At 39.1% G+C, this 62,892-nt stretch overlaps 6 protein-coding genes across 10 annotated transcripts; 5 read left to right on the forward strand and 1 right to left on the reverse strand.

Moving 5' to 3' along the window:
• Positions 1-1,816: 1,816 nt before the first annotated feature.
• On the forward strand, positions 1,817-2,709 carry LOC116213085 (probable calcium-binding protein CML31). Its single transcript, XM_031547896.1, has one exon. The coding sequence runs from the start codon at positions 1,986-1,988 to the stop codon at positions 2,571-2,573; it is 588 nt and encodes a 195-aa protein (XP_031403756.1). The 5' UTR covers positions 1,817-1,985; the 3' UTR covers positions 2,574-2,709.
• A 6,417-nt stretch (positions 2,710-9,126) lies between these two features.
• LOC116215151 (protein LYK5-like) lies at positions 9,127-11,672 on the forward strand. Its single transcript, XM_031550748.1, has one exon. It carries the CDS (start codon positions 9,635-9,637, stop codon positions 11,489-11,491), a length of 1,857 nt encoding a protein of 618 aa, XP_031406608.1. The 5' UTR covers positions 9,127-9,634; the 3' UTR covers positions 11,492-11,672.
• Positions 11,673-11,687: 15 nt separating this feature from the next.
• LOC116215152 (protein DA1-like) lies at positions 11,688-15,718 on the reverse strand. Of its 5 annotated transcripts, none has more exons than XM_031550751.1 (12): positions 15,560-15,718; positions 15,042-15,212; positions 14,781-14,871; positions 14,453-14,681; positions 13,936-14,056; positions 13,743-13,826; positions 13,396-13,515; positions 13,014-13,226; positions 12,800-12,865; positions 12,606-12,721; positions 12,346-12,404; positions 11,688-12,165 (listed from the first exon to the last, which is right to left on the reverse strand). In XM_031550751.1, exons 2-12 carry the CDS (start codon positions 15,162-15,164, stop codon positions 11,879-11,881), a joined length of 1,509 nt encoding a protein of 502 aa, XP_031406611.1. In that variant the 5' UTR covers positions 15,165-15,212; positions 15,560-15,718; the 3' UTR covers positions 11,688-11,878. The 5 variants fall into 5 exon arrangements, with proteins under 5 accessions (XP_031406611.1, XP_031406612.1, XP_031406613.1 ...); XM_031550752.1 differs by having other exon boundaries at positions 15,551-15,701; XM_031550753.1 differs by having other exon boundaries at positions 12,800-12,862; positions 15,500-15,692.
• A 7,754-nt stretch (positions 15,719-23,472) lies between these two features.
• On the forward strand, positions 23,473-26,988 carry LOC116213911 (protein DETOXIFICATION 33-like). Its single transcript, XM_031549052.1, has 9 exons — positions 23,473-23,924; positions 24,278-24,473; positions 24,881-25,226; positions 25,405-25,491; positions 25,644-25,700; positions 25,817-26,055; positions 26,170-26,288; positions 26,401-26,487; positions 26,591-26,988. Exons 1-9 carry the CDS (start codon positions 23,646-23,648, stop codon positions 26,642-26,644), a joined length of 1,464 nt encoding a protein of 487 aa, XP_031404912.1. The 5' UTR covers positions 23,473-23,645; the 3' UTR covers positions 26,645-26,988.
• Positions 26,989-27,519: 531 nt separating this feature from the next.
• On the forward strand, positions 27,520-31,391 carry LOC116213912. Its single transcript, XM_031549054.1, has 6 exons — positions 27,520-28,148; positions 29,193-29,410; positions 29,548-29,724; positions 29,810-29,965; positions 30,222-30,498; positions 30,831-31,391. The coding sequence occupies exons 1-6, from the start codon at positions 27,776-27,778 to the stop codon at positions 31,067-31,069; spliced, it is 1,440 nt and encodes a 479-aa protein (XP_031404914.1). The 5' UTR covers positions 27,520-27,775; the 3' UTR covers positions 31,070-31,391.
• Positions 31,392-57,764: 26,373 nt separating this feature from the next.
• On the forward strand, positions 57,765-62,210 carry LOC116214812 (beta-galactosidase 15-like). Its single transcript, XM_031550288.1, has 18 exons — positions 57,765-57,929; positions 58,028-58,123; positions 58,233-58,345; positions 58,441-58,507; positions 58,641-58,733; positions 58,855-58,998; positions 59,135-59,223; positions 59,326-59,431; positions 59,534-59,621; positions 59,727-59,845; positions 59,947-60,108; positions 60,207-60,415; positions 60,508-60,611; positions 60,710-60,819; positions 60,929-61,162; positions 61,256-61,467; positions 61,553-61,829; positions 61,934-62,210. Exons 1-18 carry the CDS (start codon positions 57,774-57,776, stop codon positions 62,057-62,059), a joined length of 2,505 nt encoding a protein of 834 aa, XP_031406148.1. The 5' UTR covers positions 57,765-57,773; the 3' UTR covers positions 62,060-62,210.
• The last annotated feature ends 682 nt before the right edge of the window (positions 62,211-62,892 follow it).

The raw sequence follows: 62,892 nt of genomic DNA on the forward strand, positions 1-62,892 counted from the left end.
GCAATAATATTCCGTATTACTCATAAAAAAAAACATGTTAATATAGTATGCAGTCTCATATGATTTTCACATGAAGTCGTCACAATGTGGCACCGACATAGTAACAATGCAGTCAAGCAGCTCTCTCTTGCATATCGTTTCACACAAAATGATTGTCTCCATCTCCCATTTCCAGAAACCGTTTTCAAATTCATCTTGAGGGGATTTTCTTTTGAAGTGTACCCTGGTATTTAGAAATCCAGCAAACCTCGAATATTCCAGTTTGAGTCGAGTTGGTCCATTAAGGGGGTAAAACTCTTACGACAAGTATTTTCTCTATTCACAAAATTCAAACTTGAGGCATTGTTTAAGAGGAACAAATACCGAACAGCTTGAACCAACCCATGTTAGTTTGTGAGAGAATATTTTTGCCTACACAGTGCCTCGATTCTGAGAAGTCTTCTGTGTAACGGTGGTATCACGTAGAATTATGTAACAAGACACATAAAAAAAATATTATTTTTACCAACAATAAATTATTTTTGTCAACAATAGATTTTTTTATATTTTTGTTTACGTATTAAAAACCAAAACGACAAACCCTTATTGACTTAAGGTATTGTCACATGATACCACCATTGTATACAAGATTTTGTCCTCTATTCTTCCAAAATTAGTGAATAACTAGGAAAGTTAGCCGCAATTGATTATCATGATCGACTCTCCTTTGTGCGCTGTTCCCTCGAACAATTTCCTATAATCTTCGCAAAAGAAACCAAACCGCTCTCCCAAGGCTAAAAGATGCTAGAGGTATCTTTCCTGTCACCTTCTTTGGCGACTAAGACTACCTTTTTCATTAATACATTGTTCCAGATATATGGGTCTCTTTTTTTTTTTTTTTTTGAAGCAAAGTTTCGACTTTGATTCTTATGAATAAAAAAATTCACGATTTGACTAATATGAGTTGGTTTAAACGGTTCAATACTTGTTTCAAGGAATATTTCAGGTTCAAGTATTGTGAATGGAGAAAATTCATGTTGAGAGAGTTTTAACTCCTTGAACTGGATTAGTCGGGGCCTGTTAGACTTCCAAATACTAAGGTACACGCCGACAAATCCACGATTGAGAGAGCTTAAACCCCCTTAGCAAGCACCTAGTTTGAATATGGTTTAATTAGAATTCATTAGATTTTTGGATACTAAATGGTGCAAACAAGGAGGGAAAAAAAAAAAAGAAACCACATCTTGAACCATGAGATCTGATATCCTGGTGCTATAAGCAAATCGCACTCTAGATGCACGAATTTGTCTCCAATGCAGGGGTTTGAAACGTATGCTTCTTGTGCGAGCACATCCAAGTGAAAATTAATCTTAATAACGACTGAAAAAATTAATTTATAATTGATAGATTAGGAATATTTTATAGTCTCACCGGAAAAAAAGTGTTATTTTTTTATGAATTTGAGATTACTTATTAACTGTTTTGCCGAGAAGGCTCATTGATTGAGTTGAGAGAAAAGGGAAAAAAGCAAATTTCGGTATAGGAAGACCTCATATTGAAAATTCAAAATCTCTTATTCTCAGATCGAGTGGGAGAGTGTCCCGCGATCATGATTATTCATTAACTTAATCAGCCAAAGAATTCCTCTCCCTTTAGTTACAAGTCTTCTGACCTTTGGGAAATACAAACATCAGGTCATGTATAGGAAATTGCGGTGCAACTTCACGCGGTGAGAGCTCCATGATTGAATAATGCAATTTCCCAGCAAGAGTCACTTCCTACCTTCGTCATCAATTCAATTTCGCTCTGCTGATTGCTTATAAATATTTCCGAAGCATTTCATGCCCACCCCGTCACAGAGATCTCCACAAATTAGCTGAATTGTGATTGACTCTGTGTCTTCTAAGTCAGCTAAAATGTAATATAAAGTCGGTCCGATGCATACTGCTGCAAATAAATAGCGGTGAAGGACTCCCTGCAGTCACATCGCTTAAGGCGAACTAGATATGTTCGAATTCATGGCGGTCTCTCTTGTTTCCAAGCTATCCAAATCGTCAATCGCCACGGGTTGTTTGAAGCGAATGAAGCTCCCAAGGTTTCATCAAAAATCCAAACCTCTAACGGTGAGTTCTAAGCTCAATTCCACATCTCTCCACACATCCGACAAGGAGATATGGGACGGAAAAAAGTATGTTGAAGTTTTCCGGCGCTTCGACATTGACGGAGATGGTAAAATATCGTGTGATGAGTTGAGTGCCTATTTTGCCCTCTTGGGCGAGCCGTTGATGTCCGATCAGGCTCGTAGGGTGGTTGCCGAGTTTGACTCGGATGGCGACTATTCGCTGGAATTGAAAGATTTCATCCGATTGGTGGAACGGGACAATGCTGAGGTCGGCGATGATATCAGGAGGGCATTTGAGATGTACGCGCTGGACAAGGGCCAAGGCTGCATAACACCTGAAAGCCTGCAGAGGACGCTTAGATCGCTTGGAGTTGGGAGATCGTTCGAGGAGTGCATCGGTATGATAAGGGCATTCGATCTCGATGGGAATGGAGTTCTTGATCTCCATGAGTTTCAGCTCATGATGTCTTGAAAGCCTCTTACCTCTACATATCTAAAGGGATGTGTGTTTGGTTTTAGAGTTAAGTAGAATTGAGTTTTGATTTTAATTGGATCGTAATGATTGTGTTGTTGAATTATGAGAAAAAGTAATGAATAGTTGAGAGAAAGTAATGATTGTATTGTTGAATTGTGGAAAAAGTAATAGATAGTTGAGAGAATTTAGTATTAAAAATTGAATTGAATGGTTAAAAAAATTGAAGAAAAAGGAAAGAGAAATAATTGTGTTATTGATTTTTGTTGTGTAGTGAGTAGAATTAAAGTTAGAGTTAAAATTTTATGCTTATATATGTATTAAGTAGTTTTCTTCTTTCTTTCTTTTTTTAATAACAAAGAAGTGTTTGGTTTTCATCCGATTAATTCCATGGTCCACTGTGACATTTGCAAACCCAAAGGACAGATCAGTCCATGAAATGTACATTTTCTTTTCCCCTTCTTTGTTTTCATTTTCTTATTTTCGCATTGTATTCTCGATCGAGGAAACCTGGCATTGGCAGTTAAATGCAGGAATGATCGGTCTTGTTCTTTCACTTAATTAGTGTACCGATCGAGATTTCAGCCCCCAGCTTACGTACGATGGGCATGGAAACCATCTAATTACGACAAACAAGTCAGAAATTTCCTTCTACTTCCATCATAAATAAATAACACAGACAGATCTAGTTAGAATAAATTACTCGTACAATTTTCGTGTGATTCGGGCTTGGATATATAAGAACCCCTCTAACTTGAACACATCATAAGAAAGTGGAATGAAAGCGATGCCCCCGTTAGGCTGTGTCCGTCAGGCTTTCTAGGTGGACTTGATAAATGCATGTATTGGACCCCATGAACCAGGCTGAAATAGCACAGAGAAAAATTAATGATTAATCAGACACTGGCCCTAAGCTTTCACGTGTCCGAGGGTTTGAGGCTTGACCATAGAATTCAAAATCAGTACTTGGACAAGAACAAGAATTTCGAATCAAGGGGGCGGTTTCGAAATTGGAGAGGGACAAATAAAAGAACCCGTAGGAACTTTCACGGAGGAGAGGTAAAAAGAAGTTTGGAGACAGGAAAAGATTAATTCGAATATCGACTTATCGTGTGAATTCAAAGTGCCTGATATGAAAAGGATAACTCTTGGTATTATCCACTTTTGACTGTAACCTAAGCAAATTTATCCTTTGAAAAAGGTGCCTCATGAGTCAATCGTAAAACATAACTATGATCCGGATCATGGTTATAAATCATAAATCTTGGGAGTAGATTTGTAAGCCGTCTATCATCTATTTAACATCCTATCATCAATTAATGATGCAGCTATTAACTCTACACTTAATAATGTTTCGTGTGAATTTTTGGGTCGTTTGATAGAGAAAAGACAAGGGTCGAGCTCCTTTAAGGCAGAAGCGGTTCGAATACCAATATAAGCATCCCAATGGGTCTTTAAAGAGGCATCGATGCTGCACAAATCGATTCATGTAATCGATGTTTAGTTTTGTTGTTCATGTACATGGATATTTATACTAAAAATTTCAGGGACGAACCAAAAAGAGGGTTGAGGATCTTGTCTCTGCATCACAAGCTGATGGCTTGGAGGTGTGTCAAGTCATTGTGGAAAATGAGGTGTACGCAGGAGTCTTCGGGCAGGACAACACGTAAGGGTAACGGGATATGGGAGTGGGATGACGCAATCGAGGTTGCATGGTGCTTCCTCGAGTCAAACAACCCAAATAGGCCCAGATCTAAAATGTATTGTTTGTTCTTTTATTTTATTTGTTAAGTATAATAAATTTATATTTACATAAAATCGAGTCCGATCTATTGGGGAAGGGTGTGCTCAACTAAATAACAACGCAGCGATTAATCTTCCTCCCTTATTAGTATAATCGAGATAAGAACCAATCAAATCAACCAACAAGCGGTAAAGAAAAGAAAACCAAGAATTTTACGTGAAAAATCTCAATGTGGGGAAAATCACGGGACTAATTCCGAATCAACGATCCACTATCAATGAAGTTTACATAATGTTTTTCATTAAGGATAAACTCTTGGATCACCAACTCAAGAGACACACTCTCTTGGATCACTCAAATCCGAAATTCGTCACCCACAATGGGTGGTTTACAAAGTCAGCTGAAACAGCACATACAGAGCTCGAATAGGAATTCTGACCGTTCAGAACTTAGCCCCACGTGCCGTGAAGCCGCTGCCATAATTTCTTCTCAGTCAGAGTTCGTTTGACGTCCCTATCGAGGTTTGATCTCCAGCTGCACGCTGCCCCTGTTGATCCGAATTCTGCTATGTTTTCCTGCAGAACAGTCGTTTCTACTGTTCTGCCGCTGATCTGCTTTCCTGATCTGATCTTTTCTGTTCAGATCTGCCACAACTTCCTCAGCTGGTTTGCTGAAAAAATAAACCCTACAAAAGTGGGTCATTGGTCTATTAAAGCCCGATAAAAGCCCAACACAATTTGAGTCAAACTTTCTCCAAATTGGAGGGATACCCAACACGATCAACTTCCTTCCAATTTTTTTTCTTTAAAACTCCCGACCCTTAAGGTATTTAATTTTCAGAATTTTTTTATCAATTTGGGTTGGATTTTTCTGAATTTTCGAGTTGTGGAGATCATTGCAAGACTACTAGTAAAAATAATATTCCTATTAATTATTTTGTAAACTTTTATTAAAAGTTTAAATTCATTTCTCTATGGATATTCTATTGAAATGAAAGATCAAGTCAGAAAAATATATCGACTGCAAAATTTTTCTTGAAATAAATTATTTTTAAATAACATTAATTTCATTTTTTGAAAAATCGTTTCCAATATTTTAATTGTACTTATTAAATTTTTATTATTCATATACTAGATTCTACATTAACACTACGTGCAGTGTGGAAAAAAAAAAGTTTAAAACGTTGTCTCTATATTTTCATCATTATATACCATTTGTAATTCTACATAGTTGTGCTATTATTAAAAAATAAAAAAAAATTGTGATGAGAATTGAAAAAAATAAATTTTTTAGTGAAAGAAAAGAAAAATAACTTAGGTTGGCATAGAGATAGAGTAGGGGTAGAAGAGAAATAAGTAAAAAGTAGAATAGAAGATAACCACATGTGAATTGATGGGGGTGAGATAAGATATATGAATTTAGAATTTGAGAAGTTTTATAGTTTTATTCTTACCTTCAGTTTTACTTTTCTTTAATAGAGTAAAAAGTAATTGGGATAATTTCGTAAAATTATACAAAAACTGATACATATATTTAAATATAATGATTTGTCATTAGTATGTTAATTTTGAATATACTTTTTTGTGTTACACATATGTAAATACTATTATTAATATATACACATATATATGTTTCCGTTGAATTTAATATTATTTATTTATTTTATTATAAAATTAAATGAAATATTTTTGTGAATATTATTAGTTTTCGTTAATAATTTTTATTTTTATTTTAATATTTAAATACCCATGGGATCCACTTGGTAGATTTCCATGTGCCGTGTCTACAATATTAGTGCCATGTAAGAAATATCCGTTAAAATTGACAGGAAAGTAATGACACTCTAAACGTGATAAGAAACTCATAATTTGTAATATTTTAAATCAAAAAAGTGCTAGGAATAATAAAAATGCCAAATTTTGCTTTTTTTTTGTCATCAAGCCTCATGGATATTATTAACTATTTTTTATTTTATTTATTTATAAATTAAAGTAAAAATAGATTTCTAACTAGAAATGATCACAAATTCAATCAAAATGAGAAACTATTAATTTACTTATAATTTTTATATTTTTTAATAGAGTTTTCTTATATATTCTGTCGTTCGAGTATTATGTATTTTTAACTTTATCAAAGAAGGTTTCATGTGTAATGCACGTGTAAATTCACTAGCATATTAAATTTGAATGCTATGTATAAATATTGAGTTAAGATTGAACAATCATCTTATTAAAAGTTGAGAAATTTCAATGGTATATCACACGCATGCATACCTACACATACATTACAAATTGTATATGATAGAAATTTCCAAATTTGAAGAATCTCCATAGTCTCTTGCATTCGTATAGATCTAGACATATATTACAAGTTATTTGTAAATGAATATAACAATGATCATACTATTCTTAAACAGAATCAAAGTAGAAACCCAAACTTTTTTAAATAAAAATATTATTAAAATTTCTAAGATTTATATGAATTAACCTCTAAATATAAAAATACATGTATTAGATCTCTATCACTATGGACCATACTTTTAATTATAATTCATTCCTTCAATAATTACTCAAAATTCATGAGCTTATCACATTGAGTCTTGGATTGTAATAAATTTCAGAGTTGGATCAAACATGTTATTCCTACTTGCCAAACAATTTTTTCTAATCCGCGGCGTTGTCGCAAGCATTGTCCTAGCATTTCTTTAAAACTAAATTTTGTTTTACAAATTTTTGTTAGTTGGACATGATTTTAACATTCTTAAGCACATTTCCATGCAGTGGGAAGCTCTCAGATTGAATCAGTATGTACTCTCGACGAGCAAGCACGTGGAGGCCCGAACAAAGATACAACCCAATAAGTACTTTTTCATTGTTGAAGTTATAATTTGTTGTTGTTGGGCTCATCTTTACTGTTGTTGCATTGAACATAAGACATGCTGCTATTTTGGGTAATTGTAATATTATGATCCGTAAATAATTATGTAATACTACTTTGGCCTTAATTTGTTTCATATATAATTCTATTTGTCCAATTTCCGGTTTGATATCGGGTGTAAATACTAATATGCTATCGTACCCTGATAACAAGTTGACAACTAGTTGTCCGAAAGGGCAATGTTATTTGGCCACATAGATTGACAAATTATCGTCGTCTAGTTGTCAGAAAGGGCAAATTTATGTATGCGATGCCCTAGATGTGTTTGGGGTGAGCGTTATAAGGGTCGGGATGAAAGGCCTATGCCGACCCCTAACTATGGGTCGCCCAAAGCATGGCTCTCCCATACCAAATGTCGGTCGGCCCATGTACGTGTGGGCTGACGCAACAAATGGGTCACCAAAGCCTTGTCTTTGCCAACCCTTTTGATGGGTTGCCAAAAGACATGCATTAGCTGACCCATTGGTTGCATATGTACCTAGGCCGACCCAAATTTGGGTCGAGAGAGTCATGCTTTGGGACCCAAAATTTGGGTCGTCCGAAACTGACTTTTGGCGACCCAAATGCGGGTCGGCCTAAGTTAGCCTTTAGTGACTACCTTTTGCTGACCCACTATAGTGGTTGCCCTAGGTAGGACCTATGGCAACTCTTTTGTAAAAGGGTCGCTAGGCCTATGTCAACTGGACTTTGGGCGACCCTTTCAAGTGGATTGGGAAGTGGGTTGAAAGACCTAGGGCAACCGCAAAAAGGGCCGCCCCAGATCTAAAAATGGACCGTCAAAAGTTCCTTTTATTGTAGTGTTCGTGCATATTCGAGATTATTGCAAACCAAAGATATGTTCGTAATGCCTCTCTAGTGCCTGCACATTATTATTGCACATATATTTCTTTATCTTTTCGGGTGAGAAGGGAAAATGCTCATGGATCTTAGGAAAATATGAAATAATATAATATGTGAAATTCTATCGACATGAGAATTAAATATGGAATATATTTAGTTTCGCATTGACTACAAATTCTACTTCTTTGTTCACTTGCGGAAGGTTACGTTTTTAATCTGTCGCGAGGATATGTTGACCAAGTCCTCCCCTCACATGCAACACCGCTTTCATTCATTTCTGTCCCTGTCCAGTCCAGACAGAAGTCCCGATAGGGTGCCCTTTGATTAATTATAGACCCAAAAATGAAGACAGACTTAAAAGTTTATTATTAGGTTAATCAAATCAAAATGCCCCACAAGACAATGCCAACGCGGCTACTTGATTACCCATGTCTTTACCCATCTTGGAAACTAGTACTTGGGAGGATTATCGGCATCATATATCCCTCCTTGTGACAATATTTTGATTTGATTATTGTTTCGGTTGATTGATGAGGAAGTCACGGGAAATGTCGTGTTCCCGCCATCCCAGGACCGTCCATTGAAAAGCAAGAAATTTCGGGATCGGATGAACCCTCTTGTGATGTGACGATGGAAATACACTGGAAGTCATTATACTTTAGATTTGGCAAGACAGTGTGATTCCACCATTCTATGCTCGGTCGGTTCTCGAAATGCAAGAGGTGGGTCTATTTGGTGACTTGAAAATTCGTACAAGTCTTTCATGTATGGTTTTCTTTCTTAAAAACAACCAGATTAGAGTTCCGAGTAATAATAAAATCCTCCTTACTTGTAAGAAAGAGACCATAGATTTTCGTATCCATAGATGAAAGCATACGACAACCTATGACCTAATTTGTTTCTGGGTAAAATTGCTTATACCCCAATCTATCAGAATTCTTGGATACACAAGCCATAGTAGGGTCAATGTTAATCCGCAATTATCAGAATCCGACAAACATGTACATGCAACAATTGACTCAACCGCATTTTGAATAGAATGAGTCCATCCAATACCTTTTTCGGAATCTGACCAGTCAATCCAGCCGGGCCCCTTATAATCTTTGAATTGAATTCCTCACCCAAATGTCGTACTAATATCACCGGAGTAAAGAGTTGATATGATGATATATAGATACAAAGAATGATTCGTTGAGGAGATCAGATGTAAATTGATACGTAACTCATCAATTAATTTCTATGGGGCAAGTTCTTCAGTCGGCCGTGATTAACTCGATCTTTGAATCCAGCATAGTCGGTCATCCGAGAAGACGAGCGATAACAGGGCACGGTCGAGTAGATTAGAAGGAATGTTTGTGGGGCCGTGTTGTGCCTCATTTTCTGGAACAAACGTCCATATGATCATACAATAGCAATTCAGTCAAACTTCACCCCTGCAGTCTAATTCTGTTCAGATTCTTCTTATAATCAAATCCTTCCGTCTCCATCATCCCCTTCTCTTCACCAAATACCATTGTCTTTGAAACCTTTCTACGTACTCATGGAAGATCCGAGCACGATGAAACAGTTCTTTCTTGGTCTACTCATGCTTGCCCTTCTCGCTCGGCTTGCCTATCCCCAGCAGACGTACATGGGCAACTCAGTCCTAGCCTGCAATGCGGATGACAGGATGGACCCATCCTCGGACTTTCTATACACCTGCAATGGCCTGAACCAAGCCTGCCTGGCTTTCTTGATCTTCAAGTCACAGCCACCCTTCGATTCCGTCCCTGCCATCTCAGCCCTCATGTCCTCAGACCTTGATGAGCTTGCTAGGATCAATAACGTCACGAGACTAACCGTCTTCCCTCCAAACAGGGAAGTGATTGTCCCAGTGAACTGCTCCTGTTCGAGACGGTACTACAAGGCAATGACGAGATTTCATGTTACGGACAAGGGTGCTGGAGACAACTTCTTCACTGTGGCTAACAGCACTTTCCAGGGACTGGCCTCCTGCAATTCTCTGAAGCAGGCAAGCTCGAAGTACGAAGGCAACGAGCTTAGAGTTCCGCTCAGGTGTGCTTGTCCGACAAAGAATCAGAGCTTAAGTGGCACAAGGTACTTGCTCACCTACTCGATCTCCTGGGGCGATACAATTCTAGGAATCAGTGACAGATTCAATGCTACTGTTGAGAGCACATTCGAAGCAAACGGGCTCTTGGATGACAATCCCACGATTTTCCCATTCACGACGATTCTCGTTCCTCTGAGGGCTAAACCATTGAGTTCGCAGATGAGAGTTTCATTCCATGGACCAGGACAGGCTCATCCGCCTCCACCAGCTCCTGTTTCCGTGAATCGCAAATTGAATATTAAAATCTTCTTGGGCTTCGGAATTTCAGCAAGCTGCAGCCTTGTACTTGCCGTGGTTCTATTCTCGGCGTTTCAGTTGTACAAGAAGAGGCAGCAAAGAATATTGGATCACAGCATTGTATATGAGGAAAGAAAGAGGAAAATGTTATTGCCAGCAGATCTCCGGGTTGAGATTGCGAGCCTAGAGGGAGTCCTGAGGATATTTTTGTTCGAAGAGTTGCAGAAGGCAACGAGAAATTTCAGCTCCACGAACAGGATCGAGGGATCGGTCTATCTAGGAACATTCGGGCAGGAAACCTTGGCAGTGAAGAAGAAAAGTGTGGACAACGTCTCCGAGGAAGTGAACATACTAAAGAAGATCAACCACTTCAATCTCATACGGCTCCGGGGCTTCTGCAATGGAATGAATGGTTGTTTCTACCTTGTTTTCGAGTTCATGGGCGGTGGGTCCCTGAAGGAATGGCTTAAGGACAACAGGAGCTCTAGGAAGATCAAATCCTGGAGGCAGAGGATTCAGATTGCCTTAGATGTTGCCAATGGGCTCCACTATCTCCACAACTTCACCGAACCTGGCTATGTCCATGGCGACATTACTAGCAGCAACATTCTCTTGAATCCTGACCTCAGAGCTAAGATCGTGAATTTCAGCCTCGCAAAGGCCAAGAGTGAAATTGCTTCCTCAGAAGGGGCGGGGCCCATGACCACCAAGGTCGACGTATATGCCTTCGGGATAGTGATGTTGGAGCTGATCACAACGAAAGACCTGGCTTTCTCAAGGAATGGGAAGAAAATTTTGCTTTCAGAGCGAGTTTTCTCTGTCGGAGAAGACGAAATCTGGCCCTTTATCAATCCTAGCCTAGGAAAGGCTGCAAAGGAATTGGTGGCGAAGATGGTGAAGTTGAGTCTCACTTGCTTGGCACCAGAACTGGAGAATAGACCGGGAATGGACGAGGTAGTGTCGGTGCTGCTGAGAATTCAGGCAGGTTTTCCGAGTTCCAAATTGGAACCATCATCTGTAAACACTGCCAGCGGTAAGAAGAGGTGATAACTAGTGATCTCTTATTTTTAACTAGCCATCTTAAGAAAGGATGCTCAGGTTTCTGATGAGTGCTGCTGTCATCCGACAGAGTGTTCTTTTTTCTAATTTCGTGTGATCAGTGTGATCTTGCAGACGAAATATGTTCTTGTGCTTCAGTTGTATAATCTCTAATAAAAGAAATTTTCTCTTTAGACAACAACTATGCATCATCAGTAACTATGTTAAATTGCCATCCACAAAGATCAGTTGTCACTTAATCTCAAATAATCAGCTGCCAAAAGATCACCACGTATCATTTGCCTTGCCATGAAAATCAAGCTTTCACTACAGAAACGTATACATTGAACCGATGTGGAAGAAGAAAAAGAAAAAGAATGAGGCTGTCACGTAATCTCAATAAGGGAAGTTTCCGGTGACACTTATGTGGTCGAGAGTTCTGTTCAGGCCGTACTTTTGTACAGCCTGCCATCCGGCCCTGAACCCATCTCCATAAACTGGGGAAGTGTCCGACTCCACTTGATGCTTAAAGAAGTTCCCGAGCTTCTGATCAAACTGAGATCTCTGAGTCTTACCCTTCTTCGATGCTCTCGTTCTGGACTCATTGAGTTCATAGTCCAACCACATGTGAGCAAGCACCTGACATATGCCTTCTTCGACATCCTGGCGTAGAGTAGGGTAACCTTTCGAATAGGAAGGTCAGATGCATTGGGAGATCTTAGTCGAAGTATTTATCAAAAATTAAGTTCCTGAAATAATTTCTTGTGGTGCATAGAGCATACAATATTTATATTATTAAACTGACAAATAAAGAAAAGAAATTCTTCCTTTCGAAGGCACGTAAATTTTAAGTAAATGGATACCTTTAAGCCGAAGCCACGCATGCATCATCTCGTGAGCTAGGATTGTTCCAGTTAGCAATCTGTAGCCAAAGTTTAGAATTACCATTTGAACACATGGCCGAAATCAAAATCAGCGAAATACATCCACAAACAACTGGGAATTCCGAAAATTGTCAAAGAGGACCATATATTTTACTAACACCAACTGGACTATAAAATTAAGCTTTTTAAGAGGGCTTCCTTGTGGAGTAAGTTGCAAAATACGAAATTGATAGGAGAACCTCGGCAGGCCGTGCAATATGAGGATTGCAGTCACTTCGCAATGGCGTGTTAATCTGTAAGGCTCGGTTACCACATCAGCGGTTTGGTCTCCCCAGATTCTCGGTTGTCTTGAGATCTGATATGTGTTGACATGTTTAGCAAAAGCATAATCTTCAAGGTTATGAGGGTGAGGGCAAGAGAGACGAATGCCTACCGTGCTGATTGTTTGTTCCTCAGAGAGGCAAAGTCCCCGGGTCTCAGGCATATGATAGTGACCCTGCTGACAAGAGAAACATTGTTCGAGGCACTTCAGTTCAGTATGGGCTATGAACATCAGTCACTTTTCCTAACAAAATGTTCTTATGATCGGATCAGTATGTTCAGACTCAAATTGCTAGGAAGAGGAGAGAGCAGTTGGTTGGACTTACGTTCTTCTCTCCTTCTCGGGCTTCATTCAGAGCTTGTCGTTCGACTAAGAGCAGGGGAACATCCTGCTCAACTTTCATATCCAGACCTTCATAGAATCGCTTTATATCCCGGTAAAGCGGTTGGCATTCGTTCGTGTCCCTTATTGCCGAATCGAGACACTCTAGACACAGCTCTCGACCATCATTCAGAGCAACATATCTAGTATCTCTTGGCTGCCAAAATAAATAGATAAATAAGTTTCAGGTGCTATAACTTCTGGTGGAAGACAGCTTCCGCGTTGCTCATCATATTACACCCAAATACATGAAGCTCGGAAATGGGCCGACCACCATTTAAGGGGAGCATCCACCAGATCCGGCTAGTGAATCATGTACGACTGACCTCCATTCTCTCACAGCTGCAGCATCGAGGAGTTCCGTCGTCCTCATGGCAAGGGCAATACTTTTGAGCCCAAAAGGGGTGTGCCCTGTACTCAATTTGTCCATTAGAGTTGGTCGGGATCTGTCAATGGACAATTTTAAGAAACGAACATAAAGTTCAGGCAATTCCTCTGATATTTTGGGGGAACAAGAAGTGCATTTTCTGTCTTGTCCATAAATTTTCAGGAGCACAATGAATTCCTGCATCTATTGTTTACCTTAAACTGTGATTATTGTCAGAAAATCCTAGTTGAAATCTCATTCTTACAAAATGTTTACACCGAACTTAATTTGAAATTTCACACTTACAAAATGCTTGCATATGTCACATTTGGGATGGTAGTGCTCCTTGTAGCAATACTTATGAAACGGATAGTTGTCGTAGGTAGAGAACTGTACAGCAATCGAATAATAAGCAGACCATGCTAGATATTTGACTCGGTCTAGATATAATCAAAGAGAATGAAACTCATGACAGCGCAAACTGGGATAAAAGTCATACCTCATATTCTGAAATGGCAAGGTTGCAAGCATGGCATCGGAAACATTCAGGATGCCAAACAGAATTCATGCTGCTTAGAAACCGCCCGTGATCTATCACAGTGTTGCAACCCGCACATATCCTACGGAACAGAAATACTAATCATTCTTATGTATAAGATAGAATCGACCAAGCCAAACTGTTAGAAAATGAATTGGGAAATGGTAACTAAAGACCCGGTTAATTCGCCCTTTCAGAGGATATGAGGTCCCGCGAAAAGTTGAAGTGCAGGGAATCAGATACTCCTTTTGGAACCAAGGACAACGTTGTTTGAATTCTGAAATTCCATACCCTCAGAATCGAATTTGAGGACCAACACTAGCTAAATGTTATCCATCTACCGAGGAGGTTTTATGGTACTCGAAAATGTGGAAAGGACTTCCTGGAGAATCTATCGTGCTGAAGACAACAAACGGTTCCTGACCAAGTGTCTATGGCAACTCGGAATCGTGATCTTTAAGGTAGTTAGTGCACATACCTGTAGCCTGCTGGATATGGGTAGTAGATGGGCACAGGTTGGTACGCGGTCTCATTTCCATATTCTGTAGCTGAATAACCATTATTGTACCCTTGAGGAGAATACCCATCTCTGTACTGAGGAGGACTATGGGACGGTCTATTTTTGCCAGGTGGGGAAGACTTGATTTTCAAGCTTTCCTGTATAGCTCGAGCGAGCTGCTCTTCTTCTTCCAACTGAGATTCATCGTCTATCCAACAATTTCAGAAACTATGTCGAATTCCAGGATTAAAAAGGACTTACTATGGAAGCCATAAGAATCACAACTTCTTACACCGGCAGAACTTACCTACTGCATTTCCTCTGTTCTGACTTTGTTCCAATAGAGATAATGCGATTGCTCGATCGATGTCTTCATTCTCGTAGTCTGACAAAGCATCCTACGTCCAGTTGTCCAATAAATCGCGTCAAAAGTTGCAAGACTTGTTTCTAGTATTGCTCACAAGATACCAATCAAAAATTATTTTCTCGACATATACGCCTCACTAATCAGCTCGATGATCGCAATTCATTATAGACAGGACGAACAAGAAGTTGCAAGCATGGTTACCCCTGAGGTGGACGGATCAGTGTAATTTGAAATAGTCCCGTAGCTTCCGCTTCCATGGAAATGCCCCTCGGAAACTGTATGGTCGGAATCGGAATTCCCAAAAATCTTGCTGAACCAACCCATGAAAGTGAAAACAATTATCTTCTCTCAGAACTGTTTCCTTCCTCGTACCTGCACACAAATCATCATTACCTAACACATTACAACAAACAATACCCTTCTGAGGCATAAGCTAGCAACCAACTCAAGTCAGAATTCTCAGCTAAACCGGAGCAAAATCGAATCAAATCGGTTCGATAATTCTGATTTTCTCCCTCGTTTTTACTGATTTTGCAAAGAATCAGTGGCAATTCAATGCAGTTTCAGAGTCTTCACAAAGTCAACAGAAATTAGAATCCCCATTGGAAGAACACAGATAAGGAGAGAGAGAGAGATAGACATCCAATCAGACATGAGACCTGCTAAAATGGAGGAAAAAGAATAGACCCAGGTCAGGAAAAGATGCAGACTTTCTCCACCTGAGACCCTTTGGGGAGGAGAGGAACAGAGAAGGGGAGGAAGGAACAGGGGAGACTTTTGAGCTCAGACAGCGTTTACTTTCTCAAGGGACCAACAGCAAGAACATGCTTGTCAGATGGGCAATGACATGAAATTAACCTCAAGAATCTTTCCTTCCTTGACATGAAATTTTTGGGGAGATGGAGAAAGAGATGATTGAGACACTGAATTTACACGCAAAAAAATAGCCAAAAAAAAAAGTCAACAAATTATGAGAGGAAGAGCTCGACACTTGGCAATGGCAGGCAGGTTTTCTTGTGTCATGGCCTACATTGCCCGATTGAGTAGTTGGTAGAAGGTGAAAGCTATATCAAACAACAAACCAAGTTGATCCATTTTTGAGCATTTAAAAAAAAAAGAAAATTGATGCATTTTTTTTTATCAAAAAGAACCTCGTAGATCTTCTAATGTAATTAAAAAAATGATAAAAAAAATAGATATGAGAAGTTCCAATTGAGGGGGAGTTTGGTTCGATGTAAAATGAGGGCTTTATATTGAAAAGTTCGAATTTTACATAGTACTTTACAATGTTTGATTGTAAAACTAACTATTGTATCACTTTCTCGAGTTAAAACTTTATATCGTGATTGGTAAATACTATGCATCTTATCTTTGTAAAGATGAATTATTATATTACGATTGTGGAATTTGCATATTATCTATATAAAGATAAAATATATATTATATTATTACCAACATTACCAGCAATCTAATATATTTATGAAACACAACAATTTACATTTTAGCTTACGATTCAGACAAAATAATTTCAAAGTTAAATTTTTTTCCATCTATTTTTTTTTTCATAATCTGACAGTTCTTGAACCAAACGCCCTTGGAAAAAGAAAAAAAAAAGAGACAGAACATTCTGATTCCAGGCGAAGCATACCGCAATCTTTTCTTGATATTATACTAAAGTTTGTCTGGTCTTTCTTTATTCTTTTTCATGTCTTTCATGATTTCTTTTTCCTTTTTCAGCCAAAAGGAAAATCAAGAAAGACCTTCCGCAATACATTTCTTGTGCAATACATACGTTTGCTTGCAGAGAGAGAACTGAAACAGAGCATCTGATGCATCGATGGCAAAATCATGAAACATGAATTAGTGCCATACCGAGAATATCATTTTGACCCCTTTTCTTTTCCTAAATTGGTCATATCATGGTGGAGATGCACTCTTGCTGTCGTCTCGTGTAAAATTAGATTCGTAAAAATGGTGAAACCGGGATGAAAATTATTCAATATCTAGATGGGTTCCCCGCCGAACCAATGGTTAGAATAAATCGGCCATTATACATAAAGTCATCATGATACTATTTAGATCGTCATATATTCTCAAAACTAATCTTATTTATATTAGACTTCTGTGCCGCAATGTGTACTCCAGACTAACCCAATTCGAGTAGAGTCAACCCACTAAGGATAAATGTATATGACATTGCACAGAAAATCTACAAAAACATTTCAAGACAGACCCAGAACTTGAAATTGATGAAAGGAAACAAAATAAACTCATGAAATATCAACAAATATCAATCCGTAGATCTACCAAAAAAAAAGTATCAATTTATTGTATTAACCTCATAAACCCCCTATGTAATCGGGAAAAAAATGTAGTTCCTCAAATTTTAACATCATATGTCTTAAAAATTTTTGTATATGAAATTAATCATCGGGCCGAAAGATTACGAGGTTGTCCAAATTAACTATTACCGATGATGATTTAGAAGGAAAGATCATGCCTTTTCTATCCAAAATGGCTTTCTTTTATCTCATTTCACATGACTTCAATCCAAAGTCTCCATCAAAGAATCGTGGCCGAAAGATGAAAAGGCACAAAAAGTTTGATGCCCAAAAACCAAAAAGTGGCAAAAAAAGAAGGAAAAATAGTGACAAAAATAATAGTCCTTTTATTTTGTTATCATGACTATGGCATAAAAATTCTTTTTAGAAATTCGAAGCAACTTCTATTATAATAAATCATACCCATAATAATATCTCTACCAATCATCAATCAATTTATTTGAATTATAATCCACATTCTCTTACATATTAGTCATGATGATTCTACTAACTGGAAAATTAGAGTTTTTGCCCAAACTAGATCTATTTTTGAAACTATTTCTCATTGTAGACTCCCTCATAAATTATTTATGACAATAGACTTATACTATCTTTCATTTATTCTTAGAGACGCTAAAACTTTTTCATTGTTTAATTTTAAGCCCCTTTCTAAAAGTTGAAGCATGGAAAGTTAAAAAAGAAAGGAAAGATCAATCCATTCGTGATGGTAGTGATCGATGTTCGGATGGGATCCCTAGATGTGTAAAAAGACCAAAAACTCAAACTATACCGCCGAACCGAGTCGAATAAAAAAGAATCAAAATATTCAAATTGGTTAACAAGTTTAATTCAAAACGACATTTTAGCAAAAAAAAAAGGTTCAATTAATGACTTATTATATTCACTTCGCTGAGATGCGATTCATTGAACCAAAAGGCTTTGGTCAAGATTATTATTATTTTTAAATAGAAATACTAAAATAATTAAAATAAAGCCTGACTTTCATTTTAAATAAATTTTTTAAAAATTAAAAAATAAATCAATAAAACACTATTATCCTCTAAAAATGACTTTAATTTAAAATTTGACCCGTAAAAATTGCATCTTATCAAGTGAAACCTGTTTATTTTTATCCAGTTTTTAATATTCTTTTAAAAATCTAAAAAATCGATTAACCGAATGGAAGAATCGGTTATGTTTTGCTTGGTTTTCCTCATAAGCTTATTATAGTTTGGGCTTATACCCCGAAACTAATTGAATTATATTTTCGTTTCGGCACGATTCTTCAAAATAAATCGAACTATGCCCACTTCTAGGTGCCTCCACCACCCCTCTCTCCGTTTGTTCTATCATGTCTCCTTTTAGTTTATTGTAACTTTTCATTCTCTTACATTTAGGAAAGGGACGTAAAATGAAATGATGAAAAAAATTCGGGGACTCTAGAAGTAAATGAAATGTAGTATAAGTCTATTATGTGAAATAGTTTGTAAAGAAATCTATTGTAGGAAATAGTTTCAAAAGTGGATCTAATTTGGGCCAAAACTAGGATAATTATTTCATTTATTCTCAATATCTATATTTATCAGTTACCGTTGCTTTATGTGTTATGTAAGACAAAATTTTAGATAATCCTACATTAAATGACATGGTGAGAAAGAATCAATCAGAATTCTTTAATGAAGAATAATTATGATAATTATCCAAATGATTAACACCAAATCCCTATCCTCATGCAATTTGATTAGTGATTTCTCGTACCATGTGGCAAGGTAAGCTCACCAAATAACTTGTCAATTTCTAATACCACAGCTTATTCATTTGTTTACACGATTTGACTGATATTGATCCATCGATGTGACTAAACATTAGAAAACTAAGTACACTATCTGATTAAAAATATTCTATGAGTTAATTTGACATATATAATTAGGATCGACAATCAACGGGTGTCATCGATGCGCGAATCTATTACATGTCATGAAGTTCTAATATATAAAAAGGGTGAATGGTACATAAAGAAACTAAGGCGGCCCCTCTCTTATATAGAACCATCGGCAGTGGGCACAGATGAAATGTGTGACTGCAAAGTAAGTCCTAAATTAAACGTCCCGTGCGCACGAAGATACTGCATATTAATTCGAGTGGAAGAATAGTATCAAGTAATCTTGTGGCAATGGAAGATGATACGCATGCATCATCTCTCATGAAGTAATATTATTTTGTCTGTCATTATTGATATCATTGTATATGCCTCTTCTAGTGAACGACTAGCTGGCAACTGAGATTTCTTGTGGGTTTCTGTTCAGGTTATTAGTAATCTTGATTGAGTTTGTCTTTGTCATGTCTCAAGGCATTGCCTGTCTCGAGGGAAGTCATTTTCGAAGTTTTCTATATTTGGTCACGGTAAAGCTACCAATTCGGCGCAAATGATTTTGGGTTGACAACGATCGCGTATCCAATGTTTAGATGATTACCTACCCTCTGAATTGGCTTTTACCTTTTTTCATAAAGAAACATAATTTCTTACTGGAACAACCTGTTTAATAAAATTGCCACCGCCTAAAATGGTGAGGCAGCAACCGTCGCCACCGTTGGCCGCCTAGCTATCTTCTGGTTCCAATGGGCGTCGATCGGACGGCCTGTATCGGCTTTCCGGGCCGAAGACTTCCTAGTTTCGGCCAGCTGAGGTTGTTTGGGGCCTGCATATACATGTTTGGAAAAAGAAGCCCATGCTGTCCTTAACGTTAACCCGGCCCATGATGTCCTTAACGGCAGGTTAATGTTAACGTAAGGCTTCAATGTTTCTTTTTTTTTTTTTTTTTTTTTAAATTCTGTTTTTGTCTTTATTTTGTTATGAACCATTTTTCCCACTACGAGAGAGGTGTAAAGCCATAGATGGAGAAATAAATAGGCATGAAATCGAACCCAGTTCCAGAGCAAAACATGTGCCGTTGTATTCTTCCCATTTTTGCATCTTCCAATTAACTTTAAATTTTTATATACAATATCACATACGGATCCAGAGTTTCAACTTAGGAGAGACGAAATTCTCAAAAAAATGAATATAAAAGTACTTTTTATTAGTTAGGATGGACGAATGCAATAAATTTTATCATAATTTTAAAAATAATATATAAATTTTCTTAAAACGTCACAATTTTAAGAGGGACAATTGCTCCTCGGCCTTTTGGTCCATTTCAATATTGGATAAACTATATATAAGTTGTACAAAGTCAAGAAAATAGCCTCTTCTAAGGAGGAGTATATTCCTTTTTGTTTTCACGCACATCATTTTGTTAATTGGAACGCGCACGAACCACACACGTAGTAAGAGCTTAACACGCACATATCACCACAATTATGCATCCCGATCGATTAATAAACCTAATTCTCGTGATGACGGGAGAGGAAATACAAAACAATTTGGGGCGCGACTAGTTTGGTAAAGAAAGCGGCATGATCGGGGACATAGAATAATAAAATGAACTTTTAGTTTGAGTCATAGACCCCGACACTCCATCCATTTGTTAAGACTTCTAACCGAAATGGGAAATGGCCATTGGTCGTCCCATATGTGTACTTATCTACCGTTCCTCTCCTTCCCCCACCGAAAATTTTAGCTCGCCTCCCCAGCAAACATTATTTTAGAGAAAAACAATTAAACGAATTTATTTAATACATGTTCCCTAAATTTCTGGTACCCTTTTTTTTTTTCGGGTTGAAAATTTCTGGTACATGGGAAAAGAATATCTCAAGCAGTTTCCACAATAAATAAATAAATAAATAAATAAACGACAGAAAATATCCATTCGCTATTGACTAAGGATTGCGACATCGACAAAGTTCGACACACACGTTGGGAGGAAAACACTCGCGCGGATTGAATAGCGAAGTGATCATTGCTCATATATCACTAGGATTAACTCTATGATTTCTATCGTCACGGTTTCGAATTCGGGAAATTACTCTTCATGGACATCTTTAGGATCCTCTAGTACCCCGCCTCTATTTTCATGATGGTTAGTCTTTACATAAGCTTCGGCCTCCTTTTTTTCCTTAGCTATATATGATGATGCTTCCCGGTTCATATCTCTATTATCCACACGAACAGATATGGGGCAACCTATTAAATAGGTTCCGCAAGTAGCCCAATAAAAGTTTTCTTTACCAAAATATAAGGATAATTCGAACTTTAGTTTCACCAAGGAAATGATGCCATTTATATGGGACTAATCCTATAGGGTTGATTTTCTTTTTTTAATAGTTTTAAGCCTCGGCCTCCTCATCTACCGAAAAAGAAAGAAAAAAGGGGAATGGATGGTTCATTGGAGATTGCTGTACTAACTGATCAGCTCACTTCCTTTTGGTAAGTTTGGTGTGCGGCCACCACACCAATAGAATCTGTAGTGTTGAATTTAATGCACGTAGATATTTCCTAACAATTCTAACAACGTGCAGTAATACGACCTTTGATTAATTATTATGTGTTCTTTTTGTTTTTTTTTTCTTTGTCCCAGCGATGATTTCCTATTTATTATAATCATCTTTAAACCACTCGATGGTCGGAACTAACATCAATCGATTCTGAGAGCAACCCCTTAATCGTGATGACAATATCGAACGGTACCTAGCTATTGACGAGCAAATCTTGGATTATGCATGTCTACATAATTTGAGTTAAGTTTCCAGAGGTCGACACATTCCTAATCGTTTTAGAATCAATCAATTCATCAGTGGGTATCATCGAGACCCTGGGAAATCAGAAACGTCATTGTATATGCACCTAAAAGATTATTGCTCTTGTTAGGGATGATTACGTATGTACTATTGTAATATATTTTCATTTTTAGGCCACAGTTTCTTTGCACGACTAGGGTTTTTTTTTTCGACATTGGATTAGTATGAAGTTCATCAGAAGTAATGATCTGACGATTAAGAAGGACCGCGCGAACCATCTAGCGGGGCCGTATCCTCGTACGGCATGAGACGAAGTCAAAGAGGTCAAAGGAAATCATGTTTTGTTTCTAATAATTAAATTGTGGACTATAATAAGAGGCTTGGATTTATTGGACTTACCGGTGTAATTAATCTTGGCAACTAACTTCATTGACGTGACCGCGAGGGCTCGGTTGGACTTTCGGCCTTCAACGGCAAAACTGCGACGTGGGAAAGTAGGAACCGCCAGAAGCTCGACTCCATCGAATAAACATTCTATCATTGTCGGTCTTCGTTTTGTTTCAATCGTACTCTGGCTTCTAGCTTCGGCCCCGTTTATTTATCGAAAAAAAATATAAAAATTAGCATATAGTATTGCACATGAAAATCATGTTCATTCGAACCGATAAATCAAGCATCGGGTATGGGACGAGAATGCGGCGGAGAAATATTGTTGCTCGTACTTGGGACTAGCTAGTAGAGATGTCCGTTTGATTTTATTTTTAAGGGCACCAATTTTGATTGCACACAACATTTGACTCGTGCTATACACTCCAGAGTAGATTTTGAGGGAACATCATTTGAGAAAAAAGAAGATACGTACATCAATTTTGATATTCAAGATGAAATACGATTCATAAGTCACTTTTTTTTTTTCCTGAAAGCAGAAGACAGGTCCAGTTATAGTGATCGTCAAGAACTAACCTGAATGCACCAAAGACTTTAATCGTAAACCGCGACGAACACAATAATTCAATCAATTTTTCTAAAGTTCTATGTCTACTTTGTTTTTACATTATGTTCTCGACGCGATATATTTTCCGACCTATATCATATCTCACCGAATAGGTATCAAACTACGCAAAGAATTTCATGGGGTCCTACATGAATTGCGAATGACAGCTGACCAGGCGCATCGCATGGTGCTGAAATATGGGGGCAGATCAATTTGGTGAACATTTTGTCCTTGAACTGGTAACTGGATGATGTTTGTTTTCTCTTTTCTGTTAAAGATTCGGCCACTATTTTATTTTATATGCACTTTAATATCCGAAAATTTAAATCAGTCCTTAAAAAGTTAAGCTCTACGAGCATGAATTTTTCTCAGACTCAAACTCGAGACCTTAGAAAAAATAGTATCGAATTGCATGAACTAATCGAGCTGATGATTCGGACAATAAATTAAGGGTACAAAATAGTGCATCTGTCAATCTAAGCAAAATTCAGCCATCTCAGAGTCTTCTTCTTCCCATGTCCCCAACTGCAACGAACCTTCAACCAGCCCAATACATTGGCCATCAATTCACCTACCCGGTCGGGCCGTCGGACAAAGAACCACAGCTCCCTCCTAATTAAAAAGCAAAGCAACATTTTCAATTTCAACCCCAAAAAAACAACGACAAAACCCCTCCTTAAATCCCAACACCTCCCCTTCATAAATACATACATACAAACCTCCTCGTACACCTTAGACCTCCATTGCTATCCTCCACATAAGAGAAGGCCCGAAGGAGGAGAAGCCAGTTTTCGTGGTGGTGGTTCGGGTGCGATGGGGATTGAGACGCCACTTCTGAACAATAGCAACAACCACAGCAATGGGGACCTCCACGATGTCGGGGAGTCGAAGAAGTTGGGGAGCGTAGTCAGGGAGTTCGGGATCGAGTCCAAGAGGCTCTGGAAGCTCGCCGGCCCCGCCATCTTCACCTCCATCTGCCAGTACTCCCTCGGCGCCCTAACCCAGACCTATGCCGGGCTTGTCGGAGAGATTGAGCTCGCTGCTGTGTCTGTCGAGAACTCTGTCATTGCCGGTCTCGCCTTTGGTGTCATGGTAAGCTGTTTACTAAAAGCTTTCTTATGTAACTAGTTAGAAATGCCAGAATATAGTTTTGCATAGTTAGAACAATGTAGGGCAGGGACCTACCTGCTTTGTTCTGCCCAATTCACTGACAAACCCAGATAGGAGGAATATGAATCCATAACCAAGGAAACTGAATCCCTTCAAATAGGCCCATAGAGTAAGACTTCTTGTGTCATAGTATACTGACGGACCATTGATTTGGTTTCGATAAACCGGGCTGATCGCGCTATCATCTAGTTGCACGGGGAGAAGGAGGGTACTTATATTGCTCGAGTTTTAGCACCATTCATGAATGACTAATAGTGATGGTTCTGTCTGTGCAGTTGGGAATGGGAAGTGCACTGGAGACGTTATGTGGGCAGGCGTACGGTGCCGGAAGGCTCAGGATGCTCGGTATCTACATGCAGAGATCGTGGGTCATTCTGTTGACCACCGCCTGCCTCCTGGTCCCTATCTACGTCTTCGCTCCTCCTATCCTGGAGCTCATCGGGGAGACCACCGAAATTTCCGAAGCTGCTGGTCAGTACATGTTTCAATATGCTTGGCACATATAAATCCTAAAATCTATGGTCTATATGATACATGGCGTGGCCGAAAAATCCATTAAACCGTTTTTACATCATCTCAAGCACCGGGTTGACAATCATTAATGGGCCTTAAGGCCCGTAGAAGGCCTTCAATTATGGGCCGTTAGGCCCAATTTAAAAGGCCCTTTGAATGTTTTGACTACTCATATTACCAGGACAAGGCTAATTTCGTTTCAGCCCTTGTAGTTTACCGACTGTCTCAAATTGACCCCTGTATTTTGGTCTGCTCTAACTGGACATTCACGTGTCAATTACAACTGCAGATTTCTCAGCCCATCTTGCTAGTTACATTACTCCTCCTATGTATTGTTACCAGTGACTCGGCTTTTCACTGTGCAGGAAGATTCGCATTATGGATGCTTCCGCAGCTATTCGCGTACGCCCTCAACTTCCCCATACAGAAGTTCTTGCAGTCGCAGAGGAAGGTCATGGTGATGGCGTGGATCTCGGCGATCGTGCTGGTGTTCCATGCCGTCTTCAGCTGGCTGTTCATACTGAAGCTCGGGTATGGACTGGTGGGAGCGGCCGTCATGCTCAACACCTCATGGTGGCTCATCATCATTGGCCAGCTCCTCTACATCTTCATCACCAAATCGGATGGCGCCTGGAGCGGCTTCTCTTGGCTGGCCTTTGCTGACTTGTGGGGCTTCGTCAAGCTCTCCCTGGCCTCTGCAGTCATGTTATGGTAAGATATGATTACCCAATCAGTACTGCAAAAATTAAGAACTGATTCTTTTTCGGTTATGTCAGAAGGGAATGCAATTCCATCGCTACATAATTTTCGTGTTAACTGTTTTGTCAGCTTTGATATTGATGATATTTTTCGGTTTTTCGTTTAATCTATTTTCTGTGGTTTATTACAGCTTGGAATTCTGGTACTTGATGATATTGGTGGTGATCACGGGACGCCTCCCAAACCCTCTGATACCGGTTGATGCCATCTCTATTTGGTAAGATGCTCCCTCATGTTTGGTCTATTTGGAGATGTTTTCTAACACTTTGGACTCAGCCGGACGAGACATTTCGGTTTTCTTCTTTTTTTATCAACTATGGAGCTGCCCAATTTTCGAAGGCTAATGACTTAATCTTTCCTGTTATGCAGCATGAACATACAAGGATGGGATGCGATGATTGCACTCGGATTCAATGCTGCAATCAGGTGAGACTCTTCTCGTCCTGCGCAATTCTCCAAAAGTTAAAGCATTCGTGAATTCTCTTGTCCAATCGAGGAACAGATAATTTATACGCCAAAACTGACCTTGTACATCTTAACAGTGTGAGGGTGTCAAATGAGCTTGGAGCCGGCAATGCCCGACTGGCTAAGTTCGCAGTGGCAGTCGTCTCGGTGACCTCTGTAACCATCGGAGTTATCTGCATGTGTGTCGTCTTCGGCACAAGAGACATCTTCCCGTACCTCTTCACGAGCAGCGATGCCGTTGCCGCAGAAACAACTAAACTTGCCATCTTGCTAGGGGTCACTGTGCTCCTGAACAGTCTCCAGCCCGTCCTATCTGGTAAGTATCCCAAACAATGCATTACATTTCAGTCACAAGCGGTTCTATCGCAAAACTCAGGACCGTGTCAGTTTCTTTCATTGTAAAAGCTCCTCTGGGTTTTGATTCGTGAAGGTGTCGCTGTTGGAGCTGGGTGGCAATGGCTTGTTGCATACATCAACATCGGGTGCTACTACATCGTGGGGTTGCCTGCTGGTATCCTCCTTGGTTTCACATTCGGTTTTGGGGTCATGGTTAGTAACTTACACATGTTTCATTCGCTTGATAGGATAAATCGTTACCTTATTGAGCTCATTCGATCTTTTTCATCCTTAAATCTGAATTTCCAAACGTGTGGGATTGCAGGGTATTTGGTCGGGCATGATTGGAGGCATCTGTCTGCAGACATTGATCTTGATCGTCGTCACCTCGATAACCAACTGGAGGAGAGAAGTAAGTAGCTCTCTTACTCTTTTCTATTTGTTGTCGGGATTTTCGGCCTAAACGTATTCTAAGCAAGTTTAATTTACCATTTCCTTCATGGCTGAATTTCCAGGCCGAGGAAGCAGGAGACAGAGTGAAGAGATGGGGAGGATCGTTAGACCAGTGATCACCCGAAGGCCAGCGGTGCAAAGATTACTTAGTTAGAGATAGCAGTGAAGCGCCATTTCATTTCCCGGATCATGTCGACAACGCCAAGAGCAAGACGTTTCATAAAGTATCTCGATTTTTGATGGCCTGCTGGGTGACTTTTCGAAATGTAGAAGGTTGAGCCGATAGTGACATTATTTCGAGTCGTAACGGGGGTGGGAATAACTGCTCTGTTGTATCTAGCCAGCACCTAGCAGCAGTGCTTTCTGCAATTTGATTTTGTTTTCCTTTCTTTGGAACTTCTATTGGATTAATGGCATTTGGAGTCTCGACTAATGTTACGGCCGGAGCAAGTTTCAAACATTCGACAGATCAACTGCAATCTTGACATCCTTGGCTCTTCTTTGCTCTCTTTCATCGCTGATAATTACTACGACCGTTGATCCATTGTCTCAGTAACCGCGTGCTGAGCGGAATGAACCATCTCTTTAGTTTCTGCCATCGGGGGAGTACGGCACGGACCACACAGACCCTTTTCTCCCATAATGTTCGAGATAGTGTTACAAGTTACCCGACTTATCAGATCAGATGGTTATTTCCCCGACTGCAAGTCCGACACCGTGCTGGCATCATGCATCACTGGTGCTCGTGAACTTGCTTACAGCCACGATCGATATGTTAACCCTGCAATATCTATAACTGAGTCGGGATTTCACCTAATGTAACAACTTTTCATTCTATCGAGACCTCGCGATAACTTTTTTGGATAGATTACACAAAAAAATAAAAAAAAAAACACACCATTCTTATGAATTTTCAGATCTAGCACAAACTTCAAATCCACCTTTTCCATTTTTTAAGACTATGGAAATCCGCCATAATCACTTTTTGAGAAGTTAATTTTAGGCATAATTTGCACTAATTTTAATAATTTGATTTGATGATGTTCGGTATCAGTAATCAGTGAACAATAATTACGGTTGAGCAATCGACCGTGAAGAAGTGGAAAAGGGAAGGAGCTCGTGCGCCATTACCGAACCCAACTGTATGCGTTAGAGTCGGAGCGATCGAGGTTTCGAATCCCTCCCAAGATCCTCAGCTCTCACTCTGCGGGCCCTTCCGACCGTTCAATTCAAGCGCTCAGCTCGCAATGTTCGGCAACAACGGCATAGCAATATCCGTCTCCGACGACGAGCCGGACGAGCTCGGCCGGATGCGGGTCCGGGTCAGGAGGAAGCGAAAGAAGCACAGCGGCCCCCGAGTCAGGGCTGAGTGGACCCGGCGGGCCAGGAGGGTGCTCGCGAAGTACTGGCTCTTCCTCGTCCTCGTCCCTGCCGCTGGGCTGCTCCTGTTCGAGGCGTCCCGGATTGGGCGGGGCTTGAGTTCCGGAGACAGTGAGGCAGAGAGCGCGAGGATGGGATCCGACTCGCGGGTCAGCAAGAAGCCTGGCGTGGAGAAGCGGCCGGAGGCAAACTTGGATCGGCTTGATCCGACCACCCATGTCGTCCGCGGTGTCAGAGAGCGTAAGCTGTTCATCTATCTGTCCTTCTATGTTGTCACGGTCTGTTTGCTTGATCGCAGTAGTAATGAATGCTACTTGAAGCTCTTCAGCTGCTGGAATTTCACTCACTCTGAACCCTCTTCTTCTGCATTGTTCATTCTGATTCTGCATTCGGGATTTTGGTTTTTCGTGGTGTCCACTGTTAGTTCGAGCATCCTTTTGTTTTGCTGTTAATTCGAGGATCATTGTTGTAATGATCGGATTGGCCATTACAGTACATTATGCTCGAGGAATTGGCTATGCAACTATATATTAGAAGGCTGTCAGATGATTAAAGTATAAGGTAGTTGTAAGTTAGCTTCGTCCGGTAAACTGCTTTGATTCTATAAATAGTCCGAGCAGATTGCTTTAGTTCTCGGGCACCTTCGGCTATTCCTCATTTCTTCCCAGTTTCTTGTTCTGTTGAAAGAGCAAACTCTTTGACAGGGCATTCATCTACTTATTTAACTTACAACTGCAAGGTTGCTATTCCTGGTGGCATAGAAGAGGTTATCTTTCGGAGTCAATCGTATAATCTTTGTAGACATATCTGCTGCAAAGGTTGCTTTTCAGAGAATTGAATCCCGTATAGAGCTTTGTGTCTGATAGTTAGATTAGAGGAGCGAAGGTGGGAACGGTGGGAAATTTTATGTAGTATTTGAACTCCTTCGTATACGTCAGGAGTATCTGATGAGAAGGGACCGGGAAGATATTCTCTTTCCTTCTCCTTGGGGGCAGACTTTTGTTTTCTGCCAATTTCGGGAATGTATTTTGTACGACTTTCCAGTGTTTCTTAATGGAATTCACTTATCTTATTATGAATGATAGGTTTCTTATGCGTTGCCATCGAAAGTCCTGTAAATGCTAGAGATAGGAGATGTATCAAAATGATTGAATCACATTGTAGCTTAAGCATGGCTCATTGGCAGTAAGATATTTGTTGGTGCACTATGCACTATAACTTAAGCATTTGATAAATTCTTGAAATTGAGGTTGCTAAATGTGTGATGCTTGTGAGTCATATCAGGGTGCTTGAAGCTCCTACCCCCAGAAGAAATTCAGCTTCTGGATATCCCTTCAACAAAAGAGTCCTCCAGTCCTATCAAAAATGTGGTATACAAGTCAGAGAATGATGCATCATATGATGATGGGAAAGTCATATTTCCGCAGCAGCAAAGTGAAGTTACGAGATTCAATCTGTTTACAGGGAATCAAACTTTTGAGCAGCGGGAAAAAAGTTTTAAGGTGCTGAGCTTTTCTTTTTGCTTCCTGTTTGCTCTAGCATCCTAGGATCATCATCTTCCTCTTTGTAAAATGGGGAAGCATGGATTAGCATATACTGGATTGTTGTTGCTCATTTCCCCCAGTTTTACTTCTTACAGGTGAATGAGATTGTTAAAGTACATTGCGGTTTTTACAGTGAAAATGGGGGATTCAAGATATCTGATGAGGATAAACATTACATGGAATCTTGCCAAGCTGTAGTAGCTACTTGTGCTTTTGGTGGTGGAGACAATCTTTATCAGCCTATTGGGATGGAGGAGTCATCTCTTAGCAAGGTCTGCACCTGTGATGCAAAGCGTGTTACTTCTGTAAACAGAGTTAGTACCTTAAAGTGCATAATGCAGTAGTGGATGGATGCAGGTTTGTTATGTTGCTTTCTGGGATACAATCACTCTCGCGACTCAAGAATCAGAGGGGCATAAAGTTGGAGAGGATCGATTTATTGGGAAGTGGCGCATTGTGGTTGTGAATGATCTCCCATTTACAGACCAAAGATTGAATGGAAAAATTCCAAAGGTACTTCATCACCCAATCAGTTACGGATTATGTTGGCTGGTTTGTAGTTTTCTGATGGTTTGAACATTATCGCTAATGATCAGATTGGGAACATGGTTTGCTGGATAGGGTGGTTATTTAAGCTATATAATGCTGTTGTGAAGAGATGATGGGATGAGGGATAAGATCCTCGCAAGGCTCATCTATATCACTTTCTGTATGTGAATTCATATCTTATGATTACTTAAGAGACTTTATCTGGTTTTGCTGTAAGCAGATGTTAGGCCACCGCCTCTTTCCTCGAGCAAAGTACTCTATATGGGTCGACTCGAAGTCTCAGTTCAGGAGGGACCCCATGGGTGTGTTGGAAGCTCTTCTCTGGCGGTCAAATTCGGTACTGGCCATTTCCGAGCATGGAGCTCGTAGCAGCGTGTATGACGAAGCTAAGGCTGTTGTCAGAAAGAACAAAGCCACCCCAGAAGAGGTTGAGGTTCAACTGACTCAGTACCGCCAGGATGGCCTTCCCGAGGATAAAAGATTTAATGGCAAAAAAGGTACTTGCAATGTTATTTCTGGATTGTGCACCTCTATAATTGAACATAAATTGCACTAACAAAGTTAACTGGCAAGGGCTTCTTGTTCTTTAATTCCCATGTTGGCATTTATGAGAGTTGTGGACAACAACTGACTTTTGTCACTGGAGATTACATATCTTGCAACAATCTTTGGGCCGACGTGGCAATTCAAAAATTGTTCTGATTATCAAGATTCAATTCTGGAGTTAAAAGTACAGTTATTCAATTTGAAGCTTCGGTTCTCATGTGTAAGAGATTCAAATATGGTGAAGTTGTTCTCTGATCATCATCCCCGTTATTGGTCTGTGTAGCTCTATCCGAAGCCTCGGTCATCGTGAGGGAGCACACACCAGTGACTAATCTGTTCATGTGCCTGTGGTTCAACGAGGTGGTCCGGTTCACTTCTCGCGACCAGCTGAGCTTCCCATACGTTCTCTGGCGGTTGAAGGTGCTGAAGAACATTAACATGTTCCCAGTCTGCACCCGCAAGGATCTCGTTAACAGCATTGGCCACATACGTAAGGCTAAGCCGTTGATAAAGACACGTTGATTCTCCTTGAAGAAGCTGATTCTTCGATCGATTCTTTCTATTCTCTTTTCGTGAACAGGTCGGCAGAGAGCATGCTAATTGGTCATATTCTTTGTAAAGGGTAACTGATGTGTAGTGAGGTGGTCTTATTTCTGTTTCAGATGCCTACTGATTGCTGGGTAAAGGAAAAAAAAGAAAGGAAAAAAAAAAAACTTAGAGCATTGTGTTCGGTGGAATCTTAAACCGTGTTTGGATTGAGGTGAAAGGAGAGGAAGAAAATATTTTCAAGGATATGATTTTTACGGAGGGTAAAGAAAATTGAGGTTATATTTTCTTTGGACCATAATTTGTGGCTAATTTAAAATTTTTGAATTTATTAAAAGGATTAAATTATTCATTTCTTTTTTAGCTAATCTCCTCCTCTTAACTAAAGGAGAGCTTTTAGAAGCTCTCCTAAGGTGTCCATGTGAAAAGAGATCAAGATTCTTTATCTTATTTTATTATTTTTTTAAACAAAGGAAAAATGAAGAATAAGTATTCTTAAAATTTACATATAAAAAAATTTATATTTTCTTCCATAATCGGAACTCAAAGAAAAATGATGAAATAAATATGATGAAAATGAAAGTAGTTAATTAGAGGGTTTCATGGGATTGTGTTAGTAGTAATAAAAGGTAAAAATGAAAGCCATAAAATTTTATAGAATTTTATGAAAATACTAAAATAAGTTTTTTATGGACAATGTAAATTAAAGAAGCTATTGCGGAGAAAATATATTTTTAAAGTATTCAAGTTAATATAGGTGATCTGTATCTATCTATCTGTACTTATATGTATTAAAAATAATTCTAATGAGTTCTTTTAAACTAACTAAATCATCTATGAGGATATAACAAGATTTTTTTTTCGGGTTTCAAATTATATATTATTTAGATAATGAATGAATGGAAATAGTACTCTAAATAATTTATTTTAAAATTTTATATTATTTTCTCAATAATTAAAAATACAAAGTAGATAATGGGTTTTAAAAATGGCCCTCTAATCTTTCTATACTGCCAATAGATATAGTTTTCCCTTATACCCGTACCACGAACACAATTCCATATAATCCTCTTATCTACTCCTTCTTTATTTTTATTATATTATTTTTTATTTTCTCATTCTTTCGTGAGTTCCAAGTTTTGAAGAAAAGTATTTATACTATCTATATCTATAAAATCTATTTATAGCACTTTATAAAAATGCTAGAATAATTTTTTTTTATGAAAATATTAATCAAAGAAGTTATTGTAAAGAATATATATATTTTAAGGTGTTGAAATTAATATATATTACATATAATAATGAAATTTTCATAAAAATTATATTTTCTTTATTTTTTTCAACATTAGTATCATGACATAGCATTTTTCGTATACTATGAGTATATAAATATATTATATGATGAAATTATATTACAAACAAAATAAGAGGCAAAAGTTATAATGATTTCGAATTTAAAATAGTCTTAAAGAGGTATAATTATTTCAGAAAGTCTATATGCGGCGAAGTGCGAATTTTTTTCCGAGTAAATTCCATGAAGGGGAGAATATTATCATTTAATTTAAAATTCTCTCGGCCCTGTGTTTACTATCATATATTCAAATAAAATAAAATAAAAATTTCTTCCTTGCCTTTCCGGCTTTTCCTTCCCTTACTAAGCATATTTAAATATATGATGATTAAAATTTTCCATCTCACCCCCTCCCTTTCCTTCCCCTCCCCCTCCATTCCTCTTTTGATTTGTAACCACAGAAAGAGTTGCAATTGCTTTCCGTTAACCTAATGAAAGGAAATACTTTTCATCCGTTGTATTCGTTATAAGAAAACCTATGAACCTAATGAAATAATACTGAAAAGTTTAGAAAAAAATTATGAAATATCTCATCGATATTGTAATTCTTCAGAAAATATTAAAAATTACAAAACTCATGAAATTTGGGTGAGCGTTGGGAAATTAGAATTATATATATATATATATATTTTATAACTAATCAATCTCATCTAAATTAATGAAAAACTCTTTATAATTGAAAATTGAAAAACCCATATCTATTCGACAAAATTGAAAAACCAAAACCCCATACTGAGAGAAAATTTGATAGACTCAAAAATTATAAATTTAAAAGATTAAACGAATATCATTGAAAACACTATCATCAGAAGATATTGAAAATAGACTCAAGAAAGTATGTGAAATAAAAATCCAAAAATTCGAAACAATTTCAAAATTTTTCAAAATCTAATGAATTACAGTGGGCCGTGGCCCAACAAAATTCATGCTTTCTTTTTCTTTTTGATAATTAGAATTCACACTGATAAATAAAGTAGTTAAAAATTTGAAAAAAAAATTATTTTTTTGGATAAGTAAAAATTATCAAAATTAAAAATAGAAAATCTACAAAAAAAAAAAATTCGCTGACCGAGTTTGACGGTCCACACGTGAACGCGTTGCAGGATATCCTTCCCGCTGCTTGCATCCCACGCCACAGTGGACTACGCTGCTTCCAGCTCACGGCCTATTACCGTTGATCCAACGCGCCCACAGCTAAATGCCTACCTTAAGATTAGATCTTCACCGTCCATCCCAATCCAACCGTCTCATCTCCACCGACCTTCTGCCCACCCTCCTCCTATAAATAACCGCCCCCACTCCCCTCCCAATTCCTTCGTCCGCTGCCTCGTTCTCGTTTTCTTCGTCGTTTTCGTGCTCTGATTTTCCGGTTTCCTTTACGATCTTAGATTGATGATCATCATGGCGGTTGCGGTTTCAATTTCGTCTGTGGTTTTCTGTCAGATTCTGATCGATGATGGTGGTTGAGAGTCGTTCTTGTGCTTCTCCGGTGGAGGCTTGCGATCGCATCGGGGCTCTCTTGATCCATAAATTCATTCCTAAACTCCCTAAGCTTCAGTTTTTCCTCCGATTGATTGTGTGAATTTTCGCCGTCTGGGATTTTATCGATGGATTATGCGTTCTGCGCAGATTGCTCGATCAAGCCGTTTGGGCGATCATCTGAGTTTAGAGCTTGCGAGAAGCTTCAGTTTGGATTTGGATCGGATCCTCCTTTCCTCCGATAACTGAATGACTCTCTGATTTCGATGAAATTTGTGATTGCTGAAGTTGCTTTGTCAACCTGGAGCTCTGATTGCTGGATAACGTATTCGTGCAGATTCTTTATCGTAGTTCGTCCTTGAGATTGGAGCCACACGTCGCCGGAGATTTGATTGGTTTTGTGTTCTGATCTGGATTGTTTGATCTGATTATTCGCCTTTCGACTTTATATTGTTTATCCCAAGTCCATTGTTTTGTGTCAGATGGGGATCGGTGGTGGTGGTTAAACATGTTATGCTTTTTGGGCAAAAGCTTATGATCGTCTCGGGGGCTCTGATCTGATTGATAATTCCATTCCAAACTCGAGCTTTAGTTTCTGTTCCGATTGATTTTCATGTTCGATGGGGATTTATCGGTGGATTATTCACGCAGATTCCTTGATCAAGCATTGTGTTAGATCAGCTGAGCTGAGCCCGGACCTGTTGCTTCCGGGAAGCTTCTGCTTGGATTGGATCCTCCTTCCTTCCAATATCTGGATTTGACCCTTCGACTATGATGAATTCTCGTGATTGTTAAAGTTGCTTTCTCGACCCGGAGCGCTGATTGATGGATAATGTATTCGTGCAGATTCCTTTTTCGCAGTTCATGCTTGAGATGAAAGCTGCATGCAACTGGAGATTGATCGGTTTTGCGTTCTAATCTTGGCTGTTCAATCTGATCTATTCTCATTCTTCGGTTTCATGGTTTTCACCACCTCAGATTGATCATCATGATTGTTCCTATTTCAATTTTGTCCGCGCTTTTTGCATCAGATTCAGATTGATCAGTAGCCATTGCATCATGCTTGTGCTTTCTGAGGAAGGGCTCATCATCTCATCATCGTCTCAGGGGCTCTCTGATTGACTTTCCTCTCTACACTCCTTAAGCTTCTATTTCCATTCCGATTGATTGTGATTAAATAACCGTACCCGACTGGGATTGATTGCTAGATTATTGTGCATTTTCCGCAGATCACATAGTTGAGGCATGTAGTGGATCAGCAGAGTCTAGGATTTCTGAGAAGCTTCTGTTTGGATTATCCGTTCTTCCAATAACTGGATTTGACTCTCTGAGTTCGGTGATTTGTTGTGATCTTCGATGTTACCTTGTCCATAGGTCTGATTGTTGGATCACGTACTTGTGCAGATTCCTTTATTGTATAACTCTTGCTTGAGATGGGAGCTGCATGCAACTGGAGATCGGTTTCATGTTCTAATCTTGGCTGTTCACTCTGATCAATTCTCATTCTTCATTTTTATAACTTTTCTCCACCTCAGATTGGTCGTTACATGATTATTCCAGTTTCACTCTTGCGTTCTTTTTGCATCAGATTCAAATTGGTTAATAGCAGTTGAGAATCATGCTTATGCTTTATGGGCGAAGGCTTATGATCATCTCCGGGGCTTTCTGATCGATTACTCCTTTTTACACTCCTTAATCTTCGATTTCCTTTCTGGTTGATTGTGAATAAATGCTTGTTCGACTGGGATATATTGGTAGATTATGCCTACTATGCAAATTCTTTAATCAAGTCTTGCGAGCGACCGATGGAGTCTAGGATATCTGAGGAGCTTCTGCTTTGATCTCCTTTTTTACTATAACTCAATTTCGGTGAAGTTTTGTGAATTTTTTTGCCTTGCTTTCTTCCTGGAGTTCTGATTAGGGGATCGCCTATTTGTGCAGATAACTAAATGAGGTCTCATGCATAAGTTAGAAGCTGCATGAAGCTGGAGATTTTATCGGTTTTGTGTTCTAATCTCGGCTGTGAAATTTGATATGGTTCTCATTCTTCAATTTTTAAGCTTCCCCGGACCTAGAACGATCATGCTTGTTCCAGTTTTAATTTTGTCCATGCTTTTGCATCAGATTTGGACTGATTCCCAAAAAAAGATTTGGACTGATACCTGGATGTACAATCAAGCCTTTTGATGATGGTAGGAGTCTTAGGATTTCTGAGAGGCTTCTGTTTGGATTACACTTTTTTCTAATAACTGGACTGGACCAATTCAATTTCGGTGAATTATTGTGATTTTTTTTATGTTTATCTGTCCCTGGGGCTCTAATTAGTTGGTCACATATTTGTACAGAATCCTTGGTCATATAAGGTTCATCAATAGGAGCTACATGAAACTGGAGAGTTTGATCGGTCGTGTTCCAAATCTTGGCTGTTATATCTGTACTATTATTCTTCATTTTTAACCCCTTTTTTTTTTTAATTCATGAGTTCATGATTGTCCAATTTTAATTTTGACTATGCTTTTTCTTCAGATCTGGATCGATGATAGTGGTTGATATTCATACTTTCCAGGCAATGGCTTTTGGTCGTCATGGGGGAACTCTGAAACTCTGATCTTATTCCTCAGAAGTTTTCCTTCTGATGGATTGTGAGTTCTCGTGTTTTGACTGCGATTTATGGGTAGATTTTGCGTTGTATGCAGATTATGTAATCAAAGCCTTGGACAGATCAGTGGAGTCTTGGATTTCTGAGTTCGGATAACACTTCTTTCGATAACTGGATAGACACTTTGATTTGTCTTGCTAATTAGTGGATCACATATATATATGCAGATTCCTGGAGATGTGATAGGTTTTATTCCTCTAGGTTTTGCTGTTAATCATTCTTTGATTTTGTAGCTTTTCCAATCTCACATTGATCATGCTTGTTACGTTTCAATTTCTTTGGTACTTTTGTGTCAGATCCGGATCGATGATTGTGGTAAGAAGTCATTCTTGTGCTTTTTTGGGCGAGAGCTTATGAACGTTGTGGGGCTTTGATTAATAGTTTCTTCACAGCTCTTAGGCTTCAATTTCTCTTTTGAGTGCTTGTGAATGCTTGTGTTCGACCAGGATTTAGTGGTAGATTTGGTACACTACAGATTCTATAGTCAAGGCTTATGTGGAATTGGTTCAGCTTTGGAGCTTCCTTTCTTCTAACGACTGGATTTGACTCTCTGATTCCTTTGAATTATTGTGATTTTTGTCGTCTTTTATTCCAGGAGCTCTGATTGCAAGATAACATATTCGTGCAGATTGATCATGGTTCATGCTTAAGATGCAAGCTGGATGAATCTGGACATTTCATTGGTTTAAGCATGAGTTGCAATAATCCGGGAGTTTTTGTTATCTCTGTCATTTTAGTGATTAGCCATGATTGACGTGCAACCAGAGGAGTAATCTTAGAATGTGTCTTGCTGCTGTAGGATGGTCGTGCAAGGACTCAGCACTTTGGATAAGTGGATCATATTTGCGCAGAAGTTGCACATATGGGGGCTTTCTTGGACTATATTTTTCTTCAGTGATTTTGGAAGATATCACTACCTAGAAGAGTAATAATGATAGGTGTATCTGGTTCTGTTGTAGGATGGAAGAGTACCGCTTGTAAGGTTGTGGCTTGCGTTGAGCATAAGATGCAAAAATCCGGGGGTTTTCTTGAACCATCCTGTTTTCTTATTGGTCATGGAAATTCCAGCCTCTCCATTAATAACGAAGGTTGTTCTCTTCTGTTGTAGGATGGTGATACAAGCAGTTGTTCTCTTCTGTTGTAGGATGGTGATACAAGCAGTGAGAATGGGTTATTCTTTCTGCGTGAGTTCAAATTATTAATGGTCTCTGTGACAGTATCTTTTTCACATGTCTGGAAAAGTATTTCTGCCTTAAGCCTGGAATTATCTGATGGTTGCAGAGTTTCGACTATGTCGTTCTTTCCCACTTCTTTGGCTCCCAGTCGGAAGCTAACTCCAATTGTCACTCGTTTATCTACACAGAGTCTCAATAGGCGTCAGTTTTTTGCAGTGGCATAATGAATAAAATATTTTGGATGGTTATGAAATCTGCAGGGAGATGATGATATCTGCAGGGGGTTTGGTTTTCTCATTATCGTGAGCCATCTACTACTGCTATTAACTCCTGGAAATGTTGAGCTAGGCGTTTATTCAGTTGGAGCCTCGTGGTTCACTCGGTTAACTGTTGATGTTTTTGGATTGGGATATTGGATTTCTTTCTAATTGGATAAGCGGTTGCACAATTGTTTTGGTAGGTTGAAGTGGATGTTGTTGGCCAAAATTTTGTTTAAGAGCTCAACGCATTCCTGCAGATTCCTTTCTCGCACAGTTCATGCTGGAGATAAAAGCTGCGTGCAACTGGAGATTTGATCGGTTTTGCGTTCTAATCTTGGCCGTTCAATCTGATCTATTCTCATTCTTCGGTTTCATGGTTTTCACCACCTCAGATTGATCATCATGATTGTACCTATTTCAATTTTGTCCGCGCCTTTTGCATCAGATTCAGATTGATCAGTAGCAGTTGCATCATGCTTGTGCTTTCTGAGGAAGGGCTCATCATCTCATCGTCGTCTCAGGGGCGCTCTGATTGACTTTCCTCTCTACACTCCCCAAGCTTCTATTTCCATTCCGATTGATTGTGATCAACCGTACCCAACTGGGATTGATTGCTAGATTATTGTGCATTTTCTGCAGATCACATAGTTGAGGCTTGTGGTGGATCAGCTGAGTCTAGGATTTCTGAGAAGCTTCTGTTTGGATTATCCGTTCTTCCAATAACTGGATTTGACTCTCTGAGTTCGGTGATTTGTTGTGATCTTCGATGTTACCTTGTCCATAGGTCTGATTGTTGGATCACGTACTTGTGCAGATTCCTTTATTGTATAACTCTTGCTTGAGATGGGAGCTGCATGCAACTGGAGATCGGTTTCATGTTCTAATCTTGGCTGTTCACTCTGATCAATTCTCATTCTTCATTTTTATAACTTTTCTCCACCTCAGATTGGTCGTTACATGATTATTCCAGTTTCACTCTTGCGTTCTTTTTGCATCAGATTCAAATTGGTTAATAGCAGTTGAGAATCATGCTTATGCTTTATGGGCGAAGGCTTATGATCATCTCCGGGGCTTTCTGATCGATTACTCCTTTTTACACTCCTTAATCTTCGATTTCCTTTCTGGTTGATTGTGAATAAATGCTTGTTCGACTGGGATATATTGGTAGATTATGCCTACTATGCAAATTCTTTAATCAAGTCTTGCGAGCGACCGATGGAGTCTAGGATATCTGAGGAGCTTCTGCTTTGATCTCCTTTTTTACTATAACTCGATTTCGGTGAAGTTTTGTGAATTTTTTTTCCTTGCTTTCTTCCTGGAGTTCTGATTAGGGGATTGCCTATTTGTGCAGATAACTAAATGAGGTCTCATGCATAAGTTATAAGCTGCATGAAGCTGGAGATTTTATTAGTTTTGTGTTCTAATCTTGGCTGTGAAATCTGATATGGTTCTCATTCTTCAATTTTTAAGCTTCCCCGGACCTAGAACGATCATGCTTGTTCCAGTTTTAATTTTGTCCATCCTTTTGCATCAGATTCGGACTGATTTCCAGCCCCCCAACCCCCCCAAAAAAAAAGATTTGGACTGATACCTGCATGTACAATTAAGCCTTTTCGAGGATGGTCAGAGTCTTAGGATTTCTGAGAAGCTTCTGTTTGGATTACACTTTTTTCTAATAACTGGACTGGACCAATTCAATTTCGGTGAATTAATGTGATTTTTTTACGTTAATTTATCTGTCCCTGGGGCTCTGATTAGGTCACATATTTGTGCAGAATCCTTGGTCATATAAGGTTCATCAATAGGAGCTACATGAAACTGGAGAGTTTGATCCGTCTTGTGTTCTAAATCTTGGCTGTTATATCTGTACTAATCATACTTCATTTTTAACCTTTTATTTTATTTTATAATTCATGAGTATTTATGATTGTCCAATTTTCATTTTGACTATGCTTTTGCGTTAGATCTGGATCGATGATAGTGGTTGATAGTCGTACTTTCCAGGCAATGGCTTTTGATCATCATGGGGGTACTCTGAAACTCTGATCCTATTCCTTAGATGTTTTCCTTCAGATGGATTGTGAGTTCTCGTGTTTGACTGGGATTTATGGGTAGATTATGCATTGTATGCAGATTATGTAATCAAAGCCTTGGACAGATCAGTGGAGTCTTGGATTTCTGAGTTCAAGTAACACTTCTTTCAATAACTGGATAGACACTCCGATTTGTCTAATTTTTACCTTGCTAATTAGTGGATCACATACATGTGCAGATTCCTTTTTCATGGTTTATGCTTAAGATTGGAGCTCCATGAAGCTGGAGATGTGATAGGTATTATTCCTCTAGGCTTTTCTGTTCATCATTCTTTGATTTTGTAGCTTTTCCAATCTCACATTGATCATGCTTGTTACGTTTCAATTTCTTTGGTACTTTTGTGTCTGATCCGGATCGATGATAGTGGTAGGAAGTCATTCTTGTGCTTTTTTGGGCGAGAGCTTATGATCGTCTTGGAGCTTTGATTAATAGTTTCTTCACAGCTCTTAGGCTTCAATTTCGCTTTTGAGTGACTGTGAATTCTTGTGTTTGACCAGGATTTAGTGGTAGATTTGGTACACTGCAGATTCTATAGTCAAGGCTTATGTGGAATTGGTTCAGCTTTGGAGCTTCCTTTCTTCTAACGACTGGATTTGACTCTCTGATTCCTTTGAATTATTGTGATTTTTGTCGTCGCTTTATTCCAGGAGTTCTGATTGCAAGATAACATATTCGTGCAGATTGATCATGGTTCATGCTTAAGATGCAAGCTGGATGAATCTGGACATTTCATTGGTTTAAGCATGAGTTGCAATAATCCGGGACTTTTTGTTATCTCTTTCATTTTAGTGATTAGCCATGATTGACGTGCAACCAGAGGAGTAATCTTAGAATGTGTCCTGCTGCTGTAGGATGGTCGTGCAAGGACTCAGCACTTTGGATAAGTGGATCATATTTGTGCAGAAGTTGCACATATGGGGGCTTTCTTGGACTATATTTTTCTTAAGTGATTTTGGAAGATATCACTACCTAGAAGAGTAATAATGATAGGTGTATCTGGTTCTGTTGTAGGATGGAAGAGTACCGCTTGTAAGGTTGTGGCTTGTGTTGAGCATAAGATGCAAAAATCCGGGGGTTTTCTTGGACCGTCCTGTTTTCTTATTGGTCATAGAAATTCCAGCCTCTCCAGTAATGACGAAGGTTGTTCTCTTCTGTTGTAGGATGGTGATGCAAGCAGTTGTTCTCTTCTGTTGTAGGATGGTGATACAAGCAGTGAGAATGGGTTATTCTTTCTGCATGAGTTCTGTGACAGAATCTTTTTCACATGCCTGGAAAAGTATTTCTGCCTTAAGCCTGGAATTTTCTGATGGTTGCAGAGTTTTGACTACGTCATTCTTTCCCACTTCTTTGGCCCCTGGTGGGAAGCTAACTCCAATCGTCACTTGTTTTATCTTACACAGCATCTCAATAGGCGTCAGTTTCTTGCAGTGGCCTAATGAATAAAATATTTTGGATGGTTATGAGATCTTCTGGGAGATGGTGATATCTGCAGGGGGTTTGGTTTTCTCATTATCGTGAGCCATCTATTGCTACTATTAACTCCTGGAAATATTGAGCTAGGCATTTATTCAGTTGGAATCCCGTGGCTCACTCGGTTAACTGTTGATGTTATTGAATTGGGGTATTGGATTTCTTTCTAATTGGATAAGCGGCTGCACAACTGTTTTGGTAGGTTGAAGTGGATTTTGTCTGCTAAAATTTTGTTTTAAGAGTTCTCATCTTTCCCCCGAAAATATGCCCCTTTGCTATGAGAATATGGTAAAGCTATGAGGACATTTATTTTTCCCATGGTCATGCAGAGATGGATGTTCTGTTTTCTGGGTTTCTCAATCTTGCATGGCTGCTTGGTGTGTGATTAGAAGTACTATTAGGTCTATTCTATCAGATAGAGATTCATGGGCAACGAAAAAGCACATGGTCCAGGTTGTTTTTGTATGCTCCGACTTCCATATGCTGCTGCTGGTGTTTGTTTCTCTGTTGGCTCTCTTTGGTTGTTGAATCTACTATGGTCTTCTGGTGTCCTTTATCAGGTGGAGTTCTGGTGGATGCCATTCTCTTGCAACTGTTGGTGTCGACTAGTATGCTTCTGTTTTCAGTCCAGACATCGATTTGGGTGTGAGATCATTTGTCTTTGCATGAGAAGATTACGATTTCTCTGGTGTTTGGGCTTCGAATAGTTTTTGCTCTCTGCTTGTGTTCTGGAGTATCCAGAGGGTCAGAAAATTCAAGTTAACATGCTAGTGCACGCTCTTTTGCTCTTATTATTTACAGTTTATTGAACATCCACTATGTACGATCAGCGTTTAGCGCTGGATAGAGATTCCTGTATGTAGTTGGTAGATAAATATGAAAGAGATTTTCACAATGATCTGTTTCAATTGGTCGATGTCCTTTTGCCCTGGTAATTGGAGCACGGAAAATTCTGTCAACTGGAAACAATATCTTAAATGAATTATTCATTTATCTTGGCTGCCGTTGTGCTGAATTCTGGGAGATGATCTGCCTGTTGCTATCGTAATTGATGCCTTGATTGAAATTAGACCTCTGCGAAACCTTAAGTGATGATAGTAGTAATGTCTGCAATTCTGGAAACGGAGTTCAGCTTATGTGCCTCATTGCCTCACAGAGATAGGAATTGCAGGTATCATGATCTTCTAATTTTTATTTCGGGTCCTCTCTGGGTTTCTGAGTGTGGCAGGTACGACAAATATAATATACATAATATTAGCGTTATACATATCTAATAAAGAACTACGTGGGCTCTGATCCCTCTGGGGTACGTAGGCACCCACATGACTTGTGGAGTTCGAGCCCAAATATTTTCAACCTCCCACACCCCCAAAATCGTATCGCATGTGTATCTACTTTCGTGAACTCAGATATCCTATGGTTGGTGCTGGTCGAGTTGTAAGTTTGATGGATGCCTTTCTGTTGCCAAAGAAATCTGTGTGTAGATGGCGAGTGAATGAGGCTTAATTTTTTGTGATTATTATGCGATGATGATTTGTAGGTTGAATCGATGCTTCCATTGAGATGTTTATCGAAGTCAACTGCAGAGTTGAGGTGGTTATATAGGTGAACCCAACATGCTTGACGTTTCCTTTCTGTTACTTGTTGCGACTAGATTCTCCATAGTAGAACTTCCTTGAGTTTTTAATACTAGGGAGGATGCTTTGAGACCGATTCGGTTGGCAATTAATGGAACTTTATTCCAAGAGACAGATCAGCCTCTTCTTCTTCTTTTCGGTTGGTCTGTACCATGCATAGTAGTAGCTGTGGGATGTTGATAAGCTCCTCTCGGAATGCTCCAAAAGTTATATACTAATCTCACTGAAATCTTTCTGCTGGTGATTAGCAACTCAATTTACACGCATCTTCCAGATTTTGTTCTTTGGACACTGTGACAGTTGCTTGTAAGATTTCTGCACGACGAGAAATTGTCCAGCTTCTAGAAGGAAAATTCATGCACACTTTCCTTGTAAGGTTTGCATCAATGCATATGGGCCTTATTTGTGCAGAAGTTCAATTGTAAGGGTCTTACGTTAACTATCGATTTTCTAAGTGATCTTGTGCAGTGGTAGGTTGGTTTTGTTGTTTTGATTGTATGGCTTGTTATTGTACTACTTTATCTGTGAGTTGTGTATATGTGATGGCGTCCTCTCATGAATGTTCACGACTTAACAAATTGTCCTGTTTGTCAGCAGATAGGAGCTGACATTAGGAGATTTGGTTGCCATTATTTTAGGGAGCATGTTCTTTCTTTATCAAATCAAGTCTTCTCACAATGTGTAGGTTGGAAATCTTCTTCTTGGCTAAGGCTCGAGTATTTCCCGCACGGGCCTGATTTTTTTTCTTATTTAGCGATTGTTTTCAACTTTTTAAGTCATGCAGAAATTAACACAAGAAAGAGAGTTGCCTGCTCATCTTTGTTTCAGGTTCGTATTCTCAGGTATGTGCTCATCCCACCTCTGAAAGAACTACGTGGGCTTTGATCCTTGTAGAACGGGGTACGTAGGCACCCACATTTTTTGTGGAGTTCGAGTTCAATTTATTCAACCTTTTTCCCCCTTATGGCGCTCAAATGTTTATTGCAGTTTGTCTTGTTAAATATATAAAATGCATATGTATTTGCATAGTCCTGGTTTTCTCGAAGATTCTCAGTCAGTAGGACTGGACAACTTCTTTGATTGTTTGACATCTTGGCATTGTCTAGTAAATGGAGCTTGGCAGTGAGCTCACTATTCTCAGATGTGGGCGACCTATTTGTAGCGGGTTCTGTCCTGGGAACTCGTCCCAAAAGTTCGAGCAAACGGCACTTTCCTTGCTTTTGATGAATACCATGAGGACTGTCAATAGAGGCAATATTTGTGTAATTGATATGCCACAATTCTCCTTTTAATTGTACGAAAATATATATTCGCTTGCAATAGAAGTAAGATCATGAAGATTACAAATTAACCATGCTGACTGATAAATAATGTCATCTCTTGCAGTATATGATGGTGGCAAGATGTGGAAGCCCGGGCAAACAAAGCAGCAAAACTGAGGTCATGAAGCTGCTCGATCTTTGCAGACAGAGGTGGATGTGCTGATCCTGAGTTTCTGTTTATACTTCCCATCTCTTTCGGATATATAGATGAGACTTTCTTATGGCTATCCTGCTTCTAGGAGTAAAGTGCATGTTCTGTTCGGAGTTTTGTACCAGTAGTACGACTGTGGATGTGCTTTCAATCAGTTGAGTTGTAGGTGTGGTCGATGAAGTCCTCGTACTTGTTCGAGTTCGTTAACAAGAGAATGCTGTCAACAATGACTTGTGCTGTAACATCAGTTATTATTGGATTGCACTAATGACGTCTGCTGTTATTTGACCTTTGTCAAGCCATGCCCCCCGTGTTTCGAGTCTTACCTCTTGACAAAAAATGTACTAATTCCACCTAAATTTCCTTGTTCTATTTGAAACTTGTTTGAGTTGGATCGATTATATGAGCATGATAGCAATCGTAGTGAGAATATTAATCAGGTATTCCTTGAGATTCCGGAAAAGTGCAGTTGAATGCAAGTGTTCTGCCAAGCGCGGAATCATTCCCGATAGTTTCGGTAGCATTCTTGACCTCGCAGGTTAATCTTTGTCCCATGATCTTCTAAAGCCGCTGAACGAGAAAGTATTATCTGATGTGGGAGTTCCAGGTCATATGTAACATGCGAATGCGGCACTGGGCCGCATGCTAATATGCAAAGTTAACTTATGAGATCGTTAGCCATTGTTGATAGCTAAAGCTGGTGAATTTTTGGTGGATCTTACTTCAACGACAGTACTGAAAAAGGTGGATTTAGGTTCCCTCTCATATTGTGGGTCAATTCGGTCTAAACTCGTATCGTGTTAATCCTGAACATCAAGGAGGCTCCGAGAATGGACTTCAGTACATGTTAGTTGATCATCGAGCCAAGTAGCAGATTCAGAATCTCGTCCTAAAAGATGCAGCACTTATATTCAAATGTAAAAATCATGTTGAAATGTTGTTCAAGGTGGGTTAAAATGATGTTCAGATTGTCTTTCTACCACTCCGTAAAGCGCAGCAAGATTTTCTAAGGAAATCTGGCATAGCCTCTTTTATTTATTTTTAAAACTGAATCAGATTATGACAAGATTTTCTTCGCCGAGAAATGCAAAAAGAATCATAATATTTTTTTCTCATTTAAGCTTCTATTTTCTCTGTTGAATGGTGTGTTCTGTTGTCGCTTAAATGTTTCAGAAAAAGAAAAAGAATACATTTTACAGCTATTTGAATCGTGAAAGATGAAATTGGATCGTGTCCGGGAGTGACCATGACCGACACCGCAGATCAGTAGTCACCTTTTTTTTTTTGAACCATTGCAGAACTTTTTTCTTTTAAAAAAAGCAAACTAGAAGAGATAATGGAGGAGAATTTTAAGGAAATATAGTGATAGGTTTTTAAAATTTTTAATTTTTTAATGTTTCTCTTAAAAATAGGAAAAAAATTAGTAGTTAGTGTGTACGTACTATAGTTCAATATTAGGAAAAATAACGGCGATTATAAAATGAATAATAGTATGATATAAAGTATAATAATAAGATGAGAAGTATAAGATAAATGCAAGAAGACTGGGATGCAGCCATCAACCTCGAGTACGGTGGCATCGGGCTACAAGGGGAATAGCCCGGTGGCGTACAAGCTCGCCAAGAGTTGGCAAGAAGAGGCGGACTTGGCACGGTCTTGCCTCAACAGGGCGACGAAACGAATGAAGAAGTGGGCTGATAAGAAGCGTCGCCACGTCGAGTATAGTGTGGGCGACCTTGTGTTGGCGAAGCTACACAACATTCTCCGACACAAGGACGTGCACAAAGGCCTTACACGAAGATACGAGGGCCCATTCCAAGTCCTCCAGCGTGTAGGTAACGTGGCGTACAAGGTGGAACTCCCTAAGAAGCTAAAGCTCCATCCGGTATTCCACGTGAGTATGCTGAAGCCATTCCAGGAGGACAAGGAAGATCCGAGCAGGGTCGAGTCCTCGCGTGCACCAATTGGGGCTACGGCAGCATACGACCAGGATGTCGAGCAAATCTTGGCTGATCGGGTCGTGAGGAAACGTTGGTGCAAGCCGAAACGTGAGTACCTCATCAAATGGAAAGGGTTATCCGAGAGTGAGGCAAGTTGGGAACCTGTTGAAGATTTGTGGCATGCAGAGGATGAGACGAGGGCATCGCCAGAATAGGTGGGGGAGAATGTTACGAATGAACCGTCCTAACATCGAAGATGATCGAGAGAGCCCGAAATTGTTGAGGTTTGCTAGGAAATGCGTGCGATGGAGCCTTCTAGAGAGCCTCGGTCCCCGAACCTTCTAGAAGTCTCCCGAGTCTTCTGTAATTAATATCGGTAGTTGGGACAATTGCATTTATACCGGTAGATGGTAGAAGTAGTTGAATGTATATTAATTACCGAGTGCCTATAAAAGGGTCTCACCTTCTCATTTGTATAGACATCTGAAAAGCAATACAAGTATCATTCTCCAGAGCTTCTCTCTCTAGTTTCTCTCTCTAGAAGTTCTGTGAAGGGAAGGGCTGCCTAGAATAGTGATTCTAGGGCCGCACGGGTAGGGAACGCTAGATAAAATAGCAAGCCCGTGACAAGATATTAAATTTCCATTAGGCTTATACGGACTCGGACCCATTTCCACTTAAAAGCTCAAGCTGATAAATGGTGGTACTCAAGTCTCACATAAACCCATAGATATTCTTTTTCTTTTCCGATGTGGGATTTATCCCATTTTTACTTCTCAACACCCGCCCTCACGTGCAACGTGTGGTCTATTTCTGCCTACACGTTATCACGTGCCCTTAATGTTGGGAATTGGTGTATGCCCTAGAGGCAATCTATAATCAGTTCTGTAATATGATATCTATTTCATTATATTACGAGGCATATCTGTTATTGTGTAGATTGCGCTAAATATGATTTTACACAATAATGTCCTTGGAATAGTAGGTTCAATAGGCATCAAGTGTGACTTGATTGTGAGATCCTATAATTAATGAACATTATTCCTAAATGTCCATAGTCAAAGTATTATCGTTAATTAGGACAACGATAATACGGTTAGACTAGTGTGAGTGTTGATTGATGACCAAGTCTCATAGGTCATGGATATGGAGATATCAAATCACACCACATGTATACATTAAGAGTAATGTGTATTGGACTGACCCACCATGAGATTGCTACATGGGTTGTTACGTAACTGTCATTAGCATATCTCAAAGTGACTATAGTGTAATGGTCCTTTGACTTGAGGTCACCATAGATTCCTACATGTAATGTCATATACTTTGATACTGTCAAACGCCACTGTAACAGGATGGTTATAAAGACAGTTATTGGGTATACCACAGAGCATGGAGAGGAATGTGAGTGATCAAAATAGAATTTGTCCCTCCTACGAAACGGGAGCGATATCTCACGGCCACTTGGTGGTTAAGTCTAAAAGTGTATGCATACCCAAATGAGTCGATATAACGATATCGAGCTCATTTGTTCTGATAGACTTAACCGGTAAACCAAGAAAGAGAAATATTGAGCCATACAAGGATGTCATCGACCATGCCTTGGGCTCAATAGAGATATAGGGGACAATGGATTATATTACACGGTAATATAGGTCACGAGGTTCGTCGAGAAATTGACTTTCCGATTACTTGAGTAACGGTGATGCATTGCTAGATGCCGCTCACTGTTTGTAATATTGAAATAGAGATTTTGATATTACTGTCAACGTAATTGGGAACCTACAGGGTCACACACTACGACTAAATTGACGAGATATTTTGAAACAATAAAATCATCTAATAGAGATTAGATGATTTATGGTGCGACTAATTAATTGGATATTTAATGAGATTAAATTTGTCGATTAATTAGACTCGATTTATTAGATTAAATGGACCAAATTGATGCACGGTTAATATGGTGACACATGGCTTTTATGTGGATTAACATGTGTAAGGACACATGTCATAAGGGAACCTTAATTCCCTAAATCCCACATCGGTTGGGATTTCATCTTCACCCCCCCATATTGTTTATAAAAAGGGGCAGTAAGCATGATTATATATATATGCTTATATATAAAAGCGCACACATATTATATATATATGCTAATATATATATGTACGTGCATATATGTGTGCATATAAAATATATATAATTTGGGTTGAATTGTTCAACTCAAATTAGGTCCATTAGTCTTAAAAATTTCGGGTGTTGCATCGGTGTTTCTTTCGAGTGTTGGTCGCTAGCACCGCCGATCTCGAAGACTCGTCGACAAAGTCGGTGTGGACACCGGTAGAGGCGTCACGCGTGGGACGCTTGGTCGACAATTTTAAATATTCCAGGTACGCTTTTATTTACTCTTATTCTTCTAGTAGGTCTTGGAATTAGTTTCACGGGTAGGAAATTTTGAATTTCTGTCCCTTTTTCGCTTCCGTTGCGCCCCGTGGAACTAGCAATTGGTATCAGAGACTAGCTAGTTAGAATCTGAGTAGATAATAGCATAAAATATGATTTTATGCTTGGTACTCGTGTGATTATGTTTGATATTTGCGGTGCATGACTGTTAGACATGGACTATGTCCTAGTTGTGTTAGTATAATAGTTATACGTGTGGACTATTATGTAATAGTTACATAATAGTGTATAGTGAGATCGATTAAATGTTAATCAAATCCCTCAAAATATTAAGTCCATATCCTTCCACCGTGTAACGCTCGTCAAGACCAAGATCGATGAGTGTGTAGACCTTGCCTTCGCAGGATGCCCTTATCTATCCTAGTAAGACGTTGTGTTTACCAGTGGGTCGGACTTAACTGAGCAAGCCTAATAGGATTAGGAGTTCAGAGGCATGTAGTTGGGCATCGATCTATAAGATAGATTTGAATAAGGAGTTATTCACCCAACTAATCAAGAGTTGCATGTGATGCAATTGGGAAAGTGAGTTCCCTACCTAAATAGCCAGTTCTGGGTGAATCAGCCCTCGCTGACTCAGAGCTTGGTGAGATATGGATCTTGAGCTACTATGAGAATGATATTCTCTGAATCAAAACTGAGGGTCATTGATTTGATATAAATAGTGGGAGCAATATTTATAAAGTCCTCATTAAATATTGTTGTGTCATAATACTTATTTTGTATATTTCTATGGTAGTTACCATGGCAGGGAGCACTTCTAGTACTTTCTGTTTGCGATCCGTCCTTGATAAGGACAAACTGTCAGGGAATAATTTCCTTGGTTGGTATCGAAACTTGAGAATTGTTCTCACCTAAGAAAAGAAGCTATATGTCTTAGAGCAACCTCTTCTTGCGCCACCGCCTGACGATGCCCCCCAAGCTGAGAAAGATGCTTATAGTAAGCATCATGATGATGCCGTAAACGTCGGATGTCTCATGTTAGTCACCATGGACTCGGAGCTTCAGAAGCAACACGAGAACATGAAGGCGTACGATATGATCGTGCATCTCAGGCAGCTCTATCAAGAGCAGGCCCGACATGAGAGATTCGAGATCTCTAAAGCACTTTTTCAAGCAAGGTTGACTGAGGGTAGCCCGGTAGGTCTTCATGTACTCAAGATGATTGGGTACGTTGAGACTCTGGGAAGACTGGGATTTCCTCTTGGTCAAGAGTTGGCCACAGATTTAGTCCTACAGTCGCTGCCCAGCAGTTATAGTCAGTTCATTATGAGCTATAATATGAATGACTACAATAAACCATTGCCTGAACTGCTTAGCATGTTGAGAACAGCTGAGCATGATATCAGCAAGGGGACGTCCGTTCTAATGGTCCAAGGGACCAAAAGAAAGGGCAAGAGCAAGAGTAAAGGCAAGAAGGCTAAAGGTGCATCCAATTTTGACTTGGGTGCGTTGAAGCCTAAAGCCAAGGTGGCGAAGAATGATTACTGCTTCCATTGTGGCAACACTGGACATTGGAAGCGGAATTGTAAGATATACCTGGAAGAGTTGAAGAAGAAGAAGGGAAGTGAGACTTCCACTTCAGGTATCCATGTTATAGAGATTAATGTATCTACTACTTCTACATCTTGGGTATTAGATACCGGATGTGGTGCTCATATTTGTGGAAATATGCAGGACCTAAAGGACAGTAGATCGTTGACAAAGGGCGAGGTGGACCTACGAGTTGGAAATGGAGCAAGAGTTGCTACATTAACTGTAGGGACTTATCACCTAGTTTTACCTACTGGGCTTGTATTAGATCTTAACGACTGTTATTATGTACCTGCTATTAGTAGAAACATAATATCTGTTTCTTGTTTGGACAAGAAGGGATTTTGTTTCACTATAAAGAACAAGTGTTGTTCTATGTACATGAATGATGTATATTATGGCAGTGCACATTTAAGTAATGGTCTGTATGTTCTTGATCTAGATACGCCTATTTATAATGTGGAAACCAAACGGCTCAAATCTAATGATTCGAACCCGACTTACCTCTGGCATTGTCGTTTAGGCCATATTAGCGAGAATCGCATCTCTAGACTCCATAAGGATGGATTACTGGACTCGTTTGATTTAGAATCGATCGAGACATGCGAACCTTGCTTAATGGGGAAAATGACTAAGGCCCCTTTTACCGGAAAAGGTGAGCGAGCTAGTGATCTTTTGGCTCTCATACATACCGATATATGTGGACCAGTGAACAAGCTTGCTAGAGGTGGGTATCTCTACTTCATTACATTTACTGATGATTTCAGTAGATTTGGATATGTGTTTTGATGAAACACAAATCTGAATCCTTTGAAAAGTTCAAAGAATTTAAGAATGAAGTGGAGAATCAGTTGGGTAAGAGCATTAAAGTTCTTCGATCAGATCGAGGAGGTGAATATTTGAGCTATGAGTTCGCTGACTATCTTAAACAGTGTGGGATTTTATCTCAACTGACTCCACCTGGAACACCACAATGGAATGGTGTAGCTGAGAGGAGGAATCGAACTTTATTAGATATGGTTCGATCTTTGATGAGTCATGCAAACTTACCTGACTCCTTCTGGGGATATGCTCTACAGACAGCTGCTCTCATATTAAACAATGCTCCGTCGAAATCAGTTGAAAGGACACCATATGAGATGTGGTATGGGAAACGTCCCAAGATGTCTTTTCTAAAGATATGGGGTTGCGAAGCTTATGTGAAGAGATTGTCTTCGGATAAGCTTGGCCCTAAATCGGACAAATGTTACTTCGTGGGGTATCCTAAGGAAACTCGAGGATACTATTTCTATAATCCCATCGAGGGCAAAGTGTTTGTCGCTCGAACTGCGGTATTCCTTGAGAAAGAGTTTCTCTCCAAAGGAACTAGTGGGAGGAAATTAGAACTTGGGGAATTTCTACCACAAAATGACATTGACCAATCGACGGGCGATGTTGCAGAACAAGTACCACAAGTTGTTGTGGCACAATCTTCTACACAGGTGACACAGGAGCCTCGTAGGTCTAGTAGGATACGTCATGAGCCCGAGAGATATGGATTTCTCGTGACTCAAGACAATGACGTATTGCTCATAGATAATGATGAGCCTACAACCTATGCGGAAGCCGTAATAGGCCCAGACTCTGAGAAATGGCTGGAGGCCATGAAATCTGAGATGGAGTCCATGTACACTAACCAAGTATGGACTTTGGTTGATCCACCTGAAGGGGCAAAACCCATTGGGTGTAAGTGGGTCTTCAAGAAGAAGACTGACATGGACGGTAATGTGATTACCTTTAAGGGCCGACTTGTGGCAAAAGGTTTCAGACAAGTTCATGGTGTTGACTATGACGAAACCTTTTCCCCGGTAGCTATGCTTAAATCCATCAGGATCTTGCTTGCAATTGCAGCTTATTATGATTATGAGATCTGGCAAATGGATGTCAAAACTGCTTTCCTGAACGGGAAGCTCCTCGAGGATGTGTTTATGACACAACCTGAGGGTTTTGTCGATCCACATTGTGCCGGAAAAGTTTGTAAGCTACAACGGTCTATTTATGGGCTGAAGCAAGCTTCTAGGAGCTGGAATCTTCGTTTTGATGATGCAATCAAAGAGTTTGGCTTCATCAAGAATGAAGATGAACCCTGTGTTTACAAGAAGGTTAGTGGGAGCGTAGTAATCTTCCTGGTGTTGTATGTAGACGACATACTTCTGATTGGGAATGACATTCCTTCCCTACAGTCTGTGAAGACTTGGTTGGGAAGGTGTTTCTCTATGAAGGACTTAGGCGAAGCTACCTACGTGCTAGGTATTAGGATCTATAGAGATAGATCCAAGAGACTGCTTGGTCTAAGTCAGAGTGCATACATAGATAAAGTGCTTCGGCGATTTAGCATGCAGGATTCTAAGAAACGGTCGCTGCCTATGTTACATGGCATAAGCCTTTCGAAGGCTCAGTGTCCTTCTACTCGAGAAGAGAGGGACCGCATGAATAGGATTCCATATGCGTCAGCTATTGGATCCATCATGTATGCTATGTTATGCACTCGATCAGATGTCTCGTATGCTTTGAGTATGACGAGTCGATACCAATCAGATCCAGGTGAAAGACACTGGATTGCAGTAAAGAACATCCTTAAGTACTTACGAAGGACTAAGGAGATGTTTTTGGTATATGGAAGCGAAGAAGAGCTCGTTGTAAGAGGTTACACCGATGCTAGCTTCCAGACCGATAAGGACGACAGTAGATCGCAGTCAGGGTATGTGTTTTGCCTGAATGGAGGTGCTGTGAGTTGGAAGAGTTCCAAACAGGAGACAGTAGCCGATTCTACCACAGAGGCCGAGTATATTGCTGCCTCTAACGCTGCAAAAGAGGCCGTTTGGATCAAGAAGTTCGTGACAGAACTTGTTGTGGTTCCTAGCATCGCAGACCCAGTGGATCTCTATTGTGACAACAATGGAGCCATTGCGCAAGCTAAGGAACCCAGGTCTCACCAGCGATCCAAACATATACTCAGGCGCTTCCATCTCATTCGCGAGATCATCGACAGAGGAGATGTGAAGATATGCAGAATACCAACAGATGAGAATCTCGCAGATCCACTTACGAAGCCTCTTGTGCAGCGCAAGCACGAGGCTCACACTAGATCTATTGGCATTAGACAGATGCCAGATTGGCTCTAGTGCAAGTGGGAGATTGTTGGGAATTGGTGTATGCCCTAGAGGCAATCTATAATCAGTTCTGTAATATGATATCTATTTCATTATATTACGAGGCATATCTGTTATTGTGTAGATTGCGCTAAATATGATTTTACACAATAATGTCCTTGGAATAGTAGGTTCAATAGGCATCAAGTGTGACTTGATTGTGAGATCCTATAATTAATGAACATTATTCCTAAATGTCCATAGTCAAAGTATTATCGTTAATTAGGACAACGATAATACGGTTAGACTAGTGTGAGTGTTGATTGATGACCAAGTCTCATAGGTCATGGATATGGAGATATCAAATCGCACCACATGTATACATTAAGAGTAATGTGTATTGGACTGACCCACCATGAGATTGCTACATGGGTTGTTACGTAACTGTCATTAGCATATCTCAAAGTGACTATAGTGTAATGGTCCTTTGACTTGAGGTCACCATAGATTCCTACATGTAATGTCATATACTTTGATACTGTCAAACGCCACTGTAACAGGATGGTTATAAAGACAGTTATTGGGTATACCACAGAGCATGGAGAGGAATGTGAGTGATCAAAATAGAATTTGTCCCTCCTACGAAACGGGAGCGATATCTCACGGCCACTTGGTGGTTAAGTCTAAAAGTGTATGCATACCCAAATGAGTCGATATAACGATATCGAGCTCATTTGTTCTGATAGACTTAACCGGTAAACCAAGAAAGAGAAATATTGAGCCATACAAGGATGTCATCGACCATGCCTTGGGCTCAATAGAGATATAGGGGACAATGGATTATATTACACGGTAATATAGGTCACGAGGTTCGTCGAGAAATTGACTTTCCGATTACTTGAGTAACGGTGATGCATTGCTAGATGCCGCTCACTGTTTGTAATATTGAAATAGAGATTTTGATATTACTGTCAACGTAATTGGGAACCTACAGGGTCACACACTACGACTAAATTGACGAGATATTTTGAAACAATAAAATCATCTAATAGAGATTAGATGATTTATGGTGCGACTAATTAATTGGATATTTAATGAGATTAAATTTGTCGATTAATTAGACTCGATTTATTAGATTAAATGGACCAAATTGATGCACGGTTAATATGGTGACACATGGCTTTTATGTGGATTAACATGTGTAAGGACACATGTCATAAGGGAACCTTAATTCCCTAAATCCCACATCGGTTGGGATTTCATCTTCACCCCCCCATATTGTTTATAAAAAGGGGCAGTAAGCATGATTATATATATATGCTTATATATAAAAGCGCACACATATTATATATATATGCTAATATATATATGTACGTGCATATATGTGTGCATATAAAATATATATAATTTGGGTTGAATTGTTCAACTCAAATTAGGTCCATTAGTCTTAAAAATTTCGGGTGTTGCATCGGTGTTTCTTTCGAGTGTTGGTCGCTAGCACCGCCGATCTCGAAGACTCGTCGACAAAGTCGGTGTGGACACCGGTAGAGGCGTCACGCGTGGGACTCTTGGTCGACAATTTTAAATATTCCAGGTACGCTTTTATTTACTCTTATTCTTCTAGTAGGTCTTGGAATTAGTTTCACGGGTAGGAAATTTTGAATTTCTGTCCCTTTTTCGCTTCCGTTGCGCCCCGTGGAACTAGCACTTAAACACCCGCCCTCAACAATTGACCTCGAGCCGGGCTCTTTTTCCGTGCTCGGGTAAGGGGGGACTAACACAAGGCGCACACTTTGGCTGCACTTGGACATATTGGGCCTGACGCGGTGTGGGTGCGCACACGCGCGTGGGCGCGTTACGCGTAACCTGAGCTCTGATACCATATTAAATTTCCATTAGGCTTATACGGGCTCGGGCCCATTTCCACTTAAAAGCTCAAGCTGATAAGTGGTGGTACCCAAGTCTCATATAAACCCATGGATATTCTTTTTCTTTTCCGATGTGGGATTTATCCTATTTTTACTCCTCAATATATTTTTGTACACAATTACAATATAAATACCAATATACAACCTATGAATAGTAGGTTGGATTTCTCCCTATGGAAAGTGTATCAAATTGATTATACACAATTAATGACTTGTTATCTATGGCTATCTTTCCCTATAATGTTATCTATGGCTCTAATACCATGTAAAATACCCACTTGGGCCTACACGGACTTGAGCTCATCTGCAACCCAAAAGCTTAAGCTGATAGGTTACTGGACCAAAACCTCATATAAGCTTGTGGTTTCTTTCTCAATTTTTCGATGTGGGACAACATATCTCAACATTTGCCTTCACGTGGCAACGTGTGATCCAACACGTGCCACGTGCCTTAAACACTCGCCCTTAACAACTGACCCGAGTCGGGCATCCTCTTCCGTGCTCGGGTAAGAGGGGACAAATACCAAACTAGTCTCGAGCTCCACACTCGGGCCTAACTAGAGGTGCACATTTAGCTACCTCGGAACTGGATTGGACCACTCTTGGGCCTGATTAACATGAGGCGCACTCTTGGCTACCTCGAAATCGAATCTGGCGTGGTGTGAGCCCACATGAGCGCGCGGAAGCATAACCCGCTCTGATACCATAAAGAAATTCAGAGTATTTGGGAGAAATCCAACCTACTGTTCATAGGTTGTATATTGGTATTTATATTGTAATTGTGTACAAAAATATGAATACAAGTATGGAAAGTGTATCAAATTGATTATACACAATTAATGACTTGTTATCTATGGCTATCTTTCCCTATACTATCCTTCACTTCTATCCTTCCTTTTTTTCCATAAAAAATAACCCTCTTTATTAATTATTGTTATTTGATGATTTTAAATTAAGGGTCTTTTTTAATCTTTAGCATTATAATAAAAAAATCATAAAAAATAAAATTTTCTTAAAAAATAGAATTGCCACTGTCATATTATTAATTCATTTTTAACGTAGCACTAAACTTAACACGATTTAAAATTCGCAAACTAAATATAAATTTGATGCCGCGCATAGCGCGGATTATATATATATATTATATGTTTTTATAATATATATATATATATATATATTAGTTTAGGGTTTATCTTTTTAAAACCATAGGTATTCTTTCGGGGGCAATATGGGCTAATGAGGCATGGGGATCCTCTAAAAATTGGGATCCAAAATAAACTTGGGCCATATTGGCGACTTATTTACATACTCGATCAACTAAAAATTTGGAAAGCGTAAATTCTGCAATTGTAGCTTCTATAGGCTTTCTTATCATTTGGATATGCTATTTTGCGGTAAATTTATTGGGAATAGGGTTACATAGTTATGGTTCATTTAATTTACATTAACATCTAATTAAATTAAAAAGATCCTGACGAATACAAAGATAGAATATATACCTATATTTATATATTCTATAAATAATAAATATTACTTAATATTATTATATATTAAGTATATATACTAAGTAAGAATATAAGAAAAGAAATAAACTGCCGTGAACCGTTTGAATCACTACACTACTTGATTCAAATGGTTCTCACAAAGGCCAAAAATGGTTCTTACAAAGGACAAATCTATCTGGTTACAATTCCAATTCATTTTACTTAAAACTTAAGAGAACAAAATAAGCTTAAGAGAAAAAAAAAAAGACTTCTTTCTCATTCTAGAACGAACAGTATCCAAAATAATAAGATAGCTTTTTGATTTGTTCATTTTTTTTCTTTTCCTGAAACCTATCGATAAAAATAATTAGAAATAATAGCTCTATATTATATATATTAAGAGAAAAAAAATGCATATCATCAAGTCTGCATTGAATTTTAAGAATATATATGCAATCAGATTGAGATGAGAAGAATACTCCAAGGATCCTGTGAAACAAATTGTTAATTTGGTGAATCCGATCCCAAACCACTATAAATACAGGAACTCCGTCCCCTTTTCGTGCTACCAAAACAACCAGTTGACATCTCACAAAATGGCCCGGCAGATGGTCCGGCTCTTGGCCCTAAGCCTCCTAGTCTGGTTGTTCATTGTTTGTTCTTCTGCACTAGATGTTTCATACGACTCGAGGGGTCTAAAGATTAATGGCGAGAGGAAGATCATCATGTCGGGTTCCATCCACTATCCTCGTAGCACACCCGAAGTCGGTCTCTCTTTTCCTGTGTGTCTTCATAGGCTGTCGATGAGCTTTTGTAATAAGACACTAATTTTTCTCTCATTTATTATTATGATGATGCTTAGATGTGGCCCGATCTGATCAAGAAAGCTAAAGAAGGAGGGCTCAACACTATCGAGACCTATGTCTTTTGGAACGCCCACGAGCCTGTCCGCCGCCAGGTTGATCTCCGTTTTCCTCGAAAACAAGTGAATTAACAATTTCATGTTGTTTCTCTGTTTATATATGTGAGTTTATACTGGCAATGTTAATTTCTCCCTTAATGTTCAGTATGATTTTTCGGGAAGAAACGATCTCGTGAGGTTCATCAAAACCATCCAAGAAAATGGCCTTTATGCCCTTCTCCGGATCGGACCATATGTCTGTGCAGAATGGAATTACGGGTAAAAATGATTTCAATTATTATTTGTCATTGTTAATAAAATATATCTAATGTATTCAATTCTCATAAGAAATCACTTTATTTTATTTTTTTCAGTGGCTTCCCCGTTTGGTTGCATAATTTGCCCGGCATTCAACTCAGAACAAATAACACTGTCTTCATGGTGATTTGCTATTGTTTAATTAACATTGTTTTCTTATCAATAGTTTAGTTTAGTTTAGTTTAGTTTAGTTTAGTTTGTTTTTTTGGGGGAAATTCAGATAATTAATTTTTTGGTTAATTTCTACGTGGTTTAGAATGAAATGAAACATTTCACAGCGATGATAGTGGACATGATGAGACGTGAAAAGCTCTTTGCTTCGCAAGGAGGGCCAATAATCCTTGCTCAGGTTTGTCAATCTGTTTGATACATACGTACATAGTACATATATGTATTTTTCCCTTTTTTTCAGAATTAAAACTAAAGTTAATTGTATACATCTGCATTCTAATTTTTTTTTGTTGTGACAGATTGAAAATGAATACGGGAATATAATGGGCTCCTACGGGAGCAACGGGAAGGCGTATGTGGAATGGTGCGCTAAGCTGGCCCAATCGTTCAATATCGAGGTCCCTTGGATCATGTGTCAACAGGGCGACGCTCCGCAACCGATGGTATAGATGGGAGGAGATATACCGAATAGTACTAATAATTGTTTTAGGGTTTTATGCAATTGCTCTTTAGACATTTTTTGTGCAATCAAATTATCAAAATTATTGATAAAATTAGCCAAAATTGCCTTATATGTAGATCAACACGTGCAACGGTTGGTACTGCGATCAGTTTTATCCCAACAGTAAAAATAGTCCCAAGATTTGGACTGAGAACTGGGTCGGCTGGTTAGTGTCTACCATTGCTTGCTCTTCCTATTATATAATCCATGACAATTTATTTTTTAAATATTTCATTGTTTATTTATTTATGTAATTATTTACATCCAGGTTCAAGGATTGGGGAATGCAGGATCCACATCGAACTGCCGAGGATGTCGCCTTTGCCGTTGCTCGATTCTTCCAATATGGTGGAACAGTTCAAAATTATTATATGGTTCGTGTGCATTCTGTAGTGATGCTTTATATCATATATAGAATATTGACTAGACCGTTATATGTTAAAAAAAATTATATATATGAATCTTATTTTCTATAGTACCATGGCGGAACAAACTTTGGCCGGACTTCTGGAGGTCCGTATATTGCAACATCATATGACTACGACGCACCGCTTGACGAGTACGGTAAGCTAGCTTCACGTACTTCATCTACTTGTTTTTTTTTTTTTGGTCTTCTGAATTATTTATTACAAATTTTTATGTCTCTTAATTGCATTAATTAATTTGTAGGTAATAAGAACCAACCGAAATGGGGCCATCTTAAAAAGCTCCATGAAGTCATCATGTCCATGGAGACGATCCTCACGAACGGTGACCGAAGAGATGTGGATTATGGGAATATGATGTCGGTATGTAATTTTTTTTTAATTCATAATAAATAATTTAGAAAATTAATTTCTCATCATATAATAATATTTTTAATTAATTGACTAATCAATTATTTTTACAGGCAACAATTTACACATATCAAGGAAAGCAGGCTTGTTTCCTAGGAAATGCGAACTGGAACACCGATTTCACGGTTAATCTTATGGGAACAAACTACAAGGTCCCGGCGTGGTCCGTCACCATACTTCCCGATTGCTTTACAGAAGTTTACAGTACAGCCAAGGTGATGACACTCTCCATATACTTATATTCGAGTTTTTATGGAATTAAATATCAGCAACTTTATTGCTACGTGCACGGCCTATGGTTCTTCGTGCGCAGATCAACAACCAAATATCGATCATGGAAAAGCTTCCTAACGAAGCCGATGATGAGAAGGAGCCCTATGAGCTGAAGTGGCTGTGGAGGGCAGAGCATCCTGAGCACCTTAAACACGGCCCCGTGAAGGGAAGTGTCATGAGCGCGAATAAGCTCCTGGACCAGAAGGTCGTCACCAATGACACGAGCGACTACCTGTGGTATATGACAAGGTGATTAATCGATTCTTTTCTTCTGGTACACCGTTCTATTAGGTACATGGGTACATGTGTCAGGTTCTGATGTGGAGTATTTATCGTTATAGTGTCGATGTCACGAAGAGCGACCCTCTGTGGTGCAAGAAGGTGACCTTGCAGGTTAAAACCAAGGGACATGTTCTCCATGCTTTTGTCAATGGCAAGCATGTTGGTAAGTATAATTGAAATCACAAATTGTCTCATTTTTCCAAATTTTTATTCAAAATATTTTTAAAAAAAAGACTAACACAGGGAACATTCTAATTTCAGGGAGTCAGTACGGTTTATACAACAAGGTGCAGTTTACAATGGAGAAGGACATCAAATTGAAGCTCGGGACCAACACGATCTCCCTCCTTAGCGCAACTGTCGGCCTAGCAGTACGAACTAATAGACCGCTGCGACTTGAAATTAACAATATTCTAACATAATCATATAGCCTAATAGGCTAAGTAACCTTTTTACTAATATTTATTTATTTTTTTACAGAATTATGGTGCTAGATTTGATGAAGTAGATGTTGGGATTCACGGGCCAGTGAAGCTGATTGGGGACAAGGGAAGCAAAGAAGAAGTGGTGAAGGACTTGTCAGGGAACAAATGGACTTACAAGGTTGGACTCGAAGGCATTGAAGAGAAGGGTCTCCAAAAGGTTGATTCCCGTCACAGTTCGGGCTGGAAAACCTACAATCTCCCATCCAACAGGCTCTTCGTTTGGTACAAGGTAATTAAACGAACTAGTTATGTCAGGATTAGGCGGAATTCATCGTAATTAACTAGTTTATTATGTGTGTGTGATGTGTTTATCGAATTATAGACAACTTTCAAGGCTCCTTTAGGGACGGACCCTGTGGTGGTGGATCTGATGGGGCTCGGGAAGGGAACTGCTTGGGTCAATGGACACAATATCGGACGTTACTGGCCTGCCTATCTCGCCGACCAAGACGGATGCAGCATCTCATGTGATTATCGTGGCACTTACGGTTCAAACAAGTGCCTCACCAACTGCGGGAACCCAACTCAAAGATGGTAACTAATCCTCTTTGTCCGTCATATCTTACTTAGATCTGATTTGTATGGTATGATTAGTATTGAATCAATTTTCTTCATCAAGGTACCACATCCCGAGATCTTACCTTCGTGATGACGACAACCTCTTGGTTCTGTTCGAAGAATTTGGGGGCACGCCACTGAATGTTAAGTTCCAAACCGTTTCCCCAGTAACCATTTGCGGGAACACGTACGAGGGGAACGCACTCGAACTCTCGTGCCAGGCAGGCAGCCTGATATCGGAGGTCCGATTCCTTAGCTTCGGAAATCCGAAGGGTTCATGCGGGGCCTATGAGAAGGGTACTTGCGAGGCTTCCAATGCAGCATCCTTCATTAAGAAGGTAATCTAAATTCTATTGAAAATTAATTATTATTTTGGCGATGATTTTTCTGATTATTAACGGTTACTTACTTACTATGTATATGCATGTTTGATTAATTGCAGGCATGTCTAGGGAAAGAAAGTTGCTCAATCGAAGTATCGGAGAATGTTTTGGGACCAACCGGGTGCCATATGACCGAGAAGAACATGCTTGCCATTGAGGCAGTGTGTCATCAACAGTTTTATTAAGTTTTTATGGGAATTCTACTATTAATCTTTGTTCCTTTGATTTAACAGTTTAGGCTTAGGTTTAATTTAGGTTTCGTTAATTTTCCTTTCCTATTATTCTTATGAACATATTTGCATGGGATTTTTTCTGTTTTTTATTTGTCCATTGGCATCCTTCTCCTCCTACCTACCGGTCTTACTTCCTTTCTTCTCAGCAAACAATTATTGCGGTATAACTTTAAACTATAGGTAGGAGTCCGCTTCTTTTTTGGAGCAAAACCTCCACTTTTTATTATTATTTTATCAATGTAATCTTGTGATTTTTTATCCGATCTTAAATTTATTTGATTATAGATATATAATATAATGAAGAAACTTGAAATTATCGTTGCACGAAAGTTTATTTTTAGTACATGACAGTCATCAATCCAATTTAAATACTGAATTCAAGTTTTCAATAATAATGAAACTTAATATTTAAGATAATATCGGTCTAGTGACGTCAAATTATTAAAAAAAATTGTTGGAGATTTTTCTTTTAATCTTTTATAGCAACTTCTTGAAGAAAAATATGAGACCAGAATTATATATACCATATATTATATTATATTATATTATATTATATTCTAACATGACATCAAGTTATAGTGACACATTCAGTATATCAGTTCAAGTATTTAGTGCTTTTCCTATTTGTGATTAATTATATCAAATACTAGACATTTGAACTAAGATACTAAAAACTTGAATTGAAAGTAAAAATAATAAACACTTATACTGATCATGAATAGTATTAAACACTCGAAATGAAAGTATTAATACGTGTTGTCGTGACTTCATATCATGGTAGAAGG

This window comes from Punica granatum, chromosome 7, assembly GCF_007655135.1.
Source record: "Punica granatum isolate Tunisia-2019 chromosome 7, ASM765513v2, whole genome shotgun sequence".
In the NCBI taxonomy this organism is placed as follows: domain Eukaryota; kingdom Viridiplantae; phylum Streptophyta; class Magnoliopsida; order Myrtales; family Lythraceae; genus Punica; species Punica granatum.

Bases quoted from the DNA above. Each gene is read 5' to 3' on its own strand.
- LOC116213085 (XM_031547896.1), top strand. From the start codon at position 1,986: ATGTTCGAATTCATGGCGGTCTCTCTTGTTTCCAAGCTATCCAAATCG.
- LOC116215151 (XM_031550748.1), top strand. From the start codon at position 9,635: ATGGAAGATCCGAGCACGATGAAACAGTTCTTTCTTGGTCTACTCATG.
- LOC116215152 (XM_031550751.1), bottom strand. From the start codon at position 15,164: ATGGGTTGGTTCAGCAAGATTTTTGGGAATTCCGATTCCGACCATACA. The intron at 12,866-13,013 runs GTAAGTCCAACC...TTCTCTTGTCAG, and splicing joins CCCGAGAAGGAGAGAAGAAC to CAGGGTCACTATCATATGCC. The intron at 12,405-12,605 runs GTTCTCCTATCA...CTTTGGCTACAG, and splicing joins ATATTGCACGGCCTGCCGAG to ATTGCTAACTGGAACAATCC.
- LOC116213911 (XM_031549052.1), top strand. From the start codon at position 23,646: ATGGGGATTGAGACGCCACTTCTGAACAATAGCAACAACCACAGCAAT. The intron at 23,925-24,277 runs GTAAGCTGTTTA...CTGTCTGTGCAG, and splicing joins GTCTCGCCTTTGGTGTCATG to TTGGGAATGGGAAGTGCACT. The intron at 25,227-25,404 runs GTAAGATATGAT...GGTTTATTACAG, and splicing joins GCCTCTGCAGTCATGTTATG to CTTGGAATTCTGGTACTTGA.
- LOC116213912 (XM_031549054.1), top strand. From the start codon at position 27,776: ATGTTCGGCAACAACGGCATAGCAATATCCGTCTCCGACGACGAGCCG. The intron at 28,149-29,192 runs GTAAGCTGTTCA...GAGTCATATCAG, and splicing joins CGTCCGCGGTGTCAGAGAGC to GGTGCTTGAAGCTCCTACCC. The intron at 30,499-30,830 runs GTACTTGCAATG...TGGTCTGTGTAG, and splicing joins AAGATTTAATGGCAAAAAAG to CTCTATCCGAAGCCTCGGTC.
- LOC116214812 (XM_031550288.1), top strand. From the start codon at position 57,774: ATGGTCCGGCTCTTGGCCCTAAGCCTCCTAGTCTGGTTGTTCATTGTT. The intron at 58,124-58,232 runs GTTGATCTCCGT...CTTAATGTTCAG, and splicing joins ACGAGCCTGTCCGCCGCCAG to TATGATTTTTCGGGAAGAAA. The intron at 60,612-60,709 runs GTAAGTATAATT...TTCTAATTTCAG, and splicing joins TGTCAATGGCAAGCATGTTG to GGAGTCAGTACGGTTTATAC.